Consider the following 72,089-nt stretch of genomic DNA (forward strand, 5'->3'; position numbering starts at 1 on the left):
TATATTTTAAATGATCACAAACTGAGGCCAAAGGAATAATGTTCTCTGCAATATAGCATCCAAACTGAGCTAAGTATTTTAGACGTTGGATAGATTGTGGTCTCACCAAATTTTTATTTCTCACAAATTTATTCTTCTGAAGTATATGATAGTGTTATTAAAAAATACCAGGTTAAGTACTGTGTATTTTTTTTTCTTTCTGGAAATAAATATTAGATTTTTCTTTTACCTTCTCATTCTTACATTCATTCATATTTTTTATTCCAATGCCAATTCACTGTGCCCTTCAGCTCTGGATAGTGAAGACAATTAATAGAGAGGATTAAAAAATTCCCTGACTTGTTATCAGTGTTGGATTGAGTGTTCACCACATCATCATCTCAGACATTAAATTAAACAGTGTACAGGAGACTTTTTTTATTTGTCCAGGTAGGTCTATTATGGTGAACATTTACATGCTATCTTTTCTCAAGAGGTTAAACTGCTGTGGGACAATGAGCTATGAAGGAGCTCCACAAAATAAAGTAGATCATTTTAAATGATTAAATGTAATCAGAACTTACAAAATTTTTAAATTAGATATTACTTTGAGATATAGGTATGAAGAAAATCTGATCATTTTCTATTATCCAAAAACTAAAAGAAAGTTTGGACTGACTAGCTGTTTTCCTGCCAACCCAAATCTTTCCTAGTGGTATTGGCTCTTGTTTTCAATATTTTTATATTTATTTCAGCATGTGACTTGCTGTGTGATTTTACTTATGACGAGAAAGGGAAGGTGATAGTACAGAAAAACTCAAAACATAGTATGAAAGTGCCAAAGTGAGAAACTGTGAGTTTGTATCATTTAAATACCCTGTCTCCAGTTTGGAATCTGTTCCACCTGGATCAGCTTGGACATTTTTTTTCCCCCATTAGTCAGGGAAAATATCTTATTTTTAGTTATTATTAAGTTTACCATTGTTTATGCTCCTTAATGGAATTAACTGTGAAAAAGCAAGATTTTTTTTTTTTGTTGTTGGAGTAAATTTGGTGTCAAAGTATGAACAAATTATATCAACATCATTTTTTAAAAACTAGTATTTGGAAGAGTAGTTTTTGGTGAAATTAGGCTACTTTTTTCTGTGATGCTTGTCTGAAGACTTCTGTTCATAGCATATAACATAAGACTGCTCTGGGTAAACTAATAGAGAGTGAAACTTCCTTTAAGACGTAAGTTAGATGATTGTAATAATAACTTTGAATATTGTACAGAACAATCCTTACTGGTTTTACTTTGGCTAGAATAGCACAAATTGTTATGAAACCAAACTTGGATCTGCTTGCTTGATGTGCAGGAAAGCCAATCTACTGATACCAGTTTGTGGTGAAGGAAAATACGTTTATTGCAGGGCACCAAGCAAGGGAGCTCATGTTCAAAAGACCTACACTCTCTGATGGCTTTTAGGGAAGGATTTTTAAAGGCAACATTAGAGGTGAGGGTTTGCTGGGTCCATGATCAGCTCATGGACTTTCTTCTCATTGGTTGGTGGTGAGGTAAAAGGGTCATGTTTTAAAAATGTTAATAATTAACCTTCTGATTCCAACCAGTCTGGGTCTACATGCTCTACATGTCTGTGATCAGCATGTAGTCACTATCTTCCACCTGGATAAGAGTCTTCTTATTTTCTGCAGAACGACTCAAAGATCTGCTCAGATTATTATGTATATCCCTTGAGGAGGAACTAGGACTCTTTTTCTTTGCTGAACTATTGTTAAAGCTAGTATTATTTTTCTTGCTTAACTGCTCTTTGGAACTTAGGGAAGGCCTAGGAGACTAAAGCCTTTTTTCTACAAACAAGAAATGGAGACCACAGAGAAGATTTGGCACCTAGGAAGGCCTCGCAAGGTCCTGCTCAGCTTCAAAATCTTCTCAATCGTTACTATTCTGAAAGAGAGTACAGTTGTAATACTCTGTATTATAATATTCTGTGGTCCCACATTTAATATGCAAAGTTATTAATACTTTTTATGCATAACTTATTTGAAAGTTTAGTTTCTAATGTGTTCCAGTGATCACAGCTATAGTAATATCTACTTTCTGTTAACATAGCTTATTATGAGCTTAAATTCTAGTTACCTTGTTTTCATGAAAAACTGCACTGATATATTATAAATATATTAATGCATATATAATATAGATGTATTGATGCAGAAACTATCAACAGTTGTATTTTTCTTCATTATAAATTTTCAATTTAGAAAAGAACTCTGCCATTTTTTCCCCAGGTGGGAGAGCAATTATTGACAATTTGGGGTATGCAAATGCGTTAGTATTATAGAATAGCAATACTTACTAAAAGGACTGGGTGGTCTCAGAATTTTCATATAGATGTAACAAGTTTACTGTTAACTGCATTTTTTTTATTGCTATTTTGAAATTATGTGGTGTGTAGAGTTTTTTAAGTTAAAGAATAAAAGGCCAGGACAGTTGTAATATAAATGTCTAGCAGTTTTTGGTTTTATTTTAAATTGTAATGCAAGTGCTTGACTTAAGCTTTTGATCGCCAAGGCCTCTGCTGATGGCTATCCTAAACAAAACCTTGCCAGCTGCAAGTAGAAAGCCAGACTGTCTCCCCTGTCAACCACCCCAGCAGCCCCCACCAAGTTTCCTCTGTTTTAGAGATATCTGGTATCTGGTTGACTTAATAACAGACCTTTTGACCACTTGTTTTTCCCTTCTCACACTCTAATTCCTGCTCTTATGCTTTAAATTCACCAATAAGGTGTGAACCTGAGAAAACTTAAGCCCCCACCCTTGACCCTAATAAAATCAGAAGCCCAGACCTACTCTCCCACCTCCCCACACCCCCACCTCCCCCACTTCCCAACCTCTGCCTCACTACCCTCCCCCACTTCACTCCGAGGACCCATTTGTACTGTGTACCATCCAGGGCTTGTGAGTAATAAACATTGTCTTTCAAAGTTTCCTGATAGTTATTTCTAAGGGCATCTTGCAATCATAGTAAGAACCACAAGGGCTAGTCCAGCCACAGCATGGGTTTTGAAAGGGGAGATATCTGTGGGGAGCTTGGTGGGCCCAGATGAGTGCCTGCAGGCATTTCTAGCCATAGCATTGCTATTAATAGGCACAAAACAACAGGATTTTTCTTTACAAGTCTTGCTTATAGAGCATACTAGATAAAGGAAAGGCAGGAGGGCAGGGAGTGAACGAAAGCTTGACATTATGGGGAATAGCTATTTATGCTAGCATAAAACAAAGAATTTTGCTCACTATACTATAAGAATTAAGTCACTAGCCCCTGCAGTTGATGACCGACAGTGCACTGAAAGGGTTTTAGAGAAAAACAGGATGAGGCACTCTGTGCTTTGGAAAAACTGGCCTCTTACAAAGTTTGAGGTATATTTCAGGAAGAATTTTAATAAACCCAGATTCTTACAACTTCCTATCCATAGAAAAGTATTAAAATCATTAAATGAGATACCTGTTATTTGTGACTAAAAGTGACATTTTACCAAAATGTATGTTTGACTGCACGTATTCCCTGGCCAAATATCATATATATACTGGTTTTTCCCCCTGCCTATTCTGAGCAGTTCCTCAGAGCTATCTGGGAGGCTGTTTCCCAGGCTATAGTCCTCAGCAAGATACTGAATAAAACTTAAACTCACAGCTCTTGCACTGTGTGGTTTTCTTTGAATTGACACTAGGTATTTTATATTCACAAGTTTTTGTACATTTAAGGTTCAGACAAACTCTGTTGAAAGTTAGCCTCACTTACTTCACCTGAAAAATTGAGATATTGAGGTGTACCTTAAGTTATAGGGAGGAATTTTCTGATGTACACAGAGAAATGGTCTTTTCCTTACTAAGGTCTCTGGTGGTGCCCCTAGTGGTTTAGAATACATCCTATGGTGTCATATTCACTGAGCTTACTGAAACCTAGTTTTGCCCTTCACCAGATATATGATCTTGGACAAAATACTTAACTTTTTTAGGTTAAGTATTTTTCTGCTTTTAAATTATATGGAAGAGAGTGATAGTAGAACCTGCTTCATTCCATGTGATGATTGTTATGGGATTAAATGAGATAATATATTTAAGGCACTGAGCGTACTTCCTGGCACATCAAATCCTATATTCTTATCAAACTTAGTTATGGTCATTTAAATTTGTAAGTGCTCAAATATACCATTGCTCAAATATATCATTTCTCCAATCCCACACCTAAAATCCTATTATAGTAAGTACCAGAGCTAGAAGTCAATCCAGAGCTTTCACTTTCATTTTTCTCTGTTTTTATATTTTACAGTATGAAAATATTTCAAAACAAACTAAAATATTTTAAAAATGATGAAATCTGGTGTAACTGTCAATATTCTGTAAATTCTAACGTTGCTTCATTCGTTTTGAGTATTTTATAAGAATTTTATAATTCTTTGGATGCAATTGCTTAAGCCTCCTTTTTACCCCATTTCTACAAAGACACTACATCTCATTCCCTCGTTTGCTCCCTAAAACAAACCAGCACTCTCCAGCTTGTGTGGATCTTTCCCATTCATGTTTTTAAAAATTTACCATATGTGTATGTATTCAAAAATAGTATAAAGGTATTGTTTTGTGTGTTTTAAAATTTTGTATAAATGGTATTGTGCCGTTTGTGTCATTCTGCAGATTGCTTTTGGCTTCAGTATTGTAGGTTTGAAATTTACTTATGGTGGACTATTAAGATATAGTTGGTTTATTTTAGCTGTTCAAGAACGTAACCTGTGTGACTACATTCATTCCCCTACTAACACTTGTTTCCAACTTTCTCTATTACAAAAAATGCAGCAATGAACAGCTTTATTTATATCTAATTGTGCAAAAATGTAAGAGTTTCTCAAGAGCTTATATTTAGAAGTAGAATTACGGATTAATAGAATATGTACCTTTTCAACTGTATTGATACTGTAACAAATTACTGCAAAATGGGGCTTCCCTGGTGGGGCAGTGGTTGAGAGTCTGCCTGCTGATGCAGGGGACACGGGTTCGTGCCCTGGTCTGGGAAGATCCCACATGCCGCGAAGCGGCTAGGCCCATGAGCCATGGCCGCTGAGCCTGTGCGTCTGGAACCTGTGCTCCGCAACGGGAGAGGCCACAACAGTGAGAGGCCCGCGTACCGCAAAAAAAAAAGATAAATAAATAAATAACTTCAAAATGAGTGGCTTAAAACAACATATATTTATTTTCTTACAGTTCTGTAGATCATAAGCCTGTCACAAGTCTCACTGAGCTGAAATCAGTATGTTACGTTAACAGCGCTGCATTTCTTTCAGGAGCCTGTAATGAGTATCTGTTTCCTAGCCTTTCCTTGGTTCTAAAGGCTGCCCACATTCTTTGGCTTATGGCTCCCTTCTGCATCTTCAAAGCCAGCTATGATAAGTCTATTCCTTCTCACATCTCATCACTCTGACCTCTTCCATAATCATATCTCCCTCTGACGACAGCTGGGAAGCTTTATCCACATTTAAGGACTCTTATTATTACATTGGGTCCAGCCAGATAATACAGAGTAATTTACCTATTTTAAGATCAGCTGATTAGCAACCCTAATTATATCTGCAACTTTAATCCCCTTTTGAGTGGAACCTAACAAGTTATGTGGATTAAGAAACTGACATCTTTTGTATCATTGTTCTGCCTATCACATCAACTTTATGCATTACTGTGTAAGAGTTTTTGAAATGTTTTTGCCAATTATATTCCCATAAAGAGTGAATGAAAGTTTCCTTTTTTCTCCTTTTGGTCAACACCGAATGTTGTTGGGCATTCATATTAATGCCAGTCTGAATCTATCATTGTTGATTTCATTTTTACTTTCTCAATGAGTAATGAAATTAAACTTCTTATGATATGTTTATTATTTTATCTTCCTCTTTTGATAATTGCTTTTACATGTATTGTTCCTTTTGCTAATTGAATTGCTTTTTGTTTTCATATTATTTTTAGGAGTTATTTATGTTATCTATTAATTCTTGGTTATCCTTTAATTCTTATGTTATCTATGAATTGTGTTAATAATGTTAATTCTATCAATAGAATTAGAATTAATTCTATTAATACTATCTATTATTCTTATGTTATCTATTAATTCTCTCAGTCTGTTGCTTTATTTTAAAAAATTTATTTACCCAATTTTTGTATGAGAATTAAAGTTTCAATGAAAAAATATATATCAATTTTTTTATAGTTTGTGTATGTTATACCTTACTAAAGAGATCATTCCTAATCTGAGGTTAAAGATCTCGGCCTGGGCTTCCCTGGTGATGCAGTGGTTGAGAGTCCACCTGCTGATGCAGGGGACACAGGTTCGTACCCTGGTCCAGGAAGATCCCACATGCCACAGAGCAGCTAGGCCCATGAGCCATGGCCGCTGAGCCTGCGTGTCCGGAGCCTGTGCTCCGCAACGTGAGAAGCCACAACAATGAGAGGCTTGCGTACTGCAAAAAAAAAAAAAAAGATATTGGTCTATATTTCTTTTACACTTTTACAATTTTTTTCTTTAGCAAATTTACATTTTTAATTTACCTGGAATATTCAATGTGTTATAAGCCAGAGATCCAATTTGATTTTATTTTCCATATTGATAACAATTGTTTCAATTCCATGTATTGAATTTTCCTGATTCCTTTCCTTCTTCTCAAAGCCTGCCATTACAACTTGTGGGTGTCCTGATTTCTATTCAGGATACAATGCTCTAACTCCTTATCTGCAGCTTATACTACAACATTACCTTTACAAATCTTTTATGAATGGTGATCTGCTGTGTCTTTTTTTTTTTTAACATCTTTATTGGAGTATAATTACTTTACAATGTTGTGTTAGTTTCTGCTTTAAAACAAAGTGAATCAGCTATATATATATCCCGATATCTCCTCCCTCTTGTGTCTCCCTCCCACTCTCCCAATCCCACCCTTCTAGGTGGTCACAAAGCACCGAGCTGATCTCCCTGTGCTATGTGGCTGCTTCTCACTAGCTATCTATTTTATGTTTGGTAATATATATAAGTCCATGCCACTCCCTCTCTTCACCCCAGCTTACCCTTCCCCCTCCCTGTGTCCTCAAGTGCATTCTCTACATCTATATCTTTATTCCTGTCCTGTGCCTAGGTTCTTCAGAACCATTTTTTTTTTCTTTTAGATTCCATATATATGTGTTAGCATATGGTATTTGTTTTTAATTTTCTAACTTACTTTGCTCTGTATGACAGACTCTAGGTTCATCCACATCAATAAAAATAACTCAATTTTGCTTCTTTTTATGGATGAGTAATATTCCATTATATATATGTGTGTAACATCTTCTTTATCCATTTTATCAATTCATCTGTCGATGGACATTTATGTTGCTTCCATGTCCTGGCTATTGTAAATAGATCTGCAATGAACATTGTGGCACATGACTCTTTTTGAATTATGGTTGTCTCAGGGTATATGCCCAGTAGTGGGATTGCTGGGTTGTAGGGTAGCTCTATTTTTAGTTTTTTAAGGAACCTCCATACTGTTCTCCATAGTGGCTATATCAATTTACATTCCCACCAATAGGGCAAAAGGGTTCCCTTTTTTCCAAACCTTCTCCAGCATTTACTGTTTGTAGATTTTTTGATGATGTCCATTCTGAGTGGTGTGAGGTGTTACCTCATTGTAGTTTTGAATTGCGTTTCTCTAATGATTAGTGATGTTGAGCATTCTTTCATGTGTTTATTGGCAATCTGTATATCTTCTTTGGAAAAATGTCTATTTAGGTCTTCAGCCCATTTTTGGATTAGGCTTTTTGTGTTTTTGATACTGAGCTGCATGAGCTGCTTGTAATCCTTTGTCAGTTGCTTCATTCGTAAATATTTTCTCCCATTCTGAGGGTTGTCTTTTCATTTTGTTTATGGTTTCCTTTGCTGTGCAAAAGCTTTTAAGTTCCATTAGGTCCCATTTGTTTATTTGTGTATTTATTTCCAATTCTCTAGGAGCGTCAAAAAGGATCTTGCTGTGATTTATGTCATAGAGTGTTCTGCCTATGTTTTCCTCTAAGAGTACTATAGTGTCTGTCCTTACATTTAGGTCTTTAATCCATTTCGAGTTTATTTTTGTGTATGGTGTTAAGGATTGTTCTGATTTCATTCTTTTACATGCAGCTGTCCAGTTTTCCTAGCACCACTTATTGAAGAGGCTGTCTTTTCTCCAGTGTATATTCTTCCTTCCTTTATCAAAAATAAGGTCACAATAAGTGTGTGGGTTTGTCTCTGGGCTTTCTATCCTGTTCCATTGATCTATATTTCTGTTTTTGTGCCAGTACTATACTATCTTGATTACTGTATCTTTGTAGTATAGTCTTAAGTCCAGGAGCCTGTTTCCTCCAGCTCCGTTTTTCTTTCTCAAGATTGCTTTGGTTATTCGGGGTCTTTTGTGTTTTCATACAAATTGTGAAATTTTTTGTTCTAGTTTTATGAAAAATGCCATTGGTAGTTTGATAGGGATTGCAATGAATGTAGATTGGTTTGGGTAGTATAGTCATTTTCACAGTGTTGATTCTTCCAATCCTAAAACGTGGTATATGTCTCCATCTGTTTGTATCATCTTTAATTTCTTTCATCAGTGTCTTATAGTTTTCTGTATACAGGTTTATTGTCTCCTTAGGTAGGTTTATTCCCAGGTATTTTATTCTTTGTGTTGCAATGGTAAATGGGAATGTTTCCTTAATTTCTCTTCAGATTGTTCATCATTAGTGTTAGGAATGCAAGAGATTTCTGTGCATTAATTTTTTTATCCTGCTACTTTACCAAATTCATTGATTAGCTCTAGTAGGTTTCTGGTAGCACCTTTATGATTCTCTATGTATAGTATCATGTCATCTGCAAACAGTGACGGCTTTATTTATTCTTTTCTGATTTGGATTCCTTTTATTTCTTTTTCTTATCTGATTTCTCTGATTAAACTTCCAAAACTATGTTGAATAATAGTGATGAGAGTGGACAACCTTGTCTTGTTCCGAATCGTAGTGGAAATGCTTTCAGTTTTTCACCATTGATAATGATGTTGGCTGTGGGTTTGTCATATATGCCCTTTATTATGTTGAGGTAAGTTCCCTCTGTGTCTACTTTCTGGAGGGTTTTTATCTTAAATTTGTATTGAATTTTGTCAAAAGCTTTTTCTGCATCTATTGAGATGATCGTATGGTTTTTCTCCTTCAATTTGTTAATATAGTGTATCACACTAAATGATTTGCATATATTGAAGAATCCCTGCATTCCTGGGATAAACCCAACTTGCTCATGGTGTTTGATCCTTTTAATGTGCTGCTGGATTCTGTATACTAGTATTTTGTTGAGGATTATTGCATCTATTCCATCAGTGATATTGGCCTGTAGTTTTCTCTCTTTGTGAAATCTTTGTCTGGTTTTGGTTTCAACATGATGTGACCTTGTAGAATGAGCTTGGGAGTCTTCCTTCCTCTGGTATATTTTGGAAGAGTTTGAGAAGGATAGGTGTTAGTTCTTCTCTAAATGTTTGATAGAATTTGCCCGTGAAGCCATCTGGTCCTGGGCTTCTGTTTGTTGGAAGATTTTTAATCACAGTCTCAATTTCATGGCTTGTGGTTCATCTGTTTATATTTTCCATTTCTTACTGGTTCAGTCTTGGAGGGTTGTGCTTTTCTAAGAATTTGTCCATTTCTTCCAGGTTGTCCAATTTATTGGCATATAGTTGCTTGTAGTAATCTCTCATGATCCTTTGTATTTTTGCACCGTAGTTGTTACTTCTTTTTCATATCTAATTCTATTGATTTGAGTCTTCTCCCTTTTTTCTTGATGAGCCTGGCTAATGGCTTATCAATTTTGTTTATCTTCTCCAAGAACCAGCTGCTAGTTGAATTGATCTTTGCTATTGTTTCCTTCATTTCTTTTTCATTTATTTCTGATCTGATATTTATGATATCTTTCCTTCTGCTAACTTAGGGTTTTTTTTTTTGTTTTTGTTTCTCTAATTCCTTTAGGTGTACTGTTTGATTGTTTATTTGAGATGTTTCTTGTTTCTTGAGGTAGGAGTGTATTGCTATAAACTTCCCTCTTAGAACTGTTTTTGCTGCATCCCATAGGTTTTGGGTTTTCATGTTTTCATTCTCCTTTGTTTCTAGTTATTTTTTGATTTTCTCTTTGATTTCTTCTGTGATTCCTTGGTTATTAAGTAGTATATTGTTTAGCCTGCATGTGTTTCTATTTTTTAGAGATTTTTTCCCCTGTAATTGATATCTATTCTTATAGCATTGTGGTGGAAAAGATATTTGATATAATTTCAATTTTCTTAAATTTACCAAGGCTTGATTTGTGACTCCAGGTGTGATCTATCCTGGAGAATGTTCCATGAGCACTTGAGGAGAAAGTATGTTCTGTTGTTTTTGGATGGAATGTCCTATAAATATCAATTAAGTCCATCTTGTTTAATATGTCATTTAAAGCTTGTGTTTCCTTATTTATTTTCATCCTGGTTGATCTGTCCATTGATGAAAATAGGATGTTAAAGTCCCCTACCATGATTGTGTTACTTTCAATTTCCCCTTTTATGGCTGTTAGCATTTGCCTTATGTATAGAGGTTCTCATATGTTGGGTGCATAAATATTTACAATTGTTATTTCTTATTCTTGGATTGATCCCTTGATCATTATATAGTGTCCTTCCTTGTCTCTTGTAACATTCTTTATTTTAAAGTCTATTTTATCTGATATGAATATTGCTACTCTAGCTTTCATTTGATTTCCATTTGCATGGAATATCTTTTTCCATCCCCTCACTTTTAGTTTGCATATGTCCCTAAGTCTGAAGTGGGTCTCTTGTAGACAGTATATATACAGGTCTTGTTTTTGTATCCATTCAGCCTGTCTATGTTTTGGTTGGAGCATTTAACCCATTTACATTTAAGGTAATTATCAAATTGTATGTTCCTATGACCATTTTCTTAATTGTTTTGGGTTTGTTTTTGTCAGCCTTTTCCTTCTCTTGTGTTTCCTGCCTAGGGAAGTTCTGTTAGCATTTGTTGTAAAGCTGGTTTGGTGGTGCTGAATTCTCTTAGCTTTTGCTTGTCTGTATAGGTTTGAATTTCTCCATCGAATATGAATGAGATCCTTGCTGGGTAGAGTAATCTTCGTTGTAAGTTTTTCCCTTTAATCACTTTAAATATGTCCTGTCACTCCCTTCTGGCTTGCAGAGTTTCTGCTGAAAGATCAGTTGTTAACCTTATGGAGATTCCCTTCTATGTTTTTTGTTGTTTTTCCCTTGCTGCTTTTAATATTTTTTCTTTGTATTTAATTTTTGATTGTTTTAGTAGTATGTGTCTTGGCGTGTTTTTCCTTGGATTTATCCTGTATGGGACTCTCTGTGCTTCCTGGACTTGATTGACTATTTCCTTTCCCATATTAGGGAAGTTTTCAACTATAATCTCTTGAAATATTTTCTTAGTCCCTTTCTTTTTCTCTTCTTCTTCTGGGACCCCTATAATTTGAATGTTGGTGCATTTAAAGTTGTCCAGAGTTCTCTGTGACTGTTCTCAATTATTTTCATTCTCTTTTCTTTTTCTGCTGTGCAGTAGTTATTTCCACTATTTTATCTTCCAGGTCACTTATCCATTCTTCTTCTTCAGTTATTCTGCTATTGATTTGTTTTAGAGAATTTTAAATTTCATTTATTTTGTTTTTCATCATTGTTTGTTTGCTCTTTAGTTTTTCTAGGTCCTTGTTAAACGTTTCTTGTATTTACTATGTTCTATATCCAAGATTTTGGATCATCTTTATTATCATTACTCTGAATTTTTTTCAGGTAGGCTGCCTATTTCCTCTCCATTTGTTTGGTCTTGTGAGTTTTTACGTTGCTCCTTCATCTGCTGTGTGTTTCTCTGTTTTCTCATTTTGCTTAGCTTACTGTGTGTTGGGACCTCCTTTCACAGGCTGCAGGTTTGTAGTTCCCATTTTTTTTTGTCTGTCTGCCCCCAATGGCTAAGTTTGGTTGAGTGGGTTGTGTAGGCTTCCTGATGGAGGTGACTGGTGCCTGTGTTCTGGTGGATAAGGCTGGATCTTGTCTTTCTGGTGGTCATGGTCATGTCCGGAAGTGTGTTTTGGGCTGTCTGTGACCTTATAATGATTTTAGGCAGCCTCTGTGCTAATGAGTGGGGTTGTGTTCCTGTCTTGCTAGTTGTTTGGCATAGAGTGTCCAGCACTGTATCTTGCTGGTCATTGAATGGAGCTGGGTCTTAGTGTTGAGATCGAGATCTCTGGGAGATATTTGCCATTTGATATTACATGGAGCTGGGATGTCTCTGGTGGACTAATGTCCTGAACTTGGCTCTCGCACCTCTGAGGCACAGGCCTGACACCCAGCCAGAACACTAAGACCCTGCCAGCCACACGGCTCAGAAGAAAAGGGAGAAAGAAAGAAAGAAAGAAAGAGAGAAAGAAAGAAAGAAAGAAGATAAATAAAATAAAGTTATTGAAATGAAAAATAATTATTAAAAGCAAAATATTGAAAAGTAATAAAAAAAGAAAGAAAGAAGAGAGAAACCAATCCAAAAACAAATCCAGTAATGATAACAAGTGCTAAAAACTGTACTAAAAACAAACAAACTAAATGGACAGACATAACCCTAGGACAAATGCTAAAAGCAATGATATACAGACAAAATGACCAAAATAAGCATACACATACACACTCACAAAAAGAGAAAAAGGACAAATATATATATATATGTATATATATATATATATATATATATGAAGGAAGAGAGCAACCAAATCAATAAACAAATCTACCAATGATAATAAACTCTAAATACTAAACTAAGATAAACATAAAACCAGAAACAAATTAGATGCGGACAGCAAATCCCTAGTCTACAGTTGCTCCCAAACTCCACTGCCTCATTTTTGGGATGATTCATTGTCTATTCAGGTATTCCACAGATGCAGGGTACATCAAGTTGATTGTGGAGATTTAATCTGCTGCTCCTGAGGCTACTGGGAGAAATTTCCCTTTCTCTTCTTTTTTCACTCAGCTCCTGTGATTCAGCTTTGGATTTAGCCCAGTCTCTGTGTGTAGGTCACCTGAGAGCATCTGTTTCCTGCCCAGACAGGACCAGGTTAAAGTAGCAGCTGATTAGAGGGTTCTGGTTCACTCAGGCCAGGGGGAGGGTGGGGTATGGAATGAGGGTTTAGTCTGCTATGGCAGAGGCCGATGTGATGCTGCAACAGCCTGAGGTATGTCATGTGTTCTCCCAGGGAAGTTGTCCCTGGGTCACAAGACCCTGGCAGTGGTGGGATGCTCAGGCTCCCGGGAGGGGAGGTGTGGATAGTGACCTGTGTTTGCAAACAGGCTTCTTGGTGGCTGCAGCAGCTGACTTAGCATCTCATGCCTGTCTGTAGTGTCCATGCTGATGGCAGCAGCTCACACCCTTCTCCAGAGTTTGTCCAGATGGTGCTCTGAATCCCCTCTCCTCAAGCACTCTGAAACAATTGTCTCTCACCTCTTAGGCAAGTCCAGACTTTTTCCCGGATTCCCTCCCGGCTACTGTGGAACACTAACCCCCTTCAGACTGTGTTCATGCAGCCAATCCCAGTCCTCTCCCTGGGATCTGAACTCCGAAGTCAGAGCCTCAGCTCCCAGCCCCCATTTGCCCCAGGTGGGTGAGCCAACAAGCCTCTCAGGCTGGTGAGTGCTGGTCAGCACTGATCCTCTACATGGGAACCTCTCCACTTTTCCCTCTGCATCCCTGTTGCTGCGCTATACTCCATGGCTCCATAGCTTCCCCCTTGCCACACCCCGTATCCACCAGTGAAGGGGCTTCCTATTGTGTGGAAACTTTTCCTCCTTCACAGCTCCTCCCAGAGGTGCAGGTCCCATCCCTATTCTTTTGTTTCTCTTTTTCCTTTTTTCTTTTGCTCTACCCCGGTACGTGGGGAGTTTCTTGCCTTTTGGGAAGTCTGAGGTCTTCTGCCAGCGTTCAGTGGTGTTCTGTAGGAGTTGTTCCACATGTAGATGTATTTCTGATGTATTTGTGGGGAGGAAGGTGATCTCCACATCTTATTCCTCCACCATCTTGAAGGTCTCTCCTGATCTGCTGTGTCTTAATCTGGGTTTGGGGTACACTGGTATATTACTTAGTTTTGCTGCAATAATAAATGATTCCCCCACTTTTTTTGTTTTCAACACATAAGTTTTATTTGTCAGTTTTGTTATATGTTGACTGCTTGTCAGCTGCTCCTCTGCTTCTGCCCCATATATCTTTTTACTTCTGAATTCAGGCTAAAGCATGGCTCTGAAAAGTTTCTTCTTGGATGTGGACTCTATCACATCCACTCACTTCCATTTGCCAAAGCAAGTCACATGGCTAAACCCTATGTTAATGGGGCAGGAAAGTATACTCCTTCAATAGGAGACACTGCAAGTCACATCACAAAGAGCAAAGGACATAGGATTCTCTTTCAGGATGGGATAGTGAATTATTGGAAAAAAATTATCTATCTACAAGAATGAGTATGATTTTAAATCACTTATATTTGTTAGCTGTACATGTTTTTGACACTTGCATATTTGATATATTTTACATTAAAGATAGTGAATTAGGGCTTCCCTGGTGGCACAGTGGTTGAGAGTCTGCCTGCCAAAGCAGGGGACACGGGTTCGTGCCCCGGTCTGGGAAGATCCCACATGCCATGGAGCAGCTGGGCCCGTGAGCCATGGCCGCTGAGCCTGCGCGTCTGGAACCTGTGCTCCGCAACGGGAGAGGCCACAAAAGTGAGAGGCCCGCGTACCGCAAAAAAAAAAAAAAAATATATATATATATATAGTGAATTAATAATCTTTACATCCTAGGTGAATGAATCTCCTGAATGCACAACAAACAGATAGAAAGTGTGAAACAAGCCAAAAGGCATGCAGACTACATTCATAAGATCCAGTGGGGCTAATGGTGACATGGTGAAAGAAAGTTTAAAGAAAACATCAAGGATATTTTCTAGAAATAATGTTTAGTTGTACAGATTCAAGTTGCTCACAGAGTATCAACCAAGATGATTAAACAACTAAGTAAAGAAGGATTTTCATATAAAGGAGGAATTGGCTGAACCTGTTATTAATGTAGTATTAATAAAGCTTGGGATTTAAAGCTAAAGATGTAACATGTTATATGCATCCATTTATGAGTCACTCTGAATTCATTTTTATACATTGTATCAGTTTCCTCTCCATTTTTCTTTAGGTCTTCACTTGCTGCTCCAAGCAAACTGAGCTTTTCATCATTTCCCTAAACAGCCATGCCCTTTCATTCCTGTCCATGCTCATCTCACTGCCTGGACTTTCCTTCATCTTTCACTGGGCAAATAGTTAACCACCTCTGTGCTTTATTGACCTTTATACTATTTTTGTTATAGCACTTATCACTCAAGGTGTGCTGTGTTTCTGTATTTTCACTTATCCTCTAGTATCTGTAAGAGTCTTATATACAAAAGCAACTTACACAGTGTATGAGTAGTGAGTGGATTGTGTCCCTCAACTTCTTAATATTTTCTCCAGTCTTCCTGCTGAAATTTAACCCATCATTCACTGCAGCCCTTTTCAATGGTGGTATCATACCTTTCAGGTAGAGGTAACAGAGACCAATAGAAATTATTTGGGGGAAAATGGCACTTTAAAGGAACTTTTAGCCTAAAGTCAGAAATTCTGTTTTAAATGGTGGTGATCTGAGTGGCTATTACAGTCTACCTCTTCTCTACAAGAAATCAATCAAAAGCCTTAATTAACTTAAAGAAAAATTAACTGGAAGGAAAATTAAGGGATGTGCATTCATTTTTACCATTACTGTGAAAATTATTATTGCAATTACTTTAGGCATAAGCAACACAAATTATCACTTGGTGAATGGTAAAGACTTTACAGCAGATGCAAACTATTACATATAGGATGGATAAAAAACAAGGCCCTACTGTATAGTATAAGGAACTATATTCAATATACTGTGATAAACTATAATGGAAAATAATATGTAAAGAAGATATATATGTATAACTGAGTCACTTTTTTGTACAGCAGAAATTAAACACCCATTGTAAGTCAACTATACTTCAATAAAATTTTTAGAAGAGAATGTACAAATTGTGGTAAAACCTATAATCTTTCATTATAAAATATAAATTTGAACAATATTCTCTATGGTTTTTCCCTAGGGTGTGAATTCAGACCCTATTTTTATTAGGATAAAAATAGAAGATGAGGCTGGTCGGCGGGAAGATGGCGGAAGAGTAAGACGTGGAGATCGCCTTCCTCCTCACGGATACACCAGAAATACATCTACACGTGGAGCAACTCCTACAGAACACCTACTGAAGGCTGGCAGAAGACCTCAGAGCTCCCAAAAGGCAAGAAACTCCCCACGTACCTGGGTAGGGCAAAAGAAAAAACAGAGACAAAAGAATAAGGACGGCACCTGCATCAGTGGGAGGGAGCTGTGAAGGAGGAAAAGTTTCCACACACTAGGAAGCCCCTCCGCGGGCGGAGACTGCGGGAGGCGGAGGGGGGAGCTTCGGGACCGCGGAGTGGTGCACAGCGACGGGTGCGGAGGGCAAAGCAGGGAGATTCCTGCACAGACGATCGGTGCCGACCGGCACTCACCAACCCGAGAGGCTTGTCTGCTCACCCGCCGGGGCGGGCGGAGCTGCGAGCTGAGGCTCGGGTTTCGGTTTTGGACGGAGCGCAGGGAGAGGACTGGAGTTGGCGGCTTGAGCATAGCCTGAAGGGGTTGGTGCGCCACGACTAGCCGGGAGGGAGTTTGGGGAAAAGCCTGCACCGGCCGAAGAGGCAAGAGACTTTTTCTTCCCTCTTTGTTTCCTGGCGCGCGAGGAGAGGGGTTTAAGAGCACTGCTTAAAGGAACTCCAGAGACGGGCGCAAGCCGCGGCTAAAAGCGCGAACCCCAGAGACGGGCGCGAGCCGCGGCGGGAAGCGCGAGCCCCAGAGACGGGCGCGAGCCGCGGCTGAAACCGCGGAGCCCAGAGACGGGCGGGAGACGCTGGGGCTGCTGCTGCCGCCACCAGGGGGGCTGTGTGCGAGCACAGGTCACTCTCCGCGCCCCTCTTCCGCGGAGCCTGTGCAGGCCGCCACTGCCAGGTTCCCGGGATCCAGGGACAACTTCCCCGGGAGTACGCACGGCGGGTCTCAGGCCGGTGCAGCGTCACGCTGGCCTCTGCCGCAGCGTCACGCCGCCTCTGCCGCCGCAGGCCCGCCCCGCACGCAGTGCCCCGCCTTCCCCCATCCCCCAACCCCCGGCCTGAGTGAGCCGGAGCTCCCGAATCAGCGGCTCCTTTAACCCCGTCCTGTCTGAGCAAAAAACAGACGCCCTCCAGCGACCTGCGCGCAGGGGCAGGGCCGGGTACAAAGCTGAGCTCCTGTGAGCTGTGAGAGCAGGGAGGAGAGGGGGAGGTCTCTCCCGGCAGCCGCGGAGGCGGCGGATTGAAGCTCCACAATCAACTTGATGTGCCCTGCATTGTGGAATACCTGAATAGACAGGGAGTGATCCCAAATTGAAGAGGGGGAATTTAGGAGCGAGATCTGTGATTTTTTTCCCTTTTCCTCTTTTTGTGAATGTGTGCGTGTATGCGTCTGTGTGAGATCTTGTCTGTATACTCTTGCTTCCACCATTTGTCCTAGGGCTCTATCCGTCCATGGTTTTTTTTTTTAAAAAAAAAAAATTTTTTTTTTAATAATTAATTTTAATTGTAATAACTTTATTGAACTTTACCTTCGTTCTTTCTTTCTTTCTTTCCTTCCCTCCTTTAGACAGCGAATCACCCCAGGTTGAGGGGGTGGTCTCTGGGAGCAGGATTTATGATTTTTCCCCCTTTGCCTCTCTTTGTGAACGTGTATGTGTATGCTTCTGTGTAAGATTTTCTCTGTATAGCTTTGCTTCCAACAGTTGTCCTAGGGCTCTATCCGTCCATGGTTTTTTTAAAAAAAAATTTTTTTTTCTTAATAATTAATTTTAATTGTAATAACTTTATTGTACTTTACCTTCGTCCTTTCTTTCTTTCCTTCCTTCCTTCCCTCCTTTAGACAGCGAATCACCCCAGGTTGAGGAGGTGGTCTCTGGGAGCAGGAATTATGATTTTTCCCCCTTTGCCTCACTTTGTGAACGTGTATGTGTATGCTTCTGTGTAAGATTTTCTCTGTATAGCTTTGCTTCCAACATTTGTCCTAGGGCTCTATCCGTCCATGGGTTTTTTTTTTTTTTTTAATTTTTTTTATTAATAATTAATTTTAATTGTAATAACTTTATTGTACTTTACCTTCGTCCTTTCTTTCTTTCCTTCCTTCCTTCCCTCCTTTAGACAGCGAATCACCCCAGGTTGAGGAGGTGGTCTCTGGGAGCAGGATTTATGATTTTTCCCCCTTTGCCTCTCTTTGTGAACATGTATGTGTATGCTTCTGTGTAAGATTTTCTCTGTATAGCTTTGTTTCCAACATTTGTCCTAGGGTTCTATCTATTCTTTTTTTTTTTTTTTTCCTTTCTAAATATTTTTTAGTACAATAACTATATTATACTTTATTTTATTTTTACTGTATCTTCTTTCTTTCTGTCTTTTTTCCTTCTTTCCCTCCTTCCTTCCTCCCTTCCTCCCTCCCTCCCTCACTCCTTTCTTTCCTTCTTTGCTTCTTTCTTCCTTCCTTCCTTTCCTCCTTTCCTCCTTTCCTTCTTTCTTTCCTCAAACTTCTACTAATTCTCTCTACATTTTCTCCTTCTTTCCCTCCTTCCTTCCTTCCTTCCCCCCTCCCTCCCTTTCTTTCCTTCTTTGCTTCTTTCTTCCTTCCTTCCTTTCCTCCTTTCCTTCTTTCTTTCCTCATACTTCTACTAATTCTCTCTACATTTTCTCCTTCTTTCCCTCCTACCTTCCTTCCTTCCTCCCTCCCTCCCTCCTTTCTTTCCTTCTTTGCTTCTTTCTTCCTTCCTTCCTTTCCTCCTTTCCTTCTCTCTTTCCTCAAACTTCTACTAATTCTCTCTACATTTTCTCCTTCTTTCCCTCCTTCTTTCCTTCCTTCCTCCGTCCCTCCCTCCCTCCCTCCTTTCTTTCCTTCTTTGCTTTTCTTCCTTCCTTCCTTTCCTCCTTTCCCTCTTTCTTTCCTCATACTTCTACTAATTCTCTCTACATTTTCTCCTTCTTTCCCTCCTTCCTTCCTTCCTTCCTCCCTCCCTCCCTCCTTTCTTTCCTTCTTTGCTTCTTTCTTCCTTCCTTCCTTTCCTCCTTTCCTTCTTTCTTTCCTCATACTTCTAATAATTCTCTCTACTTTTCCTCCCTTTTATTCTGAGCCATGTGGATGAAAGGCTCTTGGTGCTCCAGCCCAGGAGGCAGGGCTCTGCCTCTGAGGTAGGAGAGCCAACTTCAGGACACTGATCAACAAGAGACCTCCCAGCTCCACATAATATTAAACGGTGGAAATCTCCCCGAGACCTCCATCTTAACACCAGCACCCAGCTTCACTCAACAACCAGCAAGCCACAGTGCTGGACAACCTATGCCAAACAACTAGCAAAACAGGAACACAACCCCACCCATTAGCAGAGAGGCTGCCGAAAATCATAACAAGGCCACAGACACCCCAAAACACACCACCAGACGTGAACCTGCCCACTAGAGAGACAAGATCCAGCCTCATCCAGCACAACACAGGCACTAGTCCCCTCCACCAGGAAGCCTACACAACCTACTGAAACAACCTTAGCCACTGGAGACAGACATCAAAAACAACGGGAACTACGAACGTGCAGCCTGCAAAAAGGAGACCCCAAACACAGTAAGATAAGCAAAATGAGAAGACAGAAAAACACACAGCAGATGAAGGAGCAAGATAAAAACCCACCAGACCTAACAAATGAAGAGGAAATAGGCAATCTACCTGAAAAAGAATTCAGAATAATGATAGTAAGGATGATCCGAAATCTTGGAAGTAGAATGGACAAAATGCAAGAAACAGTTAACAAGGACCTACAAGAACTAAAGATGAAACAAGCAACGATGAACAACGCAATAAATGAAATTAAAAGTACTCTAGATAGGATCAATAGCAGAATAACTGAGGCAGAAGAACGGATAAGTGACCTGGAAGATAAAGTAGTGGAAATAACTACTGCAGAGCAGAATAAAGAAAAAAGAATGAAAAGAACTGAGGACAGTCTCAGAGAGCTCTGGGACAACATTAAACGCACCAACATTCGAATTATAGGGGTTCCAGAAGAAGAAGAAAAAAAGAAAGGGACTGAGAAAATATTTGAAGAGATTATAGTTGAAAACTTCCCTAATATGGGAAAGGAAATAGTTAATCAAGTCCAGGAAGCACAGAGAGTCCCATACAGGATAAATACAAGGAGAAATACGCCAAGACACATATTAATCAAACTATCAAAAATTAAATACAAAGAAAGCATATTAAAAGCAGCAAGAGAAAAACAACAAATAACACACAAGGGAATCCCCATAAGGTTAACAGCTGATCTCTCAGCAGAAACCCTACAAGCCAGAAGGGAGTGGCAGGACATACTGAAAGTGATGAAGGAGAAAAACCTGCAACCAAGACTACTCTACCCAGCAAGGATCTCATTCAGATTTGATGGAGAAATTAAAACCTTTACAGACAAGCAAAAGCTGAGAGAGTTCAGCACCACCAAACCAGCTTTACAACAAATGCTAAAGGAACTTCTCTAGATAAGAAATGCAAAAGAAGGAAACGACCTATAATAACGAACCCAAAACAATATAGAAAATGGGAATAGGAACATACATATCGATAATTACCTTAAATGTAAATGGACTAAATGCTCCCACCAAAAGACACAGATTGGCTGAATGGATACAAAAACAAGACCCTTATATATGCTGTCTACAAGAGACCCACCTCAGACCTAGAGACACATACAGACTGAAAGTAAGGGGATGGAAAAAGATATTCCATGCAAATGGAAACCAAAAGAAAGCTGGAGTAGCAATTCTCATATCAGACAAAATAGACTTTAAAATAAGGACTATTAAAAGGGATAAAGAAGGACACTACATAATGATCTAGGGATCGATCCAAGAAGAAGATATAACAATTGTAAATATTTATGCACCCAACATAGGAGCACCTCAATACGTAAGGCAAATACTAACAGCCATAAAAGGGGAAATTGACAGTAACACATTCATAGTAGGGGACTTTAACACCCCACTTTCACCCATGGACAGATCATCCAAAATGAAAATAAATAAGGAAACACAAGCTTTAAATGATACATTAAACAAGATGGACTTAATTGATATTTATAGGACACTCCATCCAAAAACAACAGAATACACATTTTTCTCAAGTGCTCATGGAACATTCTCCAGGATAGATCATATCTTGGGTCACAAATCAAGCCTTGGTAAATTTAAGAAAATTGAAATTGTATCAAGTATCTTTTCTGACCACAACGCCATGAGACTAGATATCAATTACAGGAAAAGATCTGTAAAATATACAAACACATGGAGGCTAAACAATACACTACTTAATAATGAAGTGATCACTGAAGAAATCAAAGAGGAAATAAAAAAATACCTAGAAACAAATGACAATGGAGACACAACGACCCAAAACCTATGGGATGCAGCAAAAGCAGTTCTAAGGGGGAAGTTTATAGCAATACAAGCCCACCTTAAGAAGCAGGAAACATCTCGAATAAACAACCTAACCTTGCACCTCAAGCAATTAGAGAAAGAAGAACAAAAAAGCCCCAAAGCTAGCAGAAGGAAAGAAATCATAAAAATCAGATCAGAAATAAATGAAAAAGAAATGAAGGAAACGATAGCAAAGATCAATAAAACTAAAAGCTGGTTCTTTGAGAAGATAAACAAAATAGATAAACCACTAGCCAGACTCATCAAGAAAAAAAGGGAGAAGACTCAAATCAATAGAATTAGAAATGAGAAAGGAGAAATAACAACTGACACTGCAGAAATAAAAAAAATCATGAGAGATTACTACAAGCAACTCTATGCCAATAAAATGGACAATCTGGAAGAAATGGACAAATTCTTAGAAATGCACAACCTGCCAAGACTGAATCAGGAAGAAATAGACAATATGAACAGACCAATCACAAGCACTGAAATTGAAACTGTGATTAAAAATCTTCCAACAAACAAAAGCCCAGGACCAGATGGCTTCACAGGTGAATTCTATCAAACGTTTAGAGAAGAGCTAACACCTATCCTTCTCGAACTCTTCCAAAATATAGCAGAGGGAGGAACACTCCCAAATTCCTTCTACGAGGCCACCATCACCTTGATACCAAAACCAGACAAGGATGTCACAAAGAAAGAAAACTACAGGCCAATATCACTGATGAACATAGATGCAAAAATCCTCAACAAAATACTAGCAAACAGAATGCAACAGCACATTAAAAGGATCATACACCATGATCAAGTGGGGTTTATTCCAGGAATGCAAGGATTCTTCAATATATGCAAATCTATCAATGTGATAAACCATATTAACAAATTGAAGGAGAAAAACCATATGATCATCTCAATAGATGCAGAGAAAGCTTTCGACAAAATTCAACACCCATTTATGATAAAAACCCTCCAGAAAGTAGGCATAGAGGGAACTTTCCTCAACATAATAAAGGCCATATATGACAAGCCCACAGCAAACATCATCCTCAATGGTGAAAAACTGAAAGCATTTCCACTAAGATCAGGAACAAGACAAGGTTGCCCACTCTCACCACTCTTATTCAACATAGTTTTGGAAGTTTTAGCCACAGCAATCAGAGAAGAAAAGGAAATAAAAGGAATCCAAATCGGAAAAGAAGAAGTAAAGCTGTCACTGTTTGCAGATGACATGATACTATACATAGAGAATCCTAATGATGCTACCAGAAAACTACTAGAGCTAATCAATGAATTTGGTAAAGTAGCAGGATACAAAATTAATGCACAGAAATCTCTGGCATTCCTATATACTAATGATGAAAAATCTGAAAGTGAAATCAAGAAAACACTCCCATTTACCATTGCAACAAAAAGAATAAAATATCTAGGAATAAACCTACCTAAGGAGAAAAAAGACCTGTATGCAGAAAATTATAAGACACTGATGAAAGAAATTAAAGATGATACAAATAGATGGAGAGATATACCATGTTCTTGGATGGGAAGAATCAACATTGTGAAAATGACTCTACTACCCAAAGCAATCTACAGATTCAATGCAATCCCTATCAAACTACCACTGGCATTTTTCACAGAACTAGAACAAAAAATTTCGCAATTTGTATGGAAACACAAAAGACCCCGAATAGCCAAAGCAATCTTGAGAACGAAAAAAGGAGCTGGAGGAATCAGGCTCCCTGACTTCAGACTATACTACAAAGCAACAGTAATCAAGACAGTATGGTACTGGCACAAAAACAGAAAGATAGATCAGTGAAACAGTGTAGAAAGCCCAGAGATAAACCCACGCACATATGGACACCTTATCTTTGATAAAGGAGGCAGGAATGTACAGTGGAGAAAGGACAGCCTCTTCAATAAATGGTGCTGGGAAAACTGGAAAACATGTAAAAGTATGAGATTAGATCACTCCCTAACACCATACACAAAATTAAACTCAAAATGTATTAAAGACCTAAATGTAAGGCCAGAAACTCTCAAACTCTTAGAGGAAAACATAGGAAGAACACTCTATGACATAAATCACAGCAAGATCCTTTCTGACCCACCTCCTAGAGTAATGGAAATAAAAACAAAAATAAACAAATGGGACCTAATGAAACTTCAAAGCTTTTGCACAGCAAAGGAAACCATAACCAAGACCAAAAGACAACCCTCAGAATGGGAGAAAACATTTGCAAATGAAGCAACTGACAAAGGATTAATCTCCAAAATTTACAAGCAGCTCATGCAGCTCAATAACAAAAAAACAAACAACCCCATCCAAAAATTGGCAGAAGACCTAAACAGACATTTCTCCAAGGAAGATATACAGAATGCCAACAAACACATGAAAGAATGCTCAACATCATTAATCATTAGAGAAATGCAAATCAAAACTACAATGAGATATCATCTCACACCAGTCAGAATGGCCATCATCAAAAAATCTAGAAACAATAAATGCTGGAGAGGGTGTGGAGAAAAGGGGACACTCTTGCACTGCTGGTGGGAATGTGAATTGGTTCAGCCACTATGGAGAACAGTATGGAGGTTCCTTAAAAAACTACAAATAGAATTACCATATGACCCAGCAATCCCACTACTGGGCATATACCCTGAGAAAACCAAAATTCAAAAAGAGTCATGTACCAAAATGTTCATTGCAGCTCTATTTACAATAGCCCGGAGATGGAAAGAACCTAAGCGCCCATCATCGGACGAATGGATAAAGAAGATGTGGCACATATACACAATGGAATATTACTCAGCCTTAAAAAGAAATGAAATTGAGTTATTTGTAATGAGATGGATAGACCTAGAGTCTGTCATACAGAGTGAAGTAAGTCAGAAAGACAAAGACAAATACCATATGCTAACACATATATATGGAATTTAAGGGGAAAAAATGTCATGAAGAACCTAGGGATAAGACAGGAATAGAGGCGCAGACCTACTGGAGAACGGACTTGAGGATATGGGGAGGGGGAAGGGTGAGTTTTGACAGGGCGAGAAAGAGTCATGGACATATACACACTAACAAACGTAGTAAGGTAGATAGCTAGGGGGAAGCAGCCGCAAGGCACAGGGATATTAGCTCGGGGCTTTGGGACAGCCTGGAGGGGTGGGAGGGGGAGAGTGGGAGGGAGGGAGACGCAAGAGGGAAGACACATGGGAGCACATGTATATGTATAGCTGATTCACTTTGTTATAAATCAGAAACTAACACACTATTGTAAAGCAATTATACCCCAATAAAGATGTTAAAAAAAAAAAAAATAGAAGATGAGCTACAGAAGTGCTTTCATGATCTGCAAGTGAGCAAAATATTGTGTTACAAATACCAGAGAGGTACACAGTCATAACCACTGAAGGGATTTTTATAATTCCCAATGAAAAAGAGTGCTGTACCAAGAGTGTCAATTCAATGCACTTTAGGATTATAAAATACCAAACATATTATAGGATAAAGCAAGGTAGAAGGCAGCAGTATCACAGATTTTTTTCTAGATACCTAACTATTTAGCTGATTTATTTTAGGCATCCTCTTTAGAATGCTCAATATAATATGATTTGATTGAATTTGATAGTTGATTTTGAAGGCTGCTCCTATAAATCAAGTAGTTGAATGAACATCTGATATTGAGGATAGATAACTTAGACTACTATATATTTGCATGTTTATGTGTTTGTTTTTGAGGAATTTAGAAAAAATTAAATATATTTATTTTTGTAGTAGTGGGAATGCTTGAAAATAAAATATACACAATTAAGCTCAGGGTGGAAAAGCATACCAGAGGTAGTAAAGGGAATGACAACATAAAGTAGCAAGACAATGTAAAACACGTTGGATGTATTACACCATATAAATTGACAAGAAGTGGTAAAACTCCTGTCTTACATGTAGTTTATAAAGTACTCAAATTCATAGATATATCAGAGAACATTTTTTACTTTAGTTTATTATTTCTTTTTTCTCTTATTTTATTAATGTACTAATTTCTTTTCGACTGCCCAATATCTAAACCAATTCGATTTCAGGAGAAATCTTACATGAATCTTTCTCGGAAGTGGAGTTCAGAAGTCTGTTTCTCCCAGGGTAGCAAATTCAGTCATTCTGTCTCTTCAAATGATCCATAACTTGATGGTGCAAAGAATTGTGTGCTGGGGTCAACCCAAAGATTTGGGGCTATAAATTCCTATGACTTAAAAAATCAACAACAAAATTATTAAATGGGTAGGAATTGTAGTTATACTTAAGAGAATCATTTAGCAGTCAATGTGGGGTTTCTCTGTGCAAACATCTATAAATGGTCTGAGATTTTACCTATTGGCAAGTTAACTAGTTAGCTTGTCAGAGTTTCATGGATGATGGTAGAAGATATAAGACTTCTGCACCAAAGATAATGGACAGTTTGTTACCCAGAGCAACAGGGCAGCTTATTGCTCACAGCTGTAGCAGAAGTCAAAGTATTAGCATTTTTGCACCAATTTCTTGAGCACTAGTTTCTACAGGGCAGTATGAAGAGTATTGTATGATACATGCACACCCAGTGAGATGCATAGCAGGATAAGGGCTTTGGGACTCTGAATCTTTTATGGGCACTAAGCATATCTACTCTTTGCTCCAGAAGCAGGCACTATCCACTTCTATCTATTAAGGTGGTTCACTGTACAAGCATTCTTGAATAAATGGCAGTCAGTGCCTTGCTCATAGACCTACAGAAATTCAATAGACCCATAGAAAGTCTCTTGTCTCCCAGCACTTGTGGACTGACATGAGTCAGTCCATGTTACAAGATCCATGCCTCAGAACTGTACTCTCAGGATATAACAAAAAAGAAAAATTTAATCTGGAATGTGTTTATGATTTTGTATTAATGCTACCATTCTTAAGTAGAAAATAATTATGTTACATAAAGAAAATAAAATTTTAATTCCATTTACAGATCTGTTATCATAATGAAAAATTATTTGTGAAGTGCTTTGAGTATAAAGTTTTATAACCTCTCAACAAAGATTATCACATATATAATTTAAAGTCATTCTATGGCTATTAAAGCTTAAAGACAATGACAATTAAAGGGCAAATCTAACTTCAGTTTCAAAGACTAATCATTGGTTAACTTATGTTCTATGATTTAGTAAGAGGTTTTTAATTTTTTCAGTATGAAAATGTTCACTGGTGTTTAATACTAGGCTTATAACAAGTAAATGTACTTTTTGAAAATTAATTAAATTGTTTTTCACCACATTCATTGGACATCCTGTTTCACAATATGTCCCTTTGTTTTAAAAGCATGTACATAATTATTTCTTAAATTTCTTTTTTCCCCTTCATGATGCCATTTCCAGGCTATTTTTTTCCATTTTCAGGAATGATAATGACAATGCCATTAGTACCAGATGTACAAGTGAGTCTGAAAATACATAATCTGACCTTTTCTCTAATGTGATCAGCATGGGCTGCCAACTTTCATGGTGTAACATAACAGCTCTTCTGATAGCTTACTGCAATCAATCATTTGCACTTGCCTGATTCAGCAGGGCTGAATTGCTCTGATCCTTTCTCTCAAAGAGGACTAAATTGGTTGGTAATGTTTGTCTTACCCTACAGGGCTTTTGAGGGAACGCCATGAAATTGTGAATAAAGCAGAAAGACAATGTATGTGCAAGTCTAACTTAAATAAATGTATGTTTAAAACTATTTTGACCCAAAATTAAATATAGTGAGTTGGATATTAGAAATTTAGAATGAATGTCCTAGGCACCAAAGTTAAAAAAGAATATCTAATGTCATTTTATATGCTTTTAGGTTCCAATGTTAGTCTTACTAAACTCATGATAAAACTAATTACAGTAGAAAATGTTTTCTAAGACCTAAAATTAAAGCAAAGGTAGAAATATTGAATCAAAACTACCATTTTATTTATCTTTACTTTTACTACTTTGGGAAAAATGTTTTTAGAGAACTGTAGATTTAAAAACTAAAGTATAAAGGTTTACCTGACATTTCTAACATCCATGGTGGTATCAGAGTAGAGTTTTGAGTCAGAAACTGGTCAGAAAAAAAAAAAATATATAGCATAAGCCCACTCCTAGAGCTAGGAGAAGATGAGAACCTCTTATAGCCAGCTCACCTCAAGGGAGAAGTATATAAATATCATTGAACTCACCACTACGTGGGGCTTTAAATGAGTTTTTGTTTGAAAGTATAGTATATTGTTTTATCTATGGCTGCTAGTATCTCTATATACACCGTCCAATCAGAACCTAATGATGTCTTTGTGGTGCCAGTACAATTACAGATTCATAGTACTCCCACAGCAATTTATTTCACCTTGGTGGTTTTTTGCTATAATATTTTAAACTGTTAGTTATAATGAAGTCATTTTATAATGAAGTTATAAAAAGCAGAATAGGAAAATTCTTTTAAAAAATTAAATAGGGAAATTTTAGCTGACATTTTTTTTCTTCCCCTCAGCAATTTTCCTTATAAAAGGTAGGTCATTTAAAATCATTTCTTTGACCTGAAGCCTACTCAAAACATGGTGACAACTGATCAATACTTTTATGTTGTTGATGATAAAATAATGTTAGTGTTTCTTCAGCTGAAAAGCCAATTATTTAGCTACTCTCTTCATCACAAGACAAGGTGTCTCCTCCTAACTCAGCTGAAATAGTTCATTATTTCTTCATATATCTAGACTCTTGACATCTTGTTTGACATTACTTTCACCTGTAAAGCCTCATGTACCTACAAATGTACATGGAAAAAGTACAAACAAATGGATTCACATACAAATTCCATGCCATTGGTATGAATGGAGGTCATTACTCGGTCTAGATTAATAAGTGAGGTAATAGGAGAAAGTTATGGTTTGCTATGATGTTACATATGTACACATTACACACACACACAATTACATTTGATAATATGATACTTCATGTCCTTATATTTATACCTCTTATTTATTTTCTCCCTGCTTATGCTTCAAGATCATAGACCACATATTCTAACACTTTCTCCCCCCTTTAAAGTTCTTTCTCAACATTGTACTCCATATATTATGAACAATTTATAAATTATGTTGACTTTTACTACAAAATATATGACTGCCTCTGTTTCTCATAAAATATGCTTATATAAACTAAGTTGTACTTTGACAAGATACTAAGGAAAAGGTTTACTTAAATCTTTTCATTTGACTTTGACAGTTAATAAGCAACTGGTTTAGAATACACTTAACTTTACTAAATTTGAAGTCCTATTTTATGAAGGAAATTTCATGAACTCATTTCATGAAGGAAACTTTTTTAATTATTAAATTTGACATCTTATTTTATGAAGAAAAAAGTGTATTTAATTAAAATTATGCAGTTTTTAGAATCAGGAGGAATCCCTCATCACCAACAAGCAACACGGGATTTCTGCTGGCATCTTTTTTTTTTTTTTTTTGGTTTTGGTTTTAAGTATTTCATTGCTTTTTAAATTTTTTCAGCTTGACTGAGATATAATTGACATATCACATGTTGTTACAGGATGATTTGATATACACGTATATTGAGAAATGATTAACACATGCATAACCTCACATAGTTGTCATTTTGTATCTAGATGTGGTGATAACTTTATTTATTTATTTATTTATTTTTGGCTGTGTTGGGTCTTCATTGCTGCACACTGGCTTTCTCTAGTTGTGGGGAGCAGGAGGTATTTTTCATCGTGGTTCATGGGCTTCTCATTGCGGTGGCTTCTCTTATTGTAGAGCACGGGCTCTAGGCACACAGGCTTCAGTAGTTGTGGTTCACAGGCTCTAGAGAGAAAGCTCAGTAGTTGTGGCACATGGGCTTAGTTGCTCTGCAGCATGTGGGACCTTCCCAGACCAGAGGTTGAACCCATGACCCCTGCATTGGCAGGCGGATTCTTAGCCACTGTACCACAGGGAAGCCTGATAACTTTTAAGATGTACATTCATTGCAGCTTTCTAGTATATAGCACAATATTGTTAACTTTAGTCACCATGCTGTACATCATATCTCCAGAATTTATTCATATTATAACTAGAATTTTGTAATCATTTGAACATATCCCCCCATTCCCACTACCAACCATCAAGCTACTCCCTGTAGAATTCACCAGGGAAGCCATCTGATCCTGAGATTTTTCTTTGTTGGAAAGTTTTTTTATTACTAATTGAATCTATTTACACATTACTGGTCTGTTCAGATTTTCTATTTTTTCTTGATTCAGTCTTGGTCTGCTGTGTGTTTCCAGGAATTTGTACAGTTTTGTCTGGGCTGCCCAATTTGTTAGCATACAATTGTTCATAGTAGTCTCCTTTGGTCCTTTTTATTTCTGTGATATTTATTTTAATGTCTCCTATTTCATTTATAATTTTATTTGAGTCCTCTTTTTTTCTTGATTAGTCTAGCTAAAGTTTTGTCAATTTTGTTTATCTTTTAAAGAACCAGCTCTTAGTTTATTAAATCTTTTCTATTGCTTTCCTATTCTATATTTCATTTATTTCTTTTAATCTCTATTATTTCCTTCTTTCTGATAACTTTAGACTTAGTTTGTTCTTTTTCTAGTACCTTGAAGTGTGAAGTGAGGCTGTTTATTTGAGATCTTTATTTTTGATGTATGCATTTATAGCTATAAAATTTCCGTTTAGAACCGCTTTTGCTACATCTCATAAGTTATGATATATTATGTTTATATTTCTACTTCTGTCAAGATATTTTGATTTCCCATATGATTTCCTCTTTGACCTATTCATTGTTCAGGAGTATATGTTTAATTTCTATATATTTGTGAAATTTCCAGTTTTTCTCCTACTGTTAATTTCCAGTTCATACCATTGTATTTGAAGAAAAAAAAAAACAAACTTGATATAGTTTCTATCTTCCTGAATATGCTGAAACTTGTTTTGTGACATAGAATATGATCTATCCTGGAAAATGTTCTGTGTGTGCTTTAGAAGAATATGTATTTGCTGTTGTTAGATGAAATGTTCTATATATGTCTATTAGGTCAGTTTGATATATATATATATATATATTGTATTGATATATAGATGTAAAATATGCTCTTTCCATATTGATTTTCTATCTAGATGATCTTTCCATTATTGACAGTGGGATATTAAAGCCCCATTTATTATTATATTGCTATTTATTTCTCCTTTTAGTTCTATCAGTATGTGCTTTATACATTTAAGTGCTTGGATGTTAGGTGCATAAATATTTACAATTACTTTAGCTTCTTGATGAATTGATCCCTCTAATATTATATAATTTTTTGGGGGGCTTTTTTGACCATTTTTATGTTAAAATCTCTTTTTCTGGCATAAGAATAGATGTTTGTGATATCTTTCTCCCTCCATTTCCACTCAGCCTATGTGTGTTGTTAAAGCTAAAGTGAGTCTCTTGCAGATACCATATCATTGGATCCTGCTTTTTTCAACCATTCAGCCATTCTGTGTCTTTTGATTGTATGATTTAATCCATTTATATTTAAAGTAAATATTGATAGATAAGGACATTTGATTGCTATTTTGTTAATTATTTTCTCACTGTTTTGTAGATACTTTGTTTCCTGCTTTCTCTTTTGCTGTCTTCCTTTGTGATCTGATGGTTATTTTGACTGTAAGCTTTGATTCCTTTATCATAATCTTTTATATATCTACCACAGGTTTTTCCTTTATGTTTACAATGAGACTTACATAAAATATATTTCTAACATTCTGTTTTAAGCTGATAACAGTTTAACTTGGATAGCATACTGAAAATTTATACCTTTATTTCTTCTCCCTCATAATTTAACTTATTGATGTTACAGTTTACATATATTTCATATTGTGTTTCCAATAATAAATTTTTGTAGTTATAGTTATTTTTAATACTTTTTAAACTTTTAAACTGGTGTTTTGATTGGTTCATTGCCATTATATAATAATATTAGGGAATCTAACTTTGATTCTTTGAGAGTTACCTTTACTGATAAGTTTTACACATTCATATGTTTGTAAGACACATCTAATTGTGAAGAACTTCCTCAATTTTTGTTTGTCTGGGAAACTCTTTATCTCTCCTTAATTTCTTAAAGATAACTTTGACAGCATAGCATTCTTTGACAATAGCTTTTTCTTTCATTGTATTGAATATATCATCCCACTCTCTCTCCTGTCCTACAAAATTTCTTCTGAAAAATTTGCTTATAATCTTATGGGGACTCTCTTGTATTTGATGAGTTGCTTTTATCTTGCTACTTTCAAAGCTCTCTGTCTTTAACTTTTACAATTTAATTATAATGTACCTCATTGTAACTCTTTTTGGGTTAAACTATTTTTCTTTTGGGAGTCATGAATCTGGTTGTGCATTTTTCTCCACAACATTTGGAAGATTTTGTAATTACTGCTTTAATAGACTTTCTGTTTTTTTTATTTTTCTCCTCTCCTTCCAGGAGTCTCATAATGTATGTATTATTTCCTTCAATCCTGTACCATACGTCCTGTAAGCTCTCAGGTCTAGGATTTCTATTTGTGGGGTTTTGGTTTTGTTTTGTTTTTGATGGGTTCTGTTTCTTTGTTGAACTTCTCATTTTGTTCTTACAATATTTTCCAAATTTCATTTAACTGTCTGTGTTCTTGTAGTTTGTTGAAATTGTTTAAGAGGATTATTCTGAATTCTTTGTCACACAGTTCATAGATCCCCATGTCTTCAGGGTCAGTTACTGGCAGTTTATTAGTGTCCTTTGGTAGTGTAATTTTTACCTGATCCTCATGATCTTTGAATCCTTGTGTTGGTATCTGTGCATTTGAGTAAATCTTCTAGACTTCATAGGTTTTCTTCATCAGGGAAAGATTTTCACCTGTCAGTTCAGCTTGGGATACTGGATGGGTTAGCTGGTAGTGTCCATGGGCAGGTGGAGGTTGCTTTTGGAGTCCTAGTTGGTCAAGGCCACTGCCCATGCTCTGAAGTAAGGGAAAGTACCACTGGCTGGGCTTTGTGGTTGGATAAGCCTGCTGGCTATGTTCCATATTCTAGTGAGGCAACTCTGTGATTTCACAGTCAGGTGGGGCCACAAGCTAGGCTGTCAGTTTCCACTGGTTGGATGGAGTCATAAGCTTTGTTCTCTGGAAGTGTGGTACCACTGGTCTGCAATTGGGCAGGGCTGCAGACTATGCTCTGCAGTTATTCCTGGTTGGTGGGTCCTCAGGCTTTACTCATTAAATAGATGGTGCCACTGGCTGGACTCCATGTATAGGCAGGGACAGGGGCTTTGCTTCATGGTCAGACAGGTCCTTACATTGTGTTCTGCAATCAGTCAGAGCATCAGGCTGTGCTTTGAACTTGGGTGGGGCTGCAGGCTGAGCTTCCCAGTCAGGTGAGCCACTGGCTATGCTCCAGTATTGGTCATTGGGCATTGTTGCTCAAAGTCACTGGCCAGGCTGTCTTATTATGTGGGACTTCTAGCTGTACCCCACAGCTGAGTGAAGTTGGAGACCTATGCTCTGCAGATGGTCTTTGTCACTGGTTGGGCTTTCCTGTTGAGTGGAGCTTCAGGCTATGCTCCACAATTGGACAGGGTCACAGCTGGACTCCCTGCCTGGGCAAGACTGTAGGCTATGTTCAGCAATCAGGTAGGACCATAGGTGGGCAGTTCTGCTGGCTGAGGTTGTAGGTTGAGCTCTGTGGCTGGGTGACACTGTAGGCTGGCTCTAAGGCTGCTTGGGATCATTGTTCAGGCTACCTGATATATGTGTCCAGAAGCTATGTGCTCAACAGTTGGGCAGAGCTGCTGGCTTAACTGCCTGCCTGGGCAGGCCATAGGATGTGCTCTGAAGCTGCTGATCATCTATGGGCAGGCTTCCCTGTTGGGTGGAACTGGAGGCTACACTTAGCAGTTGGATGGCAATGCTAATTTTCTCCCCTGCTTGGGTAAGACCATAGCATAATCTCCATGACCAGTATGGCCTGTTAGCTGGGAACCCAAATCAGGCAGAACTACCAACCAATATTTCTGGCCTGATGGGGCCACTGGATCAACTCTGAAGATAGGCAGAGCCACTGGTTGTGATCTCTGTTTAGGTGGTGCTGCAAGCAGGAATGAGGTTCACTAAATATGAGTACTGGTTGCTGTAAACTCTGCCCTTCTCCACTCTTTCTATCTGACCCCAAGTGTTTGAGCTCCACAGTTTCTCCCAGTGATCCCTGGGTGAGGTAAGACCTATGTGTGCCTCCTGGGAAATGTGCTGCAATGCTGGGTAAGTAGATATCCATTTTGGGTTCTCTTTTTCCCATTGGTGAAAACTGTAGGTCTTGGGGGCCTGCTTGATACAGCACCATGCCATCCTGGGCTAGGTGTGTGTTTAGATCAAAGCAAAGGTGTTCCTCTTACTCTTCTAATGAGGTTGTTCTCAGTCTTTGTGGTCCAGGGAAGTGCTTCAGCCTCATCCCCACGTTCTATGATTTTCACAGTGGTGTCTTGTCTATGGATAGTTTCTACTTAGTCTTGTGAGCAGAACTGAAGTCAGAAATGGCATGCATCAACATCTTGATTATGTCACTCCTCCACTGATTTTTTAATGCTTGAGGCCATAGAGCTATTTCACAAGCATAGCTAGAACTGTGGTTCCTAAATTTAGGCCAATAGAGCTTTTTTAAGATGCTACACTGATTTTCAAAGATTATTAGATTTTATTGGTCAGGAATTATATCTTTTTTCCCTGCTTACCACTATATCTCTATACCAAATTTTCTTCTAAGGTCAGTTTTAGTTATTTCTCCTTTGAACCTCAAATTCTGGCTATCTGTTATTTGTCAAGATCAAAATGATCCTGTGCATTTCACAGAATTTGCTGTAATGTAACCTCAAGGGATGTCTGTGAAGAAACAAATTGCAATTTTCTGTTCATCGAACCCCCAAAGTAAAATGAATTGTTTCAGTGCATTCTCTGGAAAGAGAAGACAAAGGAGACAATTTATTTGTATTCAGTTTAACCTCTTCAAGCTGTTGACATTGGAACTGACTAATGGCAATCTGTTAAGAACTATTAAATTCTCATTAGTGATGCTCCTGGATTAGAGCCATATGGTACAGGACATCATTTAATAGTAAATATTAAAGCATATTTATGAAAGGAAGAGAAAGACACATCTGCATTATTCAGAATTAAAAACAGAAGAGTAGAACTTAATTGGTATCAAAATTGGGTCAGAGGCTAATTATGATTTCAGTTGCATGTAACTTTACCTTCTCACTTCCTGACTTAGTAATTGTTTCTGACAATGCCACGCTTAGAAGAATAAAGTGCTTTCAGAAATGTGAGCAGCTCAGAATCATTATTAACCTCAGGCTGTCTACACAATTAATAATTCAATGTAATTTTATCTGGACTTGTTTTCAGAATACTTTGTTATGAGATAAGATAATATTAATCCATCAGCCAGGGAGCAATCTCTAAAAAAAGAATACTATTCATATATCAATTAATTTATTCTTAGTTTAGAAGTCTCTATGTTTACTGCAATGTGGTATGCTGATTTTTAATGATTTAAATTTGAATGAATTCTTATATACTATTGACATATTAAGGTGCAGTTAAACAAGCACAGCAACACAAATTGGCATGTGATGGCATTGAAAATATCTGTAAAATGTATATACAAAAGCAGGTCTTCTAAATTTCATTAGCTCTCCTTTCTTCAGTACTTACCTAGAAGCCACTTATTAGACTATTTTAAACAAATTAATTTATTATTTTTTTAAATTAAGTATTTGTTTTTATGTTGGCTTTAGATTGTTCATTATTTTCTGCATATATAGAATATTCTGTCTATCTGATTTGTGAGGAAAAAATAATTAACATATAACTTTGAAGAGAAAAAAAAAAACACCCTGATAATTAGAAAGGCAGAACTTAAACTAGAAGCAAGGCAAACCCCAGAATTTAAATTTGTAACAAAATAGTATTTCATTGAAAGATTGAAATTTAGGTAACTTAATGTCTTATTTAGATTCTGCTTTTATCTTACTGTGTGATCATATGCACATCAGTGTGCCTGTCTGTTTTGATTTCCTTGTCTTCAATGTACAGCTAATAAATTCTACTTATGCATTTCATTGGACTATAGTGAATTGTAAAAGCAAAGTATAGTGCTTTTACACTATACACTATATTTACATTTCAAAGCCCCCAACGTTGGTGTTAAATGTAGATTAAAATCCCATTAACACTGTGAGAGTGATTTACTCTCTCCGATTCTCTGTTTATTCATCTGCAAAGTGTTGTGAAAGTTAAGTATGTAAAGCACATGGCACACAGTAGGTATTTAGCTACTGGATCTATTTTCTAATCTTATTATACAAGACTTTGTAGGAAGATAGATAACCTATTATAAGTACCTCAAAATGCAGTTTCCCACCAAAATTGAAGCAAGGACAATTGTTTATGCAAATAACAATGATATACATGTTTGTATGAAACCATAACTTTTATTTGTACATTCAATCAGATGGTTATGACAAAATAAAGTCCATGACAGAAGCTGATTTTTGTCAAACATATAGCTGTTTGTCAGTGTTTCCAGATTTATTTACAAATTTTCTGCTATAAGTATCTGTTAGACACTGGAAATTCATTATATATATATATATATATATATATATATATTTTTTTTTTTTTTTTCTTTCACAGAAAGTTTTAGCATTCCCAAGTAAAAGCTTATATAGAGCAGAAATATTAATATCAGTATTGGACCTCTATTACTTATAAAAAATTGTTTGATAACAATAATTACAAATAGATCTGTTGAATGTCTTTGAATCCTGAGTGTTAAGCCCTCAGACCCAGCCTGGTCTTAAAACTGAATCAAGAAGTGAATGGAGTTTGAAGGGATTAGGATAGTGGTACTTTAGCAGCATGGAAATTAAAAAGGAGAAGGAATATTTTCTTTAGCGATAAAAGGGTGAGTCAATGATGGGAAAGTTCTCTAGCAGCAGGGAGGCAGTGTAAAAAGTGAAAACTCACACACGTATCAATACTTCATTGAAGATTGAAGGTTAGTTGAGAATGTCCGCCCTTATGGTTTGCTATTACATACACATCATGCTATATGTGGTGGGGATAAAATGCATGACATTCTTCATATATTTATCTATGTTATAAGTCATAGAATCCCATATTTGGAGGAGACATTACTGGTTATTTACTTCAACCCATGAGCAATTTTGCATCTCATAGACATATTTACAAAGTTTTCCTTGGATGAAATGAGGACTTCAGTATCCATATTTATTTTTATTTGCCTGTTTTTTACCTTATTTTTTCACTTCAATAAGAATATATGTGACTTAGACTATACACCATTTAGTTCAATTTAAATTGGCAGCTTACAAGGGCAGGAGGCTTGTAGGCAGCCTGGAAGCTGACTGCTTGGCAACATCAAAATGAATGATTGCTGACCTTGATTATGCTCAAAACTAAAAAATGTAAATAAAACAATAGTAATAAAAATAAGAGATGTTCTGTAGCAACATATTTCTGGTTAGTTTATATCCACTTAATATTTAGCTGCTTTGGGGGAACAACAATAAAAACAGCCCTCTAGAACACACAGGATATTTATGGTGACCAGATCTAGAAAAATGTATTTCTCTCAGAAGGTTACTGGGGATTTTTATCCAAAGCTGGAAGTGACAGCTGAAAGATTTTATTCTATTATTTGCTACAATGGAAAAGGATACATTTTGTCTCTTGCAAGGGAACAATAGTACCTTCCAAATGGATCAATTTTTTTAAATTCCCATTATATTAAAAGCTGCTTTGTATCAACTTAAACATTATAAAAGTAATACAATACATTTGAAATGATAAATTTTTTAGTTGTGATAGGGTATGGTGAAAGAAATTTTCATACATTGAGGTATGGGAATGTTATTCTGGCATATACATGAGTTAACTTGTATTTTACGCTGACTAAAACAGCCTGTTTGTGGCCTATCAAGCATGCATTGTACATCTGCTTTAATCATTAAAGGAAAGGGTGCATTAACCAGAAATAAAGAATGTCCATGTTAAAAATAAAGATTAAAAGCCTCCCTACCTGGGACATCAAATGCTAGTACTCCTTTGACAAATCTCTTTTCCCAGATGCCAAGGCTATACTAACTCGATGTGTACATGATGTTCTGTTTTTTTTCTGAAACCTTGAATGAATCTTTCCCTGTCTTGTTTAATGCTCTTTGTTCTGACAAGACATAAAGCTGTGCTGAAAACCATGCCTCTCTGTAGCAGTTCCTCAGAGTTATCTGAGAGGCTGTCTTCTGGGCTTAGTTTGGCTCAAATAAAACTTTTTCTATTCCTATTATAGATTGTTTATTGATTATTTTATTGACAAATATATGGACAGGAAGGTAGTGGTCTCTCATTTTTCCTAAAAACAACAACAACAATAACAATAATAGAGTTTGGGTTTGGGTTTTATTTCTTCATTTTCCCTTTTGTTTTTGACCTATACATTTTAGGTATTTTCAAAGACATGAATTATCAGAGATGGAAAACTCTTAGCCAAAAATACAAGAAAATAAAACAAATTCCTTTAGATGAACTTAGCTGCCATGAAAAGGTAAAGCTATTTATGTCACTGAGGTACTACATCTAGACTTGTGCATATCCACATACTATGGAATATTTATGTCTTGGAAATTATAAAACAATAGCAGCTGGAGGTATAGTATCTGTATAAAGGATGAGGGCTGGAGAACTAGGAGGGAGAAAAAGAGGTAAATTTTGAGGCACCCAAATATTAATTTCTATTTGATGTAGTTTTGAACACTTCAAAATTATATCAGAAACATAAAATCTTAAATTTATATGCATAAGCATGTCTTGATTTTCACTAAAGCATCATTCATACCCCAGAGAAGTCTGCCTTTTCCTTATTCTTGCACTTCTGAACATCTCTCCAAACTCTATACCTATGCCTGGGTTGGTTAATTAAGAACTGAGTAGTACTCATTCTTCTGTGCTAGTTTTCATTCTAGTGATGATATAAGGTTTTCTATTCAACCATGACCTCTCTAGGTTTAGTTAAGGTCCTCTGAGGTATCTAAAGATAAAGGAAGAATAAGGCCTTTTTATTATTGGTTATTCACCTGCCACCTTCAGTGATATAGATATTTATATTACTTTGAGGAAATTTGCCAGGAGATTATAGCCTACAAGGAACTCTTACCCCAGTTTTTCAAGAGAGATTGTTAGCATGTGATGGCAAAGAAATAATTGACAACAAATTCTCTAAGAGAGTTAATAGAGGTTGTGTGTGCATTTAATACTTAAGAAATTTAAAAAAAATAAATATTTCACAATCAAATCAACTTAAATTTTAAACAAGAGAAAAAATACATTAGATGGGTTTCTAAGAGCTATAGACTACTTCATCACTGTAATAATGTCACAACAATATTTAATTAATTTTACATTGTTATGCTATTTCTTTTAATCTTGGATATGCCAGAAAGTACAAATAAAATTGATGGATAATAAATGAAGACTTTTCAAATATTTCAGGCTATAATGTTTATTGTAAGTTAAACTATTAACAAATAGATTCACTTGAAATTTTTTATTCAAATTTGGTTATTTTATGTTTATCAACAGTGGAACATAAATAACCCAAGAAAAAAATGTAGCTGCTAATTATAGATGAATTCATAAACTCCTTGAAAGTTGATAAAGTGGAAAATTTCATTCATGACCCAAGAGAGAAGTCCATTAAATATATCAGTGACAGAGGGTGGAGTCAAGATGACACACTAGGAGGATGTGGAACTCGTGTCTCCACACAACTAGGGAACCTACCAGGCACTGCTGGGGGGCCAGGGACACTTAAGGGGATGGGAGGAGCCCCAAGTGACTGGCTTGTGGGATCTTGTTTCCCAGACCAGAGGTTGGGCCTGAATTCCTGTGGTGGGAGGGAGCTCTGAGTCCAAACCAGTGGAATAAGAGAGAACCTCAGAACCCAGGGAATATTAATCAGAGTGAGACCTCCCAGAGGTCCTAATCTCAGCCCAATACCTGGCTTTATCCAGCTGCCTGCAAACTTCAATGCTGGACGCCTCAATCCAAACAACCAGTAACAGGAATACAGCCCCATACACCAAAAAAAAAAAAAAAAAAAAAAAGGAACAACGAAAAATATGTTATAAACAAAGGAACAAGGTAAAAACCTACAAGACAAAATAAATGAAAATGAAATAGGCAACTTTCCTGAAAAATAATTCAGAGTAATGATAGTAAAGATGATTCAAAATCTTGGAAAGAGAATGGAGAAAATAAAAGAAGCATTTAACAAGTATCTAGAAGAACTAAAGAGCAAACAAACAGTGATGAACAATACAATAACTGAAATTAAATATAATCTAGAAGAAATCAATAGCAGAATAACTAAGGCAGAGGAATGGATAAATGAGATGGATGATAAAATGGTGGAAATAACTGCCAGGGAGCAGAATAAAGATAAAGAATGAAAAGAACTGAGGACAGTCTGAGAGTCCTCTGGGAAAACATTAAACACAGTAACATTTGAATTATAGGGGTCCCAGAAGAAGAAGAGAAAAAGAAAGGGACTGAGAAAATATTTGAAGAGATTATAGTTGAAAACTTCCCTAACATGAGAAAGGAAATAGTCAATCAAGTCCAGGAAGTGCAGAGAGTCCCATACAAGAGAAACCCAAAGAGAGCCATGCCGAGATACATATTAATCAAACTATCAACAATTAAATACAAAGAAAAAATATTAAAAGCAGCAAGGGAAAAGCAACAAATAACATACAAGGGAATCCCCATACGGTTAACAGCTGATCTTTCAGCAGAAACTCTGCAAGCCAGAAGGGACTGGCAGGACATATTTAAAGTGATTAAAGGGAGAAACCTACAACCAAGATTAACCAGCAAGGATCTCATTCATATTTGATGGAGAAATTAACACCTTTAGAGACAAGCAAAAGCTAAGAGAATTCAGCATGACAAAACCAGCTTCACAAAAAATGCTAAAGGGGGCTTCCCTGGTGGCGCAGCGGTTGAGAGTCCGCCTGCCGATGCAGGGGACACAGGTTCGTGCCCCGGTCTGGGAAGATCCCACATGCTGCGGAGCGGCTGGGCCCGTGAGCCATGGCCACTGAGCCTGCGCGTCCGGAGCCTGTGCCCCGCAATGGGAGAGGCCACAACAGTGAGAGGCCCGCGTACCGAAAAAAAAAAAAAAATGCTAAAGGAAGGTCTCTAGGCAGGAAACACAAGAGAAGGAAAAGACTGACAAAAACAAACCCAAAACAATTAAGAAAATGGTCATAAGAACATACATATCGATAATTACCTTAAACGTAAATGGAGTAAATGCTCCAACCAAAAGACACAGACTGGCTGAATGGATACAAAAACAAGACCCATATTATTCTGTCTACAAGAGACAGACTTCAGACCTAGGGACACATACACTCTAAATGTGAGGGGATGGAAGAAGATATTCCATGCAAATGGAAATCAAAAGAAAGATGGAGTAGCAATTCTAATATCAGACAAAATAGACTTTAAACTATAGACTGTTGCAAGAGATAAAGAAGGACACTACATAATGATCAAGGGATCAATCCAGGAAGAAGAAATAACAATTGTAAATATTTATGCACCCAACATAGGAGCACTCCAATACATAAGGCAAATGCTAACAGCCATAAAAGGGGAAATTGAAAGTTACACACTCATAGTAGGGGACTTTAAAACCCCATTTTCACCAATGGACAGATCATCCAAAATGAAAATAAATAAGGAAACACAAGCTTTAAATGACGCATTAAACAAGATGGACTTAAATGATATTTATAAGACACTCCATCCAAAAGCAACAGAATATACTTTCTTCTCAAGTGCTTATGGAACATTCTCCAGGATAGACCATATCCTGGGTCACAAAACAAGCTTTGGTAAATTTAAGAAAATTAAAGTCATATCAAGTATCTTTTCTGACCACACTGTTATGAGACTAGATATCAATTACAGGAAAAAAAAAAAACTGTAAAAAATAAAAATACATGGAGGCTAAACAATATGCTACAAAATAACCAAGAGATCACTGAAGAAATCAGAGAACAAATCAAAAAATACCTAGAAACAAATGACAATGTAAACATGATGGCCCAAAACCTATGGGATGTAGCAAAAGCAGTTCTAAGAGGGAAGTTATTCTCAATAAAATCCTACCTCAAGACATAAGAAAAATCTCAAATAAAAACCTTACTTTACACCTAAAGCAATTAGAGAAAGAAGAACCAAAACATCCCAAAGTTATCAGAAGGAAAGAAATCATAAAGATCACATCAGAAATAAATGAAAAAGAAATGAAGGAAACAATAGCAAAGGTCAATAAAACTAAAAGCTGGTTCTTTGAGTAGATAAACAAAATTGAAAAACCATTAGCCAGACTCATCAGTAAAAAAAGGAGAAGACTCAAATCAACAGAATTAGAAATGAAAAAGAAGTAACAACTGACCCCGCAAAAACACAAAGGATAATGAGAGATTACTACAAGCAACTCTATGCCAATAAAATGGACAATCTGGAAGAAATGGACAAATTGTTAGAAAAGTTCAACCTTCCAGGGTTGAACCAGGAAGAAAAGTAAAATATAAACAGACAAATCACAAGCACTGAAATTGAAACTGTAATTAAAAATATTTCAACAAACAAAAGCCCAGGACCAGATGGCTTCACAGGCGAATTCTATCAAACATTTAGAGAAGAGCTAACACCTATCATTCTCAAACTCTTCCAAAATATAGTAGTGGGAGGAACACTCCCAAACTGATTCTACAAGGCCACCATCACACTGATACCAAAACAAAAAATGTCACAAAAGAGAAAACTACAGGCCAGTATCACTGATGAACATGGATGCAAAAATCCTCAACAAAATTCTAGCATACAAAATCCAACAGCACGTTGAAAGGATCATACACTGTGACTAACATGGGTTTATTCCAGGAATGCAAGGAATCTTCAGTATATGCAAATCAATCAATGTGATACACCATATTAACAAATTGAAGGAGACAAAATATATGATCAACTCAAAAGATGCATAAAACACTTTTGACAAAATTCAACACCAATTTATCATAAAAACTTTCCAGAAAGTAGGCACAGAGGGAACCTACCTCAATATAATAAAAGCCATATATGACAAACCCACAGCCAACATTGCTCTCAATGGTGAAAAACTGAAAGCATTTCCACTAAGATCAGGTTGCCCACTCTCACCATTATTCAACATACTTTTGGAAGTTTTAGCCACAGTCATCAGAGAAGAAGAAGAAATAAAAGGAAACCAAACCAAACCAAAAGAAGAAGTAAAACTGTCACTGTTTGCAGATGAGATGATACGATGCATAGAGAATCGTAAAGATGTTACCAGAAAACTTCTAGAGCTAATCAATGAATTTGGTAAAGTAGCAGGATACAAATTAATGTACAGAAATCTCTCGCATTCCTATACACTAATGATGAATAATCTGAAAGAGAAATTAAGGAAACAATCCCATATACCACTGCAACACAAAGAATAAAGTACCTCAAAATAAACCTACCTAAGGAGACAAAGAAAACTGTATTCAGAAAACTATAAGACACTGATGAAAGAAATTAAAGATGATACAAACAGATGAAGAGAAATACCATGTCTTGGACTGGAAGAACCAACATTGTGAAAATGACTTTACTACCCAAAGCAATCTACAGATTCAGTGCAATCCCTATTGAACTACCAATGGCATTTTTCACAGAACTAGAACAAAAATTTCACAATTTGTATGGAAAAACAAAATACCCTCATAGACAAAGCAACCTTGAGAAATAAAAACAGAGCTGGAGGAATCAGGCTCCCTTACTTCAGACTATATAACAAAGCTACAATAATCAAGACAGTATGGTACTGGCACAAAAACAGAAATATAGATCAATGGAACAGGATAGAAAGCCCAGAGATAAACCCATGGACATATGGTCACCTTATTTTTGACATAGGAGACAAGAGTATATAATGGAGAAAAGACAACCTCTTCAGTAAGTGGTGCTGGCAAAACTGGACAGCTACATGTAAAAGAATGAAATTAGAACACTCCCTAACACCATATAAAAAAATAAACTCAAAATGGATTAAAGACCTAAATGTAAGGCCAGACACTATAAAAGTCTTAGAGGAAAATAGGCAGAACACTCTATGAAATAAATCACAGCAAGATCCTTTTTGATCCACCTTCTAGAGAAATGGAAATAAAACCAAAAATGAACAAATGGGACCTAATGAAACTTAAAAGCTTTTACACAGCAAAGGAAACCATAAACAAGACCAAAAGACAGCCCTCAGAATGGGAGAAGATATTTGCAGAGGAAGCAACTGACAAAGGAATAATCTCCAAAATATACAAGCAGCTCATGCAGCTCAATATCAAAAAAATCCAAAAAACCCAATACAAAAATGGGCAGAAGACCTAAATAAACAATTCTCCAAAGAAGATATATAGATTGCCAACAAACACATGAAAGGATGATCAACATCACTAATCATTAGAGAAATGCAAAACCACAATGAGGTATCACCTCACACTGATCAGAATGACCATCGTCAAAAAATCTACAAACAGTAAATGCTGGTGAAGGTGTGGAGAACAGGGCACCCTCTTGCGCTGTTGGTGGGAATGTAAATTGATACAGACACAATGGAGAACAGTATGGAGGTTCCTTCAAAATCTAAAAATAGAACTACCATATGACCCAGCAATCTCACTATTGGGAATATACCCTGAAAAAACCATAATTCAAAACGGGTCTTGTACCACAATGTTCACTGCAGCACTATTTATAATAGATAGGACATGGAAGCAACCTACATGTCCATCGACAGATGAATGGATAAAGAAGATGTTGCACATATATACAATAGAATATTATTCAGCCATAAAAAGAAATGAAATTGAGTTATTTGTAGTGAGGTGGATGGTCCTAGATTCTGTCATATAGAGTGAAATAAGTCAGAATGAGGAAAACAAATACTGTATCCTAACACATATATTGAATCTAAAAAAAACAAAAACAAAAAAACAGTTCTGGTGAACCTAGGGGTTGGACAGGAATAAAGATGCAGACGTAGAGAATGGACTTGTGGACATGGTAATAGGGAAAGGTAAGCTGGGACGAAGTGAGAGAGTAGCATTGACATATACACACTACCAAATATAAAATAGATAGTTAGTAGGAAACTGTAGTACAGCACAGGGAGATCAGCTTGGTTCTTTGTGGTTACCTAGAGAGGTGGGACAGGGAGTGTGGGAGGGTGAGAGGGAGATTTAAGAGGGAGGGGACATGGGGGTATATGTATTCATATGGCTGATTCACTTTGTTGTGCAGAGGAAACTAGCACAACATTGTGAAACAATTATACTCCAATAAAGATGTTAAAACACATAAAAGAAAATCATTGATACTATAATATATATATATATATATATATATATATATATATATACACCAGTTATATTGTGCTGTTGTTTGATTGCTTTCCCTGTGACCAGTCATCTCTAAAATGTTCTTTCAACAAGGTTCTATTCCATATTTTCCACAGATTTTTTATTTAATAAATGTGTGCCTGTATGTACGGATGTATATATACATGGGGAGATATCCATGGGTAAATGTCTATCTATCTATCTATCTATCTATCATCTATCTATCATATATCTATATATCTAATGTAACCACAAGAGAAATAGCCTTATCATCTCTAGTAGTCTTGGACTACTGATTTCAACAATAAAGAACACAGATATTTTAGTTTGTCCTGTGTTATCGCTCATGAGATGACGAGTCTGGATATGCAATGTCTTGTGGTTTAGCAAAAATTTTTAGTTTTATTCATACTAGCCACAATCCCTTGATCACGTACAACTCCATAATTAGTAACTCTTTAAACTAGATTGGAACACTAGGATTTGCTCTGAAATCTTTTCTTCTGGGATACCTTGAAACTCAAGTACACCTTCTACCTGATGTAGCAATATATTCTCAGCCAAACCAAAACTGGTAATTTTTCAAAGTAAGAACAAAGACTCATCTTGTGGAAACAATAGTTTTTTCTTGTAAACCAATTTAAAATACTTGAAACATAAAATATATAAATATAATTGTAAAATTATGTTTCTGTTATCGATTGTTGCATTTATCCAGATAAATACCAGGAGTAGAATTGCTGAATTTTTAATTTTTTGAGGAAACTTCATACTGTTTTCTATAGTGCCTGCACCAATTTACAATACCACCAATATTGCAAAGGGTTCCCTTTTCTCCATATCCTCACCAACACTTGTTATTTGTTGTCTTTTTGGTAATAGTTTTTCTGACTGGTATGAGGTGATAACTCATTGTGGTTTTGATTTGCTTTTTCCTGATGATTAGTGATGTTGAACATCTTTTTATGTGTCTGTTGGTCATCTGTTTGTCTTTAGAAAAGTATCTATTGTCCTCTGAACATTTTTAATTCAGATTTTTCCTCTTTTAATATTGTTATATGAGTTCATTGTATATTTTACAGATATATCAGATATATATACCTTATCAGATATATCATTTGCAGTTATCTTCTCCCTTTCAGCAGATGGCCTTTTCATTTTTTTGATAGTTTCCTTCACTGTACAAAAGTTTTTTAATTTGATATAGTGCCATATGTTTACTTTTACTTTTGTTTCTTGTGCCTGAAGGGACATATCTGAAAAACACTGATGTAAAAGTGCATACTACCTATTTTTTCTTCTAGGAGTTTTATGGTTTCAGGTCTTACATTTAAGTCTTTAATACATTTTGAATTTATTTTTGTATATGGTGTGAGAATGTAGTCCAGTTTCATTCTTTTGCACCTAGCTGTCCAGTTTTTCCAACACCATTTATTAGAGTAGTTGTCTTTTCCCCATGGTATATTCTTGCCTCCTTTGTTGTAGATTTACTGAACATGTAATTGCGCATTTATTTCTGGGTTCCCTATTCTGTTCCAATGATCTACATGTCCTTTTTGTGCCAGTACCATACTATTTTGATTACTGTAGTTTGTAGTATAGTTTGATTGTGGTATTTATGCCTTTGTTCTTTTATCTCAGGATGGTTTTGACTATTTTCAGGCTTGTGTTTCCATACAAATTTTAGAATTACTCATTCTAGCTTTATGAAAAATATCATCAGTATTTTGATAGGGATCACAATGAATCTCTAGAGTGCCTTGTGTTGTATGGACATTGTAATAAAATTAATTATTTTAGTCTATAAATACAGTATATATTTCCATTTGTTTTTGTCATCTCCAGTTTTTTCACCAATGTCTCACAGTTTTCAGAATACAGGTCCTTCATCTTCTTAGTTAGATTTATTCCTATGTATCTTATTATTTTCAGTGCAACTGTAAATGTGATTGCTTTCTTAATTTCTTTTTTTCAATAGTTTGTTATTAGTGTATAGAAATGAAACAGATTTCTAAATAGTTATGTTGTATCCTTCAACTTTACTGAAGACATCAATGAGTACTAATAGTTTTTTAGTGACATCTTTAGGATTTTCTATATATAGTACCATGTCTTCTGCAAATAATGACAATTTTACTGCTTCCTTTCCAATTTGTATTTCTTTTGCTTGTCTGATTGCTGTGGCTAGAACTTCTAATCCTATGTTTAATAAAAGTGGTGAGAGTGGACATCTTTATGTTGTTTCTGATTTTAGAGAAAATGCTTTCTGCTTTTCACCATTGAATAAGATGTTGGCTGTGGGTTTTACATATATGGCCTTCATTATGTTGAGGTGTGTTTCCTCTATACCCACTTTGTTGAGAGCTTTTATCATAAATGGTTGTTGAATTTTTCAAAAGCGTTTTATGCATCTGTTGAGGTGATTAGATTATTTTTATTCTTTAATCTGTTAATATGATATGCCACATTAATTGATTTGCAGATGTTGAAACATCCTTGCATCCCTGGGATAAGTCCCAAATGATCATGTTATATGATCTTTGTAACGTATTGTCAAATTTGGTTTGCTAATATTTTATTAAAGATTTTTGCATCTATGCTCATTAGTAATATTGGCTTGTAATTTTCTTTTTTCAAGGTGTCTTTGTCTGGTTTGGTATCAGGGGGATGCTGGCTTCATACAAGAAATTCAGAAGCATTTCTTCCTCTTTAATCTTTTGGAGTAGTTTGAGAAGGATGAGTGTTAACTCCTCTGTAATGTTTGGAATGTTTGGTAGAATTCACTTGTGAACACATCTACTCCTGAACTTTTGTTTCCTGAGAGTTTTTGTTTACTGATTAAATTTCATTACTGGTCATTGCTCATATTTTCTAATTCTTCCTGATGCAGTCTTGGGAGATTGTACATTTCTAGGAGTTTACCCATGTCTTCTAGGTTGTCCATTTTATTGGCATATAATTATTCCTGCTAATCTTGCATGATCTTTTGTATTTCTGTGGTGTCATTTTAACTTCTCTTTTATTTCTGATTTTATTTTTAAAGGTCTTCTCTTATTCTATGATAAGTCTGGCTAAACATTTATAAATTTTGTTTATCCTTTCTAAGATCCAGCTTTTAGTTTCATTGATCTTTTCTATTGTTTTTTTAGTTTTTATTTCATTTATTTCTGCTCTTATATTTATTATATTTTTCTTTCTCCTAACTTTGGGTTTTGTTTGTTGTTCTTCTTCTAGTTCCTTTAGGTGTTAGGTTAGATTGTTTATTTGAATTTTTTCTTGTTTCCTGAGATAGACCCTTATCACTATAAACTTTCCTCTCAGAACACTTTTTGCTATATTCCATGGATTTTGAAATGTTTTGTTTCCATTTTTATTTGTCTCCAGGTATTTTTTGCTTTCCCCTTTGATTTCTTTGGTGACCCATTGGTGGATTAGTAGTATATTATTTAGCTTCCATGTGTATTTTTTTTATGTAGTTGATTTATTAAAAATTGTTTCATGTATTTATCTGCTCCTATTTTGGGAGCATATATATTTAAAGTTCTTATATCTTCTTGTTTAATTGATTCCTTTATCATTATTTAATGTCTTTCTTTATCTCTTTTACATTCTACTTTGAAGTATTTTTGTCTGTCTAAGTATTGCTACCTCAGCTTTTTAATCTTTTTTCTTTTATGGAAAACCTTTCTTCATCCCTTTACTTTCAGTCTGTGTGTATCTTTAAATCTAAAGCCAGTCATTTGTAAGCAGCATATAAATAGGTCTTGCTTTTTATCCATTTTGTCACTCTAAGTCTTTTTATTGGAGTATTTAGTCCATTTATATTTTAATTATTAATAAGTATATACTTATTGCCATTCTGTTCATTGTTTTTGTACATCTGTTTTTCTTTCTTTTTCTTTTGCTCTCTTCCCTTGTGATTTAATGACTATCTTTAGTATTCTGTTTGGTTCTTTTCTCCTGTTTTGTGTGTGTGTCTATTATCAATTTTTGGTTTGTGGTTATCCTTAGGTTTATATATAACAATCTAATATATTTGACATATTTTACATCTTTCTTATGTGTGTATTTTTTACTTATTGTGCATATAGATGAATTTACTACTTCATCTTTTATCCTTTCTACTAGCTTTATGAATGATTGATCTAATGCTTTTACTCTGTATTTGCCTTTACCAATTAGATTTTTTTCTTCCCTAAACTTCATGTTTCTAGTTGTGATCTTTTCTTTCCACTTAGCGAAGTTCCTTTATACACTTCCTGTAAAGCTGGTGAGTGTTGGTGAACTCCTTTAACTTTTACTTTTATATAAAACTATTTATCTCTCCTTTATATTTTAATGATAGCCTTGTTGTGCTTAACGGATGTCCCCAACCCCCGGGCCATGGACCAGTAGCGGTCCGTGGCCTGTTAGGAACTGGGCTGCACAGCAGGAGGTGAGCAGTGAGCAAGCAAAGCTTCATTTGCCACTCCTCATTGTTCACATTACCTCCTGAACCAGCCCCTACCCTGCCACCGGTCCATAGAAAAATTGTCTTCCACGAAACTGGCCCCTGATGCCAAAAAGGTTGGGGGTCACTGGTGTAGAACATTCTTGGTTGAAGGTATTTTCCTTTTAGTATCTGAATATACTGTGCCACTCCCTTCTGCCCTGCAAAGTTTCTGTTGAAAAATCAGCTGAGAGTCTCAGGGTATTTCCCTTGTATGTAACTAGTTGCTTTTATCTTGCTGCTCTTAAGAGTCTCTCTTTATCTTTAATTTTTGCCACTTTAATTATGCTGTGTCTCAGTGTGGACCCTTTTGGGTTCATCTTGTTGAGGACTCCATGATTCTTGTCTCTGGAAAGTTGTTTCTTTTCCTAATTTAGGGAATATTTCAGCTATTATTTCTTCAAAAAAGTTTCTGTTCTTTTTTTTCTCTCTCTTCGTTCTGGGACTCATATAATGTAAATGTTACTATGCTTGATGTTGTCTCAGAGTTCTCTTATTATATTCTCATTTTTAATTGTTTTTTTCTCTTTTTTCCATTTAGTTTGAGTGATTTCCATTTCTGTCTTCTAATTCACTGATCTATTTCTTTGTCTCATTTTTCTTACTGATGATTCCTTTTAGTATACTTTTTATTTCACTTATACTCTTCATCTCTGGTTCCTTTTTATGTTTTCTAACTCTTTGTTAAACTTCTTACAGTGTTTATCCATTCTTATCTTGAGTTCATTGAATATCTTTATGATTAGTACCTTGAACTCTATCAGGTAGATTGTTTGTCTCCACTTGACTTAGTCCTTCTGGGGTTTTGTCTTGTTCCTTTGTTTGGAATATATTCCTCTCTTGCCTCTTCTTGTCTAATTCTCTGTTTATTTCTGTGTATTAGGTAGGTTGGTTACATTTCTCAATATTAGAGAAGTGACTTTACATAGGAGATGTCTTATGGTACCCATCAGCACACTCTCCTCTGGCCACCAGAGATATATGCTCTATGGGTGCTCCCATGTGGGCTGCATGTGTCCTTTTGTTCTGGTGGGTCAGACTAGTGTGGTGCACTGGTAGGAAGGGCTGGCCTCCAGCCTTATTGGCTACCAGGCCCTTCTTTCTGGTCTTCTGGTGGGCAGACCTGGATCCTGTGGCAGAAAGTTATGAGGCCCTGGGTGGACCAGAGCTGATTCCAACATGCTGGTGGGTGGAATCATGTCCCCACATGGCAGGCTGGCACCTGTGGAGCCTGAGGTTGATGCTGGCCCACTGGCACTCAATTGAGTCTCAAGCCCTAATAGGCTAGAGAGAAGACTCCAAAATGTTGCTTTCCAGTACCTGTGTCTTCATGGTAGAATAAGCTTCCCAAAATGGCTGATGTCAACAACTATGTCCCCAGGGGTGTCCCAGCTGTCTTCTGCCTCTTTGAGAGGTTCTCCCAGATCAGCAAGTAGGTCTGACACACTCCTTTAAAATCACTGCCTCTGCTCTGAGACTCAGAACATGTGAGATTTTGTGCACATATTTTAAGAGTGGAGTCTCTGTTTCCTGTGGCCCTCTAGGTCTCCTGTGTTCAGCCCCCACTGGTCATCAAAGCTAGGCATTCTGGGGGCTCATCTTGGTACATGACACCTGGGTTAAGGAGCCCAATGTGAGTCTTGGACCCCTCTCTCCTTGTGAAGAATCTTTCCAGCTGTGATTATCCTTCTGTTTGTGGTCACCTACCCAGGGGTTTGACCCTAACCATACTACATCTCCACCCCTTCTACCCATTTCATTGTAGTTTCTTCTTTATACCTTTAGCTGTGGAAAATTTTTTCTGCTATACTTTAGGTCATTCTCATTGATAGTTGTTCTATAAGTAGCTGTAATTTGGGGGTGCCCATGAAAGGGGCTGAGCTCAGGGTCTTCCTACTCTGCCATCATTTTTGCCCACACCTTTGATGATTTACCTGCTATAAGACATATTAACTATACATTTGTATGTAAAATGAGTACAGTATATATAAAAAGTGATGATAAATATATCAAAAATTCTTCTTTTAGACATTATATCTACCAAAAAACATGTAAAATGAAGTAGATGAAATTTTAGGTGTCTGCAGTGAGCCATACCTCTTTTCTTGTTAAGTAACCCTATATGGAGCAAATTAGATATCATTTTTCAACTGACCCCACATTATAGAATGACATAGTATGTGAGCTAAATTTAGGAGTTTACTTTGGAAATTTTCCTGATGTTTTAGTTATCAGTCTGTGGGTTAAATCTAATGACAATGTTTGTAAGAGAAACATATGCTTATTCTAGACTGCCATGCTATTCTTATTGTGTTGCTATTTTTTCTACTTTATCTTGGCATATCAATAATGGCCTCATCTCAAATTCATATTTTTTTAGGATTAGAATGGATTATTAGATGTCCTTTAGAATAAGCCCTTATTCTTGGCATGATTAAATTTTAATTAGTACAAAAGTATATTGTAATCTCTTTTATTAATAAGTTTTACAAATGAAACCTTCAAACATCTGTTTGGAGCCTTATCCTCCCCAGCTATGATTTTAATTGCCTAATTTAGGTGCAAATGTTTTGTTGTTGAGATATTATTTTGTCATATCATTTGAGGAAAGAAAAATCTTGTTGTAGAAAGAATAGCCCTGAAAAAGTTATAAGCATAAAACATTACCATAAGTTATCAAATTTATTGTAAAAAAGAATTAAAATTTCAACAACTGTGAAAATTCAAAAATTTTACCTTACTCACAAGCTAACAAATTAGACTGCCATTGTTTCTTGGCTGGTGAGAGAAGACACAAGACTCCTGGGTCAGAGACAAGGACAGTTTATTGCTGAGAGCAAAAAAATTTACATTTTGCATAATTTTCTGAAGCTCCAATTCCCATAAAGAAACTATTATGTGTGCAGGGCAGGAATAAAGACACAGATGTAGAGAATGGACTTGAGGATACAGTGGGGGAAGGGGAAGCTAAGATGAAGTGAGACAGGGAGATCAACTCAATGCTTTGTGATGACCTGGAGGAGTGAGTTAGGGAGGGTGGGCTTAAGAGGGAGGGGATATGGGGATATATGTATACTTATAGCTGATTCTCGTTGTTGTACAATAGAAACTAACACAACATTGTAAATCGCTTAAACTCCAATAAAGGTATATTTAAAAAAAGATATAAGCAAAGAAAGAAAAAAAGTGCCTCCTGCCTCATAGTTTAACACTTCACACTGTTTCATTATTGATGGCATTGAGAGCTTCAGAAGAAATAATATTTGCTCAGATTAGCTTAATACCAGACATATCTTTTGTTTAAGTCTCAGTGAAATACTCTTCAGAGTTAAAAGGTTAAATACAATACAGCTAAACAAAGCAAAACAATGTTATCTTTTTGCCTGTGATCATTTGAATTGTTCCTCTCTTTCTTTTCAGTGTGTAGGTCTTTTTTTGTATTAGTAACATAAAGACTTTGTCATAAGTATTTGAAATATTTTCCTGTTTGTAGTTTGCATTTTAGTTTTATGTTCTGTATTTTGCTGTAAACAGAATAGTCTCTATTTCAAGCTTGCAAATGTACATTCATAAATTTTTATGTAATAGTTTCTATATTTATTATGCTCTCTTTCATATCTGTGGTTTGTTTTTATTTTCATTATTGATGTTGACATTTTTACTGTTATTATTTATTTGCTTTTTCTTCATTTTAATTAATTAAGCTTTTATGTTTCTTTCACAATTCTTAGATGATTTGTGAGTCTGGGTAAGGCAGGATAGATCACAAATTGGTCCAGTTTTAAGGACTGGTGAGATTACTTGGACTCACTCAGGGCAATTTTCACTAAATTCATAAATAAGCATTGAAAATTCTCCAAATGTTTGTATATAAAAAACTGAGTATGAAGAGACTTGATGGATGCCACAAACTGGTGTCTCCCTACTTCCTCTTGCAGATACTCCAAAAGCTTGACCTTAACTGTGACTGCAGATTCAGGAACAGTCTAAAGGAAGTTTTTCACTAACATTAGTACTTTTTACTGGGAATTGGGGCATGATGGTAGCCCATATTGTTTGATGTACAAATTCTAAGTTTTTGCCAGTACACAGCTATATATTTTAGTTATATAATGATTGCAAACTCACTATTTTCATATTTTATTTGAGATTTCATCTCCACAGGCCCAGTTGTGGTCTACCACAGTAGGATGCTGGGGAGAAGTTCATTATAGGTCTGTGCTTATGAAATAGTCTATAAGTAAAAATAAGCTAAAGATATGTGGCCTATTTTGGGGTTTCCTGGGGTCTGATGACTCATAGGAGTACAGGACATGCTATTTGTCTTTTTCATCTCCCAGGTAACACATATGTTTATGTTCTTTTCTTAATAAGTAAGATGTAATAGAAATTCTCCCTATATTGGTGCTTTGAGAAATAGGACTCTTTAATTTTATTTTCTTCTTTTACCTTCCTTTTTATTTTATTTTAAGTTTTTTGTTTTATTTATTTATCTATTTGCTAGTGCCACAAAACCCACATCATATCATCTTGTAATCACTATTCTCAAAAGTAAACGCCATCTTGAATTTTATGTCAATAACTCCTTGCAAAATTATCTGGAAAGAGAGAGTTCATACCTTCTTATTCTCAGAGGGGTCTAAATATCCCCAAAGTTAGCTAACATTTTTCTGGAAGTGTAATCATTATGATACCAAAGGGATTTTTCAGAAAGAAAGGAGTGTGAACGAGCCTCGCCTTAGAACCATTTAATTTTAATTCATGTATAATACTTAGTACCGTACATTAAAAGGTGTAGCTAGCAGGAGTAAATGGATCTAGAGAAGTAAAATGTTTCAAGCATTACATTTATGTCATTTTTAGTTTAGTGGTAAACCACTAATTAATTCATAAAAGGAACCTACTAAAATTATATATTTTCCAATTTGATGGAGTTTTTTTCTGAAAAATCTGGCACGTTTTACTATTTTGATGCATTTTAGATTCTCAAGACAGTATTTTGGGAACACAGTGGAAGAAAGACAGAAATTGGGGGCATTTGGATTGCCCTGGGCATGATCTTTTTTTTTTTTTTTTTTTTTGCGGTATGTGGGCCTCTCACTGTTGTGGCCTCTCCCATTGTGGAGTACAGGCTCCGGACGCGCAGGATCAGCGGCCATGGCTCACGGGCCCAACCGCTCCACAGCATGTGGGATCTTCCCGGACCGGGGCACGAACACGTGTCCCCTGCATTGGCAGGTGGACTCTCAACCACTGCGCCACCAGGGAAGCCCTGTTGTCTCTTTTTTAATGAGAGTAACAGCTAACCCTTAATGTCTAAGTAAGAACTTTACCAAGAACAGTTACAAAGTGTTAATTGTTGTATATTTTTACAGTTGAATTCATTATTACTGTTGAAATTTCTGTATTCTTTCTGCTTATGCCTGAAAATGAGAATTTGTTTTAGTAAATGGACTTACTGCCTTATAATAATCTAGTAATTTCCTCCAGGATTTTTCAACCTGAGTTCTTCAGCTTGGACCCTTAGACTCTGAACCTCAGGATCTAGAATCACTTCCTTGCCTTTTCTGGAGTTTAACTAAACATGTGTCCCTAAACAATCTTGTTCAGTTTTTCCTGTTGTTTGTGTGTGTGTGTGTGTGTGTGTGTGTGTGTGTGTGTGTGTATTTTGCATAAATATAGTCGTTCAGCAGATATTATTTTGTGTCTGAATTAATATTATATTGTGAGATTCTTCCATATTATCAGTATTTTAAAATTCATACATAGAGGTAAGTGCTTAATAGTACCTCATGATTCTAATTAACATACCCCTGAATTATTTTCCTTTTCTTTAATCTTCATATCAGTTGGTTTATTTTAAGTTACTATGTGGTTGTTTAATAAAACAAATGAAAGGAAATAAATAAAATTAAAAAGGAAAAGAAAGGGAAAACATGAAAAGAAAAAAGAAAAGGAAAAAAGAAAAGAAATCTCAGAGACTTACAATGACAAAATTATCTTTTTCATACATGATACTCGGTCATCTAGAGTTGATTGTGACTCTCCCCAGATTCTACCCTCTGGGACTTAAGCTGATAAAGAAGCCTCTTCATGGACATTGCTTGTCTCATGACAAGTGGAAAGGAGAACATGGTAGGTACACTCCATGGACTAAAGGTTTTGCTCAGGTAGCACATGTCACTTTCATATTTCTTTGGCCAAAGCAATTTGCATGGTGAAGCATTTTATCAGTGAGGCATAGAGGTGTGTGAAAATTTTGTACAATAATACAATCTATTAAATCCTCTTTTGTGAGGTGTCAGTTCAAAGCATATATCCATTTTTCTCTTTGATCAGCCCCCTCTCCCCCCACCAACATTTCAATGCTTTTACTTTTGTTTTGTTGATCTTCTATTTTGTTTGTTTTCTATTTTATTAATTCTTCCTTCTATCTTTATTATTTATTGTATTAATTCAATATGTCCTTCTTATACTGATTTCTTATGATATATTCTTAGCCTATTATCAACATTCTCATTTTTAATATATACATTTAATAGTATATATTTCCCTCTAATTTAAGTTGTATCCCACAAATTCTAATATACACTACTTTTATCAACATTCATTCAAAATACTTTTTAAAAATTTTACATCATATTTCTTTAATCAATGAGTTATCTGATAGTTTCCAAACACATTGATATTTCCTAATTATCTTTTCTTATTCATTTCTATCTTAACTATGATCATAGAAATACTTTGTATGATTTTCATCTCTTCAACTTTATTGTCAAGCATAAGTAAAGTCATTATAATAAATGTTCTCAATGTATCAATAGAAAGAAGTATGTTGTAGTTAGTAGTAGGGGTGATGGCCTGCACGTACTTATTAGATCAATCTGCTAATCTTTTTTGTCCAATCTGATATATGAGGTGGCATAGGAAAGCTCAAATTGACTTTCCTGAGCCTACTGTGCCCATCTTTTCCCAATTCAAGATCAGTGACACCATGTTGGCAGCTTGAAATTAGCCACGGTGGGAGAATTTACACCATAGAAATCAATAAATACAAAGTAATCTGGGAATTTGACAACTTCTGTAGATCCAGCAAATTTACCTCATCCTCTAGGTTTAGTAAAATTAGATGAAAACTTGTAACAATAAGATTGATATAGGAGCTATTATATATAATTATGGCCATCAGGAGTGAACTGAATATAAAAAACAAACAAACAACAAAACAGATGCATGTTCAATTCTCTGTGAGTGTGATCTTTCTTCTAGGGCATTGCAAAATACTTGTAATGTGATTGGTGGCATCAGTTCACATGAGTTTTCTCTATCATATTAAATTTGACAAAATTCTATAATAAAACTATTCCAGAAAACACTATAGGAGAAATGAGGAATCTTATCATTTGTTTCTCTTATCTCTGATCTGTCCTCCCTTTCTTTAAAGGGAATACCACAGGGTTGTCAAAATGATATTATAAAAATTACAAGGAGCAGTACAACAGGAGAGAAACTATAATAACTTACTATTTATATAGTATGAATGAAGCAAGGGGTATTGCTACTTTTTTAACTAATTCCATAAAGGAAGGTAATCACTACTTCCCTGTGTTGTGTGATTATAGAAATGTCAGTACAGTTTTAAGATTTTATGTAGCTCATGGGTCTTTAACTTAAATTGGATCCAGCAAGAATAGAAAAGATTTAAAGACAAGGCAGGAAATAGTCATTTAGTGTGGTAATCAGGCAGAATTCTTCTAAAACTAGAAGTAGTATATAAGTAGTACAAAAAATATTTGACATTTCCAGTTTAGTGACTAACCAATAATTCACAAAAGGAATCTTCTAAAAATAGATGTTTTCTAAATTTTATGGAAAATTTTCTGAATAATCTGATAAATGGTGGTTTTTACTGTTCATGCTGCATTTTAGATGCCCAAGGCAGTATTTTAGAGATTTTTATGGAAGGGAGGGAGCAATTAGGGACCTCTGGATTGCCCCAGGCATGATTCAAATATTTTTTACTTGTTTCCTCTTCTTTAAAGTGAGTAATGATATCTAACCCTGACTGCCTAGGTAAGAAGTTTGCCAAGAGCAGTTATGAAATCAAGTATCTTTTTATAATTAAAATTCTATATTACTGTGGAAATATCTTTACTCCTACTTATGCAACATGTTGAGAATTTAGAAGATGGACTTATTGCCTCATGATAAACCTATAATATCTTCCAGTGTATAATTCCTTAATCAGGGTCCTTGAATTTTAAGGGGATCTATAAATGGATGGCTTCAGGAACCGTAAGCACAATTTTCTGGAATTCACGACTTCTTCAAATTCTCAAAGGAACTGTTTTCCCAAATGTACAGTCCTTTGGGAGTGTGATCCTTATGTTACTAAATGACATTTTGAAATAAATGAGTGTGAATAGGAGCAGTATCTTAGGATGACTTTAACTATCACATAAAACACTTTGTACAGTTATGAGAGCATTTAAATGCATATTATTAAAGCACAGCAAATAGGAAAAAAGCTTCCAGGTAAATAGAATGCATTGATTTCCTTCTATATGTCAGGTATTATGTCATGTCCATCATACAGATTTTATTTTTATAGAATAGGTTTTACACTTATATGTAGCTAAATGTGGTGACTATTTTAGATTAAAATAGTTTCTAATATCAATATTAATTATACTTTAATCAAAATCATTGTATTTGACAGAAGTTAACAATCTCTTGTTCCCAATATTTGCTCTGTATTAGAATGACCCTGGTAGTTTTTAAAGTACTCCAGAACATAGACCCCACCTCAGACCAGTTAAGTCAGAAACTCTAGGGGAGGGCTTGGGCATTGGTATTTCAAAAAAAAAAAAAAAATCTCCTCAAATGATTCCATTGTGCAGAGAGCATTGAGAACCAATGCTCAACTATTTAAATGAATAATACCTAATTAAATCATACAGTCAGTAAGTGCCTACAGGTATAATTTTACTCACAATTCATTTATAGAATGCCTGCTGACAAGTGAGCACTTTGTAAAATGCCGTCTATTAGTGATAAATGTTTGGGTTTTATTCTCAAGGATTTAAAAGACATAGACATAGAAGTAAAATGATTATTCTATTTGGGCTTGAATTACTATTCATAGACTGTTGCACAAGTAGTTACCAGGGAAAACCAGTTTTTAAAAATACTTCATGGTTTTGAGGTCTTCAGATTTTTTAAATAGTCTTTAGACATTTTTTCATAATTGTTAATTTCATTCAACTGTCAAATATTTAGCACAGTTTTATAATACTTCCTACATAGGCAACTGAACTCAAATAAAGTAAAACACTTTATTTCTAACTCTTTCATCTTTAAAAGGATGACTCTAAAATCTTATCTGAGAACACAGTAGAGTCCAGTAATCCTATTATATTTCCTTGTAAAGGAAAATTAAAATTAAAATTATCTTACAGGATAGAACTAATAAATGAATTCAGCTATGTTGCAAGGTAAAAAATCAATATGAAAAATCAATTATACTTTATACGCTAGCAATAACTATGAAAATTAAGGAAACAATTATTTTTAAAATAACATCAAAACAAAATACAAGTGTAATTTTAACAAAAAAAGTGCAAAACTTGTACTCTGTAAAATTTTTAAAAATGACGAAAATCCAAATAAATGAAAAGATGTCAAGTTTATGGGTCCGAACACTTAATATGTTAAGATAGCAATACTTCCCAAATTGATTTATAGATGCAACACAATCCCTATCAAATCCCAGCTCGATTCTTTGTAGAAATTTACAGAATGATCTGAAAACACATATAGAAATTTAAGGGAACCAGTGTGGTCAAACAATCTTGAAAAAGAAAAGGAAAGTTGGAGGACGCACACCTTCCAGTTTCAAAACACACTGTAAAGCTACAGTAATCAAGATAATGTGGGCCTGGCTAAACTTAGACATATAGATCAATGGAATAGAATTGAGAGTCCATAAATGAATCTCCACATTTATAGTCAATTGAATTTTGATAGTGGAGCCAATACAATTCAATAGGGAAAGAACAGTCTTTTCAACAAATGGTACTGGAACAACTGGACACCCACAGGCCAAAGAATAAAGTAGAACTTCTTCCTCATACCATATGAAAACTTACTCAAAATAAGTCATAGAGCAAAATGCAAGAGTTAGAACTAGCAACTCTTAGATGAAAATATAGGAGTAAATCTCTGTGACCTTGGATTATGTAAAGCCTTCTTAGGTATGACCCCAAAATCACAAGTGACAAAAGAAAGAGCAAAGTTTGGACTTTATCCAAATTAAGAACATTTTGATTCAAAGGACACATCAAGAAAATGAAAAGACAACCAACAGAACAGTAGAAAATATTTGCAAATCATGTATCTGATAAAGGACTTGTATTCAGAATAAAGAACCCCTACAATTCAGTAACAAAAACACAAACAACCAATTAAAAACTGGGCAAATTACTTGAATAGAAATTTCTCCAAGGAAGATATACAGTTGGTTATTAAGCACATGGAAATATGCTCAACATCAAATGCTAATCAAAACCACAATGAGATACAAAACAAAAACAAAAAATAATAAGTATTGATGAAAATGTGGAGAAGTGAGAACCCCCATACATTGCTACTGAAAATGTAAAATGTTACAGCCATTGTGGAAAAAATGTCTGGCAGTTTCTCGAAAGGTTAACAGAGTTACCATATGATATATTAATTCTTCTCCTAGGTATATTCCCGAGAGAAATGAAAAGGTATGATCACACAAAAACTTGTACATGAATGTTCATATCAGTGTTGTTTAAAATAGTCAAAAAAATGGAATCAACCCAAGTGCCCATCAATTAAGAATGGACAAACAATATGTACACTCATACTATGGAATATAATTCAACAATAAAAAGGAATGAAGTAGATATATTCTATAAAATGGATACAAATTTAAAATATGATAAATCAAAGAAGCAGTCATAAAAGACCACATATTGTATAACTCCATTTATATTAAACATCCAGAGAAGATATATCCATAGAGACAGAACATAGATTAGTATTTACCTAAGGCTGGAGGTGGGAGGGAGAGGAATGGCCTTGGGTTTGTTTGTGAGGTGATGAAAAGGTTCTAAAATGATTGTGATGATGATTGTGAAATTCTGTTAAGATACTAAAAAACAATCATATTATACACTTAAAATAATTGAATTATGTGGTATGTTTTTAATTATATTTTATTTAAGCCATTAAAAATTCCCTTATAGAAATATTACATGTCACTTCCTCTCCTAACAACATCACATCTGTAGTCCTCACTTTAGCCTCACCCTGGTCTTTTATTTATAAAATAAAACAAGAAACACTCAAGAAGAGCAAAAAGGCATCCTTTATTTTCTATTATCAACTCCAACTCCTGCTGCCTCCTCAGGGTCCTTTGTTGGTGTCTCCTTTCCCCTAACCTCTCTGTATTGGCATGTTCTAGGTTCAGTGCATGAGATTTACCTAGCAAATTCCTAGGTAAGTACAACCAGTCCAATGGCTTTTAATACTATCTGTATACTAATGAATTCCATGTATATTTCTAGCTTAGTGTTCATATTAAAACTTTATAGCTGTATGTTCTGTCAATATCTAAATCTTAATTTCCAAAACCCTTTTCTTTCTACGTGCTCTTTCCTATTTCAGCAAATGGCAACTTTATTCTTGTATTTGTTTAGACTCAAAACAGTGGAATTCTCATTGACTTCTTTCTTTTATGAAATCTTGCTGACCGCTTCTCATTTCTCATACTGGTATCCACATCTAGGCCACCATCATATTATTAAGCCTCACTCTGCTGCCCTAGGTTTCAAGTGGGGAAAAGGAGCTTGGGATTTTAACATTCAGGATGTATTTTTCACTTAATCTTCCTTGTTTCAATAAAGCACTTCTATTCTTAGTGTGTCATATATTCTCTATTTCATAATCAGTCTCATTCAACCTTACTGGAAAGTAATCTTAGTCTTCTGTGCTGGAGCAGCAGTCTTCCAGCTGGACAGAGACAGGGAGGGAATTTGGGGACCTATTTATCTTTTATATATTATTTCAACCAATATTTCTGTTCTCAGTCCAACCTATTCAACCACTTTCAAAAATACCTGGTATTATTTGGTACATATAGTGTTAGACAGTTTTTCCATAGTCAACTGACTTTTCTGTTTTCCTAGGTCTGCTCACTCAGTTGACTCTTTTTCAGCTTTTTTCTGTATCTAAAATTTTACAACTGTTATTTCTCTCAGACTCCACACATTGTTTTCCCTCAAAAAAATTCCTTTTCTGTCATTGGAATGGAGTCTCTGGAAAATCAGTAATAAACAGTTTTTCAAACTTATGTTTGCTTGTATCCCTATTATCTTTTTAACTCACTCAAAGTAAGTTTTTATCTTTACCACTCCACTTAAATTGTTCTTTTTATGGCCCAAAATATTTCAGTTTGCCAATTCAGTAGTTAACATCCCAGCAAGTTTTTACCCATCTAGCCTTGAAATACCTTTAACACTAGATTTTCAGAACACCATTTATTTCATTTATTTATGGGTTTTGTTCCACTTCAATGGGCACTTCATCCATATCAGTCTCCTCTATTGGCTCCTACTTTTCTTCTAGACGTTGATATATGGTGAACCTAAAGTTCTGGTCTTAGACTTCTTTTTTATCTACATTTTTAAATGAGTTAATGTATTTACCATGGATTTAAAATCATTTAAATAAATAACTGTCAGATTTACATACAGCTGTGATCTCTCCATTGAGATCCAGATGTGATCATATACTTCTCTTCTGTCAGCTCTGCTTTGTTGTCCAAAAGGCATCCTCACCTCATTTCAACATGTTCAAAATACATGTCTTGCTTCGTCAACTCTCCAAACATTTCACAGGTTCTCTCTTTCCAGTGTTGTTAATGGCATCACATCATATTAATCTTTTGCTTAAATACCTGTTATTTCTTCTCACCATGTTTATGATAAAAACTAAATTCTTACCATGACCTGCATGTCCCTTGCTCATCTAGCAACTGCATGCCTTTTTTAAAAAATTCTCATGCCGTTCTATTTACCCTTCACCTCACATTCATTATTTCCTCAGATACTCTGTGTTCATAGGGCCCTCAGGCTTTAGGGTCTTTCTAGTTTTTACTCCTTCTAAATGGAACACAAAAAATCATCTTCTTATTACCAGCTCTTCATTTTACTCATGTTTCATGAGTCACAACAGTTAGTTCTGCAATATTTCTCTTTATTCCTATTAACCTTCTTTTAACATTTTTGATTTTCCTCATATCATACCTCATATCCTCATACTTGTTATCTATCCCAGTTTTCTCTATTATCTTACTTAAAATTTTAAAATTTTCTGTTTCTTGTCACTATGACATATGGTTGAATAAAATAAAGAATTAATGAATATATCATACAACCAAGGAAGAAAAACATAATACTCGAAGGGATATTGTTTACATTGAGTCACCTAGACAGCCTTGTGTTAGTGTTAAGACAGTTGCTTAACCTGTTTCATTTTCCTCCAAATTTAACATAGAGACTATTAAAGAAAAAAAAAACTGGTAAATGTTAGTTAATAAAGAGTGATAAATAAGTTAGTAATAAATCTGAAACCATGCTGTCACAGAAGTCAAGAGAAGAGTTTTTCAAAAGAGGGCGTGTTCCACAGGTGTCAGGCCAGGCTAAGATGTCAAGTTAGATATGAGATGAGAAGAGTCTCCCCAACAATGGAAGGGGCAAAAAGAGAACAGCTGAGTATATTTATTTTCTTGGGGTTTTCCTTTACAAAAGGATGTAAAAAGATGGTGGTATGTTGGCTGTGAGGGAATACTACTCTGACTAACTCATCTGATACTGTTAGAACAGTTATTTTGGAATAGGGGAACAGCTGTCCAGTTTCTTCAGTGAGATAAAACTTGGTCTCTTGAGTTCAGTGATAAACATTATGGAAGTATACAGTGTCTTCCTACTAAAATTTTAGGTAGCCTCCATTTCATGTGTGCAAAACTGTGTTTTTTTCCATGGTACAGATTCATTTATTTATGTTTAAATTCAGTTCCATCTTCCTGATTAGACATTTTTCCAAAGAAGACATACAGATGTCCCACAGATATGTGAAAAGATGTTCAACTTCACTAATTATCAGAGAAAATCAAATCAAAACCACAATGAAATATCACTTCACATCTGTTAAAATGGCTGTTATCAAAAATATAAGGGATAAAAAATATTGGTGACAATGTGGTGAAAAAAGAATATAAATTAATATAGCTACTATGGAAAATAATATTAAATTTCCTCAAAAAATTAAAAAATAAAGCTACCATATGATCCAGTAATCCCATTTCTGGGTATATATCCAAGGAAAGAAATCACTATATTTTTTAAACATTTTATTTTATATTGGAATACAGTTGATTTACAATGTTGTGTTAGTTTCAGGTGTACAACAATGTGATTCAGTTATGCATACACATATATCTATTCTTTTTCAGATTCTTTTCCCATATACATTATTACAGAGTATTGAATAGAGTTCCCTGTGCTATACAGTAGGTCCTTGTTGATTACCTATTTTATTTATGTTAATGTAATATATATGTAGTATATATATGTTAACATCAACCTCCTAATTTATCCCACCCCCCCACCTTTCCCCTTTGGTAACCATAAGTCTGTTTTTGAAGTCTGTGAGTCTGTTTCTGTTTTGTAAATAAGTTTATTTTTTATCATTTTTTAGATTTCACATATAAATGATATAATATGACAGTTGTCTTTGACCTACTTCACTTAGTATGATAATCTCTAGGCCCATCCATTTTGCTGTAAATGGCATTATTTCATTCTTTTTTATGGCTGAATAATATTCCATTGTACATATATACCACATCTTTTTTATTCATTCATCTGTCAATGAACATTTATGTTGTTTCCATGTCTTGGCTATTGTAAATAGTGCTGCAATGAACATTGGGGTGAATGTATCTTTTTGAATTATGTTTTTTTTCTGGATATATGCCCAGGAGTGGGGTTGCTGGCTCATATGTTAGCTCTATTTTTAGTTTTTAAAGGAACCTCCATACTGTTCTCCATAGTGGTTGCACCAATTTGTATTCCCACCAACAGTGTAAGAGGGTTCCCTTTTTCCACACCCTCTCCAGCATTTGTTTTTTGTAGGCTTTTTGTTGATGGCCATTCTGACTGGTGTGAGGTAATACCTCATTGCACTTTTGATTTGAATTTCTCTAATAATTGTGATGTTGATCATCTTTTCATGTGCTTTGCGCTATCTGAGAAATCACTATCTTGAAGAGATAATCTGCAACACCATATTCATTGTAGCATTATTCACATTAGACAAGACATGAAAACAACCTAAGTGTCCATCAGTGGATAAATGGATAAAGAAAATGGGATATATATATAATGGTATATTATTTAGTCATATAAAAGATAAATTCTGCCTTTGCTTCAACATATGAACCTTGAGGGCATTATGCTAAATGAAATATATAAAATAGAGAAACTCAAATACTGTATGATATCATTTATATGTGGAATCTAAAAAAGCCCAACTCATAGAACTAGAGTGTAAGATGGTGGTTGATGGGGGCTGTGGTGGGAAATGGGGAGATATTGATCAATGTGTAAAAAATTTCAGTTATAAAATAAATAAGTTCTGCAGATCTAACATACAGTATGATGACTGTAGTTAATAGTACTGTATTATATATTCCAAGTTGCTAAGTGAGTAGATCTTAAATGTTCTTACCACCAAAAAAAATGTAATCATGTGAAGTGATAGATATGTTAACTAACCTTATTGTGGTAATCATTTCACAATGTATATGCATATTGAATCATCACGTTGTATATCTTAAATTTACACAATGTTTTAAGTCAATTATATCTCAGTAAAGCTGAGAAAAGAAAACAGTATGTGTTTTTTCTGAGATTGAGTTGGATTTTTTTTTTTTTGCAGTACGCAGGACTCTCACTGTTGTGGCTTCTCCCATTGCGGAGCACAGGCTCCAGACACACAGGCTCAGCGGCCATGGCTCACAGGCCTAGCCACTCTGCTGCATGTGGGATCTTCGTGGACCGGGGCACGAACCCCGGTCCCCTGCATCACCAGGTGGACTCTCAACCACTGTGCCATCAGGGAAGCCCACGAGTTGGATTTTTTTTAAGAGCAAATCTAAGGATGTAGAAATAAGCCTCAAGTTCGTTGTTGTGGTACCAAGTAGGAAGGAATAAAACTGAAATGCCAATTACATAAATTATTACAAAAATGGAACCATTAAAGAATAAAATGTTGAAAAATGATTTAAAGAGATAGAAGATAGATTATTATAAATGATCTAGATTATTGGCAGGATCAGAACTGAATGCAGCTCCATGATATAAGTACCTGCTATAAGACCATGAGATATAAAGTACTGAGAGATAATATTTCAAACATACTTGCTCTATATCTATTACAGATAAACCAAATATGAAAAAGCAAAAAAAAAATGTTTCACAGAATATTCTACATTATCAAAATATTAGCATTAGCCCAATTATTTTACTGAAAAATCTTAATAAACTGAATAACTTTTTGAACAAAAGTTACTGCCTCTTTGAAAAATTTTACTTTTCTTTTTTTTCTGGAAAATATGCTCAAATTTTTATATTAAAAATGCCAGGTAAATATTTGCCTAAAATTGTATTTGTTATTTAAAACTTCAATCTCTTACTTCTCTTCCTAAGTCCAGTGGCAGGACCTTTTATTATGGACTAAAGTAAATGACCAGTTAACTTGAGGATTGAGGGTGACTGACAAAGTAATTAAAATCCATACTCCTAAAGTGATATTAAATATTAAGCATCATTTAATAACAGTTTAATAAAAAGGTACCAGTTCAATTTCATATAAAATTAGAAAATAATTTATTTTGATGAATAAAAATGCAAGAAGGAGCAATATTTTGATCTAGACTTCATGTCATTTATTTAATTTATGGCAATTATAAAATTATTACAGATACATTCCAAGTGATCTTTTGTAAAAGAAATGTTAATACTCATGAAAAGATAGAAACTCAAAATATTTTAGATTGTGTGTCTTATATGTATTTTAGAGACAGGTAAAGAAATGCACAATTACCTTAGTTTTCTAAAGTCAATTACAAAGAGAGTGACAAGTCCTAGACAAACCATTGTGGATGTAAAGACACACTTAGGTTTGTCAAGAGACATACCACTAGGGCCCATTGTGTCAGAGAGGCATTGGGCCCACTTGTGTCAGAGAGGTATTGGACTCTCCATAAATATGTCGGTCCTGTCTCTATCCCTGGCTCAAATGGAGGCCAGATCTCCCAACTGGTCACCTGACACTGGCGATACAGCTCCTGTGTGAGGAGTGTGTGTGTATGTGCCTCTTCTATGTAATATTCTCTTTTTTAAAAAAATTTCTGTTGGAGTATAGTTGATTTAGAATGTTGTGTTACTTTCTGCTGAACAGCAAAGAGAATCAGTTATACATATACATATATCCACTCTTTTTTAGATTATTTTCCCATATAGGTCATTACACAGTATTGAGTAGAGTTCCCTGTGCTATACAGTAGGTCCTTAGTAGTTATCTATTTTATATATAGTAGTATGTAATATTCTCTTTTAATCCAGAGAGAAGACGTACTGAGAAAAGTTTTGTGAGAGAATCACATCAATCTTTTACAGAACACAGCCTACCTTCAGTGCTGCTATAATACTGAACAAGTAGATATTTCCTCCAAAAAAGCATGAACTACAGAAAGTATATTCCTATCAAAACATGCTGCTGTTAAAGCACATGTGGCAACCAGGTCTCTGGAGATTCTGAGATACTGTCTTCCTTCAAAATAGATTTAAAATTACAAGTGGAAAACACTGTGAATTCTGTTCTCCATGTGAATAAAGACATTGTACTTGTAAATAGAATATCTGAGGAGTGGTCCTAGGGACAGTTTGTACTTTTTTATTTAATTTACTTCATTTCATTTCATCTTAGCTTTTATAGCACTTATTTTGTGTCATGCTTTTGAAATTTTTTCTACAGAGAGCATAATTGAACAACAGTTCCAGGTGCTGTGCTTTGAAATCCATCACTATGTTTGTGCCAAGGCTGTTCCACACACAGGCTGCTCTAGGACAATGACTTAGCTGGCAGGATACTAAGGCAGACAGGTTCCTGGCAGACATGTGACTCCTAGATGATTGACAATGGCCAAACACTGCCCCTTTAACAGCAGTACACGAGGCTTCCACTCAGTCTTTTCTAAATTCAATACTTTCTAATTGTTCCAAAGAATAAAATATATGGAATGTTTTATTTCATGATTTTAACATATTCCAGAAATTGTGAAATTTTTAAAGAATACATAGATAAAACAAAAATATATATATAAGAAGAAATTAATATCCATTGTATTTGGTTTCAGTTATGGATGTAAGTACAGAATCATAATTAATATGCCTGAAAATAATTCAACATTGTATTCAAGAAAAATCAGAAATGAGTGTCAATAGTGCTTTTAAAAACATGATGCCAGGGCTTCCCTGGTGGCGCAGTGGTTGAGAGTCCGCCTGCCGATGCAGGGGACGCGGGTTTGTGCCCCGGTCCGGGAGGATCCCACGTGCCGCGGAGCGGCTGGGCCTGTGAACCATGGCCGCTGAGCCTGCACATCCGGAGCCTGTGCTCCGCAACGGGAGAGGCTACGGCGGTGAGAGGCCCGCGTACCGCCAAAAACAAAAACAAACAAAAAAAAAAAACAAAAAAAAACAAAAACAAACAAACAAAAAAAAAAAAAACATGATGCCAGGGCTTCCCTGGTGGTGCAGTGGTTGAGAGTCCGCCTGCCGATGCAGGGGATACGGGTTTGTGCCCCGGTCCGGGAAGATCCCACATGCCATGGAGCGGGGGGGCCCGTGAGCCATAGCTGCTGAGCCTGTGCATCCGGAGCCTGTGCTCCACGACAGGAGAGGCCACAACAGTGAGAGGCCTGTGTACCGCAAAAAAAAAAAAAAAAAAAAAAAAAGATGCCAAACTTATTTGCTAATATTTAAAGTTTATCCTTCAAAATATACATCAAATTGGAAATGTGAGGTTACTTTTTAACATAATAAAATTATTTATCTCAGGAAATGTGAGGTTACTTTTTAACATAATAAAATTATCTTATACTGTTGTAGGATTTAATGTCTTTTGTCTAAGTTTGTAAATGAAACAAATCACTTTTCAAAGATCCTTTAGAAATAACTATGAAATTTCCAGGTTTATAAATATAAATTTGTAAAATTAATGTCAAACCTGAAGTTAAATGAGTTTTTAAAGTTTTTAATGTAAAGGTATTAGACACTAGGTTAGTTTTCTAATTAAAGAAAAAAATGAAAACCTCTGGAGAACATTTAGCGTGCAAAAAAATTTACCCCTGAGTCGTCAAAGTCCTAAATTTTAGAAGACCATTCCATCAAGGCACCTAACATTATCTGATGAATTTCTACAAATACGAAGAGCTTTTCTTTTCCATTAAAAAGAAAAAAAAATCTTTTGAAAATGGAGAACAAAATCTGGATTTTTAAAATGATGATTTAAAGATCATAATTCAATTGATAATTCAAAATATGAAAACAGTAATTAAATTTTATTATGTGTCATTACAGTTCATATGAGTTTGTAATGTAAATATACAAATAAATAACATTATTTTATGCTAGTCACTTTATGCTAACTCTTAAAAAACCTCTAAAATTCTAGAATATTTCATGTGAAATATAATGCTTACAACAAAAAATTAGGCTTGAGGCACATATTATTGCATTTATTATAAATGAGACTTTAATGCAGTCAAGGCCTTGTGCATGAGTTAATTTTCTCTGACTTACAGCTGCCTTCCAAGTCACATAGAGCCTTTTGCAAACACATTCTGTTCAACTGTGTCTCAACAGTAGATTACAGATAATTTGAATACAAGAGTCAAGGTTTATTCACTTTTGCATCTCAACAGAAAGGAAACCAGATATGAAACTGATTTCTTCAATGAGAATTTGTTTAATACATGTTGAATTTTATTGAAACTCAGATGTCATCGATTATAACATGCAGCACTAAGACAGCAAAAATAATGCCAATTCCAAGTGTAAAATCTATTTCTATTTCAGAGATAATATACATGAAAAAGTTTGCATCTCAGAATTCATGAAATATGGTACTACCACTTCTAAGAGCAACTCCTGGATCCTCCATGAAGCTTTGAAATTACATACCTATGATCTTGAGCCTTTATCCCCTCCCTTAAGCCCTTGAATAGAGCCAAACCGTAATTAGTACCTTTCAGAGGACTGAAATAAAAATATTTACCGATTTGAATCCCTTGTGGAACTTAACCTATTCTTCTCTATTTTCTCCCTTCAGATCTTCTTTCCTATTGATTCCACTGCATCCAATATTTTTTACTGGAAGCAAGACGAAAGAAAACCTCCTCCAACCAGACATCCTTCTTCACTTTTGCCCTGTATCTGTCCTCTCTCTCAAAGCCAAATTTCTTTTGACAGGAATTCTCTTTCCTTATTCACTTTCCATTAACTCCAAATCTACTGCAATTTTGCTTTCACACTCACCACTCCACTAAAACTCCTCTGATCAAGGCCATTGTAACCTTGGTGCTGCTAGAATAATCTGGCATTTTTAGAATATACAAATCATTTTTAGTTACCTTCTTTCCTTTTAGTGTTATTTCAATCTTGTAATATTATCCATATTTTCTGAGAAAGAAACTGATATTCTGAAAGTTAATTTGGTCAAGATCACACACTTGTAGCTATAGATGGCAAAGACTGATCTTGAATTGAGGGTTTCTGACTCAGGAACCTATATTTTGCTACAGTAAAATAAGATGAATCAATTATATTCTCATATTCATTATTTCATGTATATTTACAACTTATTTTTTACTAAGATTATAGATTTCCATGGCCTACATTGATAGCACAGCCTACAGTATCTGAAGTTATTAATAAGTTAAGATGACCCAGAAACTTCTGGGGAATGGGGAAGCTAATGATAAAAGTTTTGCTTCATGAATTTCCTAGTAAAAATAAGGACACTAGACATGTTAGAGACAGACTATTTCTCCTAAGTAATGTAAATTGACTCAAAAGTACAAAGGGAAACATTGAAAGATTCAAAATCTCACTCATTGTTAGTAACTAACTTGATTGGCCTAAAAAGCCAAATACTGAATGATAGGTCTCTGATGTATCTCTGATCTGATTGGGAAACAATTTTCCCATTGTTTTCTCTTTTCCTTAATAACTCTCTTTCCATTGAGGAACTTATATTTTACTGATAAGAAAATTACGCAGAAGAATAGTTACAATCCACAGGAATTTCCAGTTCATTGCTATGGTATAGGTAGGTGCAAAATGCCCTGGAAGCAGAAGAAAATAAGCTCTTAACAGCAGGCTTTCCAGAGGAAATGATACTTGAGCTAAGACTTAATGATTGTAGATACTGTCCAGGTAGATGAGGGAGGAAAGGACATCTGAGTGGAGGGACCAGTATGTGCAAAATGTAGAGACATAGATATCATGGGGTGTTTAGAGAACTACAATCAGTTGTTCCAATGAAGTAGTAGTCAAGACTTTAAAGCATAAAATTACCAGGGTGACAATTCAAAATAATTTGAAGGAACAAAAGCAATAGAGTGGATTTATTGTTCACACAATGGAAAATCTCCAGAGTGTCTCTTTTTAAGCACAGATGGATTGGAGGAATTAAAAGATGCCATCAATTCTCTGTTTTGTTTTTCTCCCCTCCCTTTCTTTCCCTTTCTTTCTTTCTCTCTCTCTTTCTTTCTTTCTTTCTTCCTTCCTTCCTTGCTCTCTTCCCCCCTCCCTTTTTTCTTTTGTCTTCTGAGTTATCCTGATCCTCATACAGGGTTACTACAGAGAAATCCAAATAGCCACCAGCAGTGCTAAACTAAGATTGTCCTAGATCACATATTCCTGGATCACAAAGTGTATATTCATTTTATGATTAATCTCCTGGGTGTGAATGCAGATTTCTTGATAATATGTCCCCCACTACCCTGTCCTACTTTATTTTCTATTTTTTACCCCTATTTCAGTTATATGCATATCAGGTTAAGAAACCCTGCTGTAGATAAATGGGGGGCCTTTGTAAGGAATGTAATAAATTAACATGTGAGAAAAACAAGATAACTCT

This window comes from Phocoena sinus, chromosome 18, assembly GCF_008692025.1.
Source record: "Phocoena sinus isolate mPhoSin1 chromosome 18, mPhoSin1.pri, whole genome shotgun sequence".
NCBI classification, from domain to species: Eukaryota; Metazoa; Chordata; class Mammalia; order Artiodactyla; family Phocoenidae; genus Phocoena; species Phocoena sinus.